The 72,089-nt window shown below is 35.3% G+C and overlaps 4 protein-coding genes and 1 non-coding gene across 5 annotated transcripts; 3 read left to right on the top strand and 2 right to left on the bottom strand.

The window, feature by feature from the left end:
- The first annotated feature begins 22,317 nt into the window (after positions 1-22,317).
- LOC131639702 (GDSL esterase/lipase WDL1-like) lies at positions 22,318-25,213 on the top strand. Its single transcript, XM_058910174.1, has 6 exons — positions 22,318-22,568; positions 23,281-23,358; positions 23,922-24,062; positions 24,177-24,253; positions 24,377-24,520; positions 24,698-25,213. The coding sequence occupies exons 1-6, from the start codon at positions 22,458-22,460 to the stop codon at positions 24,912-24,914; spliced, it is 768 nt and encodes a 255-aa protein (XP_058766157.1). The 5' UTR covers positions 22,318-22,457; the 3' UTR covers positions 24,915-25,213.
- A 1,010-nt stretch (positions 25,214-26,223) lies between these two features.
- On the top strand, positions 26,224-26,973 carry LOC131639708 (uncharacterized). The gene has a single exon (XM_058910180.1). It carries the CDS (start codon positions 26,224-26,226, stop codon positions 26,971-26,973), a length of 750 nt encoding a protein of 249 aa, XP_058766163.1.
- Positions 26,974-45,849: 18,876 nt separating this feature from the next.
- Positions 45,850-45,956, top strand: LOC131639710 (small nucleolar RNA R71). The gene has a single exon (XR_009295023.1). It is a non-coding gene; the product is annotated as a small nucleolar RNA R71 (small nucleolar RNA).
- A 2,655-nt stretch (positions 45,957-48,611) lies between these two features.
- LOC131639707 (uncharacterized) lies at positions 48,612-49,877 on the bottom strand. Its single transcript, XM_058910179.1, has one exon. The coding sequence runs from the start codon at positions 49,875-49,877 to the stop codon at positions 48,612-48,614; it is 1,266 nt and encodes a 421-aa protein (XP_058766162.1).
- Positions 49,878-54,755: 4,878 nt separating this feature from the next.
- LOC131639701 (GDSL esterase/lipase WDL1-like) lies at positions 54,756-56,901 on the bottom strand. Its single transcript, XM_058910173.1, has 6 exons — positions 56,693-56,901; positions 55,998-56,075; positions 55,773-55,913; positions 55,536-55,609; positions 55,225-55,371; positions 54,756-55,059 (listed from the first exon to the last, which is right to left on the bottom strand). Exons 1-6 carry the CDS (start codon positions 56,801-56,803, stop codon positions 54,849-54,851), a joined length of 762 nt encoding a protein of 253 aa, XP_058766156.1. The 5' UTR covers positions 56,804-56,901; the 3' UTR covers positions 54,756-54,848.
- Between the last annotated feature and the right edge of the window lie 15,188 nt (positions 56,902-72,089).

The raw sequence follows: 72,089 nt of genomic DNA, 5'->3' as shown, positions 1-72,089 counted from the left end.
ACTTGAGTTCTGGAACATACCTCACGTTTGGAAGAAGAAACTCATGGTCATCAAACATTTTAAGTTTGACATACCAATACCATTAACCTTGCAAGCATTATTATCACTGGGGCGAACTACTCCTTCTTGTTCCAACGTATAAGTCTCAAAGTATTCTATACTTGGACACATGTGTTAAGATAAACCTGAGTCAATTACTGGTAAGTGCCAAATTTTAGTTATTTGTGTATAAAGTTTTACGGCACTTATCGTCTCTTTTTCCTTAACTTATGCGTGAACGCGTGCATTTTCGTTATATTTGTACATATTAGATATTATTTGCGTTTTTGATTCATTTATGTACCATTTGATAGTTTTATATTCATTTTGTAGTTATTTATGTGTATTTAGAGCATGGGCAATAAAGTGTCAAAGACACCGCTTCAAACGTGCGATTTTGAGTAATTCATCGGCGGATAAGGTTCAAAATAAGGATGATAAAAATTATTAATTTTTTTGTCATTTATTCATTGTTAGATAGATCATGTAATAAGCTTTTCAACGCTTCGAACCGGGCGCAAATCGGAGTTACGGTTCTCAAGTTATGCCCAAAACAAGGTTTCATCTTTCTGTTGAGGGCGCTAAGCGGGATAAGCGCGCTAAGCGCGGTCTGGGCATTTTGGAAAGTTATTAAATAGGGAAAAATCAAATTTTTAGGTTATGCTTTGGGGTTTTTTTGTTCCCAATCCATCAACCATCATTTTTTGGATAGATTAGCTTAGAAAACAACTATGGAGCTTGCATTTGGTTGATCAGAGGTGGATTGATCATCGATCGAAGCTAACATACCGAGAGATTTTTGGTTCATTTCTCTTCTTCTTTGTGTATTCTCTATTTGTTGGGTTTTGTATATGTATTTACTTTGAACTCATGTATATTTGTCGCCCATGGCGTTATATAAAGCTTGCTTTACAAATCTTTGTTGATTGTTGTCTTAGATTTTTGCCCTGTGCTAGGGATTTGGGTTGTTGTAGAGATAAACTTCTTGAATCCTTATCTAGGATGATTATCTGTTAGTTTCTGAACTCTAGATATATATATTTAGAGCTAACAATCTATATGGGTGCCGAAGCTTAATGCTTCCGTGTTGGTTGTGTCGGTTGAGAGATCGTCGATACGATTGATATGGATGTCTGTTGTGTTGTTGAGGTTGGCTGAGAGATCGTCGCCGAGATGATATAGTAGTTCTCTCTACTTTGGGTTAGAAATGACTTAGGGTGTGAGTGTAACACCCCAATTCTACCCAAAGCATTTAGGCAAGAAAATATCAGAGTATTAAAATTTCATACAACACAATTAGGATGTTACACTAAGTAACCAAACAAACATCTAGAAAACAAACGGACATCAACGATGCCAAAAGCATACACACCTGCCAATAAAATGATACATAACACACGGAAGATATGAACATATATATATATACGTATAGCTCTCACTCTCAAAGAGGAGTTTTCCAAAATAAAGTGTTTACAATATACAATGGCACGTTATCACATATACATGTTCAAAAGAGTCATATACAAATAAATAACAACAGACTCCCGACTACCCAGTGTTACATATCAGAGCGACCGACAAGACCAACTGGAGAACTACCTCTTCCAAAAGACTTCCAAAGCGGCTAATCTGCAGGATGCCACTCAAGCATCAAATCAGCAGAAGGGTGAGAATATAATTCATAATGAAAGCATGACAATTATAGTAATGCCAACAAGTATCATCAATAATCACACAACAAAGTAATCCACTAAGTCAAACACAATCAATATATAAGTAATGCGACACATGAATGGTAACATAAATTATAAAGACTGACGATGATGAATGAGACTCGACTATGCATATGCATGTGGTACCAAATCCGGAGTAAAACTCCTCCTTGTCATTATGACAAATACACCTTTGCCGAGCAGTAAGCTACGACTAAATGTCATCGAGCATTTAGCCCCCATTGATGACCTCTTGCCACTCGGGCAAATACACCTTTTTACCGAGCATTAAGCCCCCACTGGTAATAATTGCCAATTCAGGCCACCTGCTAATAGCATTCCGCCATTAACGTAATGAAATGTTATACTGTGCAAATATATGACTCTATTACACGACGACAACATCATCAACAATATAACACGGTCACATACCCACGTTACACCGTTTATATTCTATCCAAAAGGATACATCACCAATTAATAACATCGTTATCAATTACATCACACCATAATTACCACACAGGCATTAATAAGCACACATCACACATTCACCGTCAAAACATACTAGCCACATCGGCATAAATGATCGCATAATTGCATCACATCAAATTAATATTGGCCATTGGCCCACAACTCCATCAATACATCATCAACAAGTTGTAATAACAACAATTCAACAATGATAACACATCATTCTCATAACAACATTTACTTGCCATAAGGCCACACATCATGTTAATAACAAACAACCAAACATCGTCACATATCAAGAATGAACATTCATTAATACATAACACATATGAACATGATCTCATGTTATCGACAACTAATCACATACCTCGTACCAATACGATAACATTCACACAACACATCATCATGATTTATCATGCACTAGTTCACAAAACCATTTATGAAAATCAACCACCCACTACTACATCCTACATCATTAACAATTACCACCAAGCACTAGGATTATTTACCAATCATATCGCGTATATAAACAATTATGTGTTTTCATCAACAACCCTCATAACCAATTAATAACAAGCTAACCAAGCCTATACTATCATATAGAACATCCAACTAGCTTCCTAACACTTCGAACGGCGTACGAAACGGAGCTACGGATCAAAAGTTACAAGGTTTCAAAGTTTGGATAATTGAACATACTACACAACTCATCACTTGATCCTAATAAAAATAATGGGATACTACATCCTATGAATCATTTAATTAGATAATAATATAGGTTATTGCGTTAGCTTTCCAACGCTTCGAACGGCGACAAAATCGGAGTTACGGTTCAAGAGTTACGAAGTTTCAAAGTTTTGGAAAAACAGAAAAAGCTGTTGTCCGCTTCAGCGGACCTTCGCAGAGAATTTTCTGCAACAGAACCTCCGCTCAGCGGACCTGCGTAAACCCAGAAAAAACCAGAACGAACCAGAACAGTTTTAACCCTCTTATACCCACCAAAACCACTCCAAAACATCATTATAACACCAATACAACACATACAAACCATAGAAACAACCTAACATCAAACTTTTCATGGTTGATTCATCAATCTATCTCAAAACCTAACATTTTATCCAAACTCAATCAAGCCATAGAAATGGAAAAGAAAGCATGATCAATGAAGGTATCTATCATCATACTACACATACACACCACAAAATCATGTTTATAACTTCTAAACTCACAAAACTCACAATCCACCATTGTTGTCCAAGCATAGAAATGAACAAGAACAAGAACAAGAACAAGAACAAGACTATAAGAATCATACATCCAAAATAAATTAGATTCACCCCCTTACCTTGCTATTGTGACGATCGGCAATCGATTCGGTTGAGAATCCTCCACTTTCTCTTGTTTTTCCTCTTTGCTCTTCTTCTTCCTCTCTTCTCTTTCTTTCTTTTCTTTTTCTTTCCATCCTCTTTCCTTTCTCACAAATATCTCCTTATAAGGAAAATATTTATCCCGCGGAAATGACCAAAATGCCCCTACGCTCAAATATCGTTCAAACGCCCCAAAACGCGGAATATTACCTTAATAATATTTCTAGTACCAAAAATATGAAAACCTTCAATTAAATATTAGTCCGCCATCCCGAACTAATACCGACTGAAACGACTCCAAAAACGGTAAAATTCCAATAAACGTCACAAACGTCCAAATCAGGCATATACTTATTTTTCCGGGCGTTACAACTCTCCCCCACTTAGAAGATTTCCGTCCTCGGAAATATCCCAAACACAAACGAACTTGGATACGCTCTCGCCCCCGACTAACCAACTATCAAGCCAGGAAAGCAACGACACAATCAGCACCAACAACGAATCACTCTCGCTAAAAGCAAAACAACCAAAACACAACAACGACAACGAGATGCAATGCCCATACAATGCACTCATCGACTAACACCAAAACACAAGAAATAACCAAGACACAACCAACAAGAACAAGATGCAATGCCCACACAATGCACTTGTCAACCAAACCGCAACCATAATGTTACCGTCATCAAAGGCAACACACCTCTAATCCCCCATCCAAGGAATTAGCTACATGTACTCGAACCATCACCATGGAAACGAGACATCATCTTAGATAAGGACATAAAGTTCCAAGACATATACAGCTTCTGAACATCCTCAGCAAAACTAGAATACCAACAACCCGGTCGCACAACATCCAAACAACCATGCCAAAACATAGCAGTCAAACATGTAACCAAAACATCTGGTGGTCTTATAATTCCTACCACATCCACTGTCCACAATTTGAACTCTAACAATTCATACACACACATACGAACCGCGTCATTTCACACTTCCGATGCGCACTCTGATTTCCCACAACAAACAGATTTACCAATTTCATAACCAACTTCCAACTCCTTCTAGTATTCACCAGAAACTCATTGTTCTCTCTTAACATACTCAACCTCTTAATCTGCCGTGTCAGCTTGCACACCAGACAAAAGTCTTTGTATTATCCAATCAAAGGCAAAAAGCTAATCCAAACACATCCTTGTTTCACAACACAAGCCCTCATAAATCCTTAAGTGACTAAATCGTCCTCTCAGTCTGACCATCCGTTTGAGGACGAGACGCCAAACTCAAACGCAACTTCGTACCCAAAGTACTTTGAGAACCTTCTCAAATCTTGATACCTCTTAGTAGCATCAGGATGATACTCAAATCACTACGACGCACCTCATCCAAAGTCCTCTTTTCAAATCCGAACATTAGGAATACAAACTTGATCATGACATCCCATGACATTGTTCTTATCAATCCGAAGATCACCATCTTTATCTTTGACTACTAAATGTCATCTTATCAACCCATTCAAATCCGATTCCTGACCTTTTCTAATCTCATCAAGAATACCATAAGTAAGCTTTCACATATGAAGCTCAACACTTGAAGAAGTCGCTTTACGAACCAAACTCAAATCTCACAACTGTTTCAACAATCACAATACTCGAATCATCGACATAGACGTATGCAATGGTTTCTCATATTCAACTCGTTCTGATCAAACGAATACTTCAAACTCTTGTAGTCACTTACACACACAAATCTCGATCTGAATAATTAGTGCCTTCAAGTTTCCCAAACAGAAATAACAACTGCCAACTCTAAATTTTGTGACAGATAAATCCTTTCAAAAATCTTAACTTGCATAAAAGCATAAACCACCACTTACCCCTTGAACATTCACTTCACTCAACCAAAAACTCACATAAGGAGACTTAGCAAACAACTTCTTCTTCCCAACACGGACAAAACAATTCTCAAATACTTAGCATGATCATCTTCACACTGATGATACCCATACCTCAAATCAAACTTGCAAAACAAACAAGCTCAAACCAACTTGATCCGTCAAAATATCAATCCTCGAAAGTGGATACTTTTCCTTAACTGTCACTTTTCTCAATTGTCTAAAATCGACACAAAGCCTCGTAGAACCTTCCTTCTTAACCAACAAAACACATGCACCCTACGGCGACACACTCGAACGAACAAACTTCTTCTCAAGAAAATCCTTAAGTTGACTCCTCAACTCTTCCAACTCAGAAGTTGGCATCCGATACGGAACCCTCGACAAAACAATAGTTCTAGGAACTAAATCCGTCAAAACAGAACTCCAAGACAAAATTCCTCTTTTCGACGATGAATCAATTAAACCTTCAAGAAACACTTATACATATGCACAACTATCCGCAATTCCCACAATTGCTCTTTCTCAAGGACATCCAAAGTCGTCGACAACATAAACAACGTCGTACCACCTTGCACCGACTCATTCACTTCCAATATTATCAAACTAGCCAGATAAGCCTATCACATCCAATACGATTCCGTCTACTATCAACAAGAGATTAAGGGTGATCAAGTCCTCAATTTGTCAATAGGTAGCCGACAATCATAATAGAGTATAAACTATCAGTACTAACATTAATAATATTCCTTTCCAACTTTTGCTCATAGCACAGAAGCACTATGATTCCATAATTCACAAATCTCTCAAGATCATCTGAACCAGCTAACACCGACGTCCGGTAGTTATGTACCAAAACACTTCTAACAATATCTCAAAACAAAATACCTGAGATCCTACTCATCTCTTCATACTCCTAATTCTTACTCGAGTTCCAAAACATTTCCAACAACGTCAATAACTCCTACAACCAGGTCTACCACAATACTTTCCTAAATCACTGATCCAACAAAGACACCTCACACAAGGCTACTCAAACAACAACTTCACAGTCCATCAGTAGCGTTAGAGCATCACAACTTTCTAAATTCCATTCCTTAGAAATAACCAAAATCTACTCCGAGACACTCCAACTTGATTAACAACCAAAGTTTTAAGTCCAAGTCGCCTTCACTTCAGAAAACAACAAATTCCAACAACACTAGTACTGCTGCCCTCAGTAGCATACTAACATCTTGCAACTGAAACATATCCGAGAAGCATATCTTCTCCCCCACTTAGCTTCAAACCATTCCTGCATACAACCGACTAGAGGCACAACAAGTACTGACAGTGCTCCACACACTTATCACGTACTGAGGAAGTAAACAACATTAGACAACACTGGCCGGACAGACCGACCTGCTCTGATACCACTAATGTAACACCCCAATTCTACCCAAAGCATTTAGGCAAGAAAATATCAGAGTATTAATATTTCATACAACACAATTAGGATGTTACACTAAGTAACCAAACAAACATCTAGAAAACAAACGGACATCAACGATGCCAAAAGCATACACACCTGCCAATAAAATGATACATAACACACGGAAGATATGAACATATATATACGTATAGCTCTCACTCTCAAAGAGGAGTTTTCCAAAATAAAGTGTTTACAATATACAATGGCACGTTATCACATATACATGTTCAAAAGAGTCATATACAAATAAATAACAACAGACTCCCGACTACCCAGTGTTACATATCAGAGCGACCGACAAGACCAACTGGAGAACTACCTCTTCCAAAAGACTTCCAAAGCGGCTAATCTGCAGGATGCCACTCAAGCATCAAATCAGCAGAAGGGTGAGAATATAATTCATAATGAAAGCATGACAATTATAGTAATGCCAACAAGTATCATCAATAATCACACAACAAAGTAATCCACTAAGTCAAACACAATCAATATATAAGTAATGCGACACATGAATGGTAACATAAATTATAAAGACTGGCGATGATGAATGAGACTCGACTATGCATATGCATGTGGTACCAAATCCGGAGTAAAACTCCTCCTTGTCATTATGACAAATACACCTTTGCCGAGCAGTAAGCTACGACTAAATGTCATCGAGCATTTAGCCCCCACTGATGACCTCTTGCCACTCGGGCAAATACACCTTTTTACCGAGCATTAAGCCCCCACTGGTAATAATTGCCAATTCAGGCCACCTGCTAATAGCATTCCGCCATTAACGTAATGAAATGTTATGCTGTGCAAATATATGACTCTATTACACGACGACAACATCATCAACAATATAACACGGTCACATACCCACGTTACACCGTTTATATTCTATCCAAAAGGATACATCACCAATTAATAACATCGTTATCAATTACATCACACCATAATTACCACACAGGCATTAATAAGCACACAGCACACATTCACCGTCAAAACATACTAGCCACATCGGCATAAATGATCGCATAATTGCATCACATCAAATTAATATTGGCCATTGGCCCACAACTCCATCAATACATCATCAACAAGTTGTAATAACAACAATTCAACAATGATAATACATCATTCTCATAACAACATTTACTTGCCATAAGGCCACACATCATGTTAATAACAAACAACCAAACATCGTCACATATCAAGAATGAACATTCATTAATACATAACACATATGAACATGATCTCATGTTATCGACAACTAATCACATACCTCGTACCAATACGATAACATTCACACAACACATCATCATGATTTATCATGCACTAGTTCACAAAACCATTTATGAAAATCAACCACCCACTACTACATCCTACATCATTAACAATTACCACCAAGCACTAGGATTATTTGCCAATCATATCGCGTATATAAACAATTATGTGTTTTCATCAACAACCCTCATAACCAATTAATAACAAGCTAACCAAGCCTATACTATCATATAGAACATCCAACTGGCTTCCTAACACTTCGAACGGCGTATGAAACGGAGCTACGGATCAAAAGTTACAAGGTTTCAAAGTTTGGATAATTGAACATACTACACAACTCATCACTTGATCCTAATAAAAATAATGGGATACTACATCCTATGAATCATTTAATTAGATAATAATATAGGTTATTGCGTTAGCTTTCCAACGCTTCGAACGACGACAAAATCGGAGTTACGGTTCAAGAGTTACGAAGTTTCAAAGTTTTGGAAAAACAGAAAAAGCTGCTGTCCGCTTCAGCTCCGCTCAGCGGACCTTCGCAGAGAATTTTCTGCAACAGAACCTCCGCTCAGCGTACCCACCTCCGCTCAGCGGACCTGCGTAAACCCAGAAAAAACCAGAACGAACCAGAACAGTTTTAACCCTCTTATACCCACCAAAACCACTCCAAAACATCATTATAACACCAATACAACACATACAAACCATAGAAACAACCTAACATCAAACTTTTCATGGTTGATTCATCAATCTATCTCAAAACCTAACATTTTATCCAAACTCAATCAAGCCATAGAAATGGAAAAGAAAGCATGATCAATGAAGGTATCTATCATCATACTACACATACACACCACAAAATCATGTTTATAACTTCTAAACTCACAATCCACCATTGTTGTCCAAGCATAGAAATGAACAAGAACAAGAACAAGAACAAGAACAAGAACAAGAACAAGAACAAGAACAAGACTATAAGAATCATACATCCAAGATAAATTAGATTCACCCCCTTACCTTGCTATTGTGACGATCGGCAATCGATTCGGTTGAGAATCCTCCACTTTCTCTTGTTTTTCCTCTTTGCTCTTCTTCTTCCTCTCTTCTCTTTCTTTCTTTCCTTTTTCTTTCCATCCTCTTTCCTTTCTCACAAATATCTCCTTCTTATAAGGAAAATATTTATCCCGCGGAAATGACCAAAATGCCCCTACGCTCAAATATCGTTCAAACGCCCCAAAACGCGGAATATTACCTTAATAATATTTCTAGTACCAAAAATATGAAAACCTTCAATTAAATATTAGTCCGCCATCCCGAACTAATACCGACTGAAACGACTCCAAAAACGGTAAAATTCCAATAAACGTCACAAACGTCCAAATCAAGCATATACTTATTTTTCCGGGCGTTACAGTGAGCGATGCCGGGTGACATTGACGAGTATTGTAGGTTTAGTATAACTGCTCGATGAGTTTAAGTTTGTGAGAAGTAGATTATATGCAAAGCTTGATAAGTCTTTTCTTTCGGAAGAATGAATTCTTTTGTGTTCATATTTACTTTTTCATTTTCATATTTCAAACCAAAGCTTGAATTCTTTTTGCTTCACTTGGCCTCTCTCTTTCCTTTTCCCATTTTCACAAGGCTATTTAGTAATAGATAATAGTTTTTTCTAATTCTTTTGTGGTTGTTTGTCTTCAATTTTGTTTCGTTAGCTTGAGGAATTTTTGAGGTGATTTGCCAAGATTGAGTGTATCAACTTACGAATGTATGGTAATGATATTTTTTTTGAAGTTGTATCATTCAAGGTAATCGTTTATCGCTTTCTATAGCATAACATGTTTAGGAAATTTTTCATTTGTACAATTACCATGTCATTCATTCTTTTGCATTACTTGCTTGTTGGTTGAATCACTTTAGTTCCCTTTTTACCCATAAATGTGAGAGAGCTTTCCGTTGTTTAAATATGCTGGAGGCCACAATCTTTATTTTAACTGGATTTCATTATGCTTAATCTTTTGGTTATGTTGATTTTATGAAAGCATGAAAAGGATCAAGGCATTTTGTTTCATTTTGAGTACAACCACCGAGCCAAATAGTTCAATTTACCTTGTGAGTGTGTGAGCATTTGATAACCCCTTTGAGCTTTTTGTCAACATCCATGTTATTTCTTGAACTTATATGCTTGCATTTAGTTCACTTATTTTGGTATGGATGTTAATTCTTTGTTTTCTTGAACCTTCAACCATGATTTTTTGTTTGAATTTTTACCTTGCCTTAAAAAGTAGGGAGTATTCACACTTTGATGTTGGTTAAATTCAAGTTGGGGAGAGAACTGTTTGTTACTTATTTGGCTATTGCTATGAGGTTGAAAGAGAAAAGAAAAAGAAAAGAAAAAAATGTGAAAAAGAAAGGAAAAGAAAAAGAAAGGAAAAGAAAAAGAAAGAAAAAAAGAGAAAAATTTTGAAAAAGAAAACGAAAAAGAAAAGTATGGAGTAATTGTGCAAATAAGTAGTGTTTTGGTGTGACAAATTTGGATTATGGAAGAAGTTTAATTGAAATTGTGTTTTTTGAGCCTTTGTGAATTGATCACTCCCTTTAGTTTAGGCAAGTTTTTGTTTCGATTAGCCTTAGGACTTATCCCTTGTTTGTTCACCCGACCACGCTACAACCTTGAAAAGTCCTTGTGATTCTTGCTTTTGTATCTTCAATATGATTTTTGGATGAATGCATAATTTAATCTTTTGTTTCCAAGATTGTTGGATGAGTGTTCAAAATCCCCACCTTTGTGTGTTTTTCGTCCCTTGATGAATTTTTCCTAGGTGTGATTCATGATGTGAGCTTGTATTGTTTTAGAATGTTTTGTATGATTTTTGTACTTAGGATTCGTTTCGTTTACAGGTTGTCGTTGTAGTATAGTGGTAAATATTTACTTTGTATGGGCGTTTTTGTGTTGAACCATACATTCGTTTTTGTTTTTTCAAAACTTGTTGATTCACGATTCTTTGGTTTATTACTTTTGATTCTTTGAGTTAATTGATTTTATTTGAGGACGAACAAGTTTTAGTTGGGGAGAGTTTGATAAGTGTTAAATTTTAGTTATTTGTGTATATAGTTTTACCACACTTATCGTCTCTTTTTCCTTAACTTATGCGTGAACGCGTGCATTTTTGTTATATTTGTACATATTAGATATTATTTGCGTTTTTGATTCATTTATGTACCGTTTGATAGTTTTATATTCATTTTGTAGGTATTGATGCATATTTGGAGCATGAGCAATAAAGTGTCAAAGACACCGCTTCAAACGCACGATTTTGAGCAATTCATCGGCGGATAAGGTTCAAAATAAGGATGATAAAAAATCATCAATTTAGTTACCTTTTATTCATTGTTAGATAGATCATGGAATAAGCTTTCCAACGCTTCGAACCGGACGCAAATCAGAGTTACGGTTCTCAAGTTTTGCCCAAAACAAGATTTCATCTTTTTGTTGAGGGAGCTAAGCGGGCTTAGCGCGCTAAGCCCAGTCGGGGCATTTTGGAAAGTCATTAAATAGGGAAAAATCAAATTTTTAGTTTATGCTTTGGGGTTTTTTTGTTCCCAATCTATCAACCATCATTTTTTGGATAAATTAGCTTAGAAAACAACTATGAAACTTGCATTTGGTTGATCGGAGGTGGATTGATCATCGATCGGAGCTGACAAATTGGGATATTTTTTGTTCATTTCTCTTCTTCTTTGTGTATTCTCTATTTTTTGGGTTTTGTATATGTATTTACTTTAAACTCATGTATATTTGTCGCCCATGGCGTTATATAAAGCTTGCTTTACAAATCTTTGTTGATTGTTGTCTTAGATTTTTGCTCTGTGCTAGGGATTTTGGTTGTTATAGAGATAAACTTCTTGGATCCTTATCTAGGATGATTATCTGTTAGTTTCTGAACTCTAGAGATATATTTAGAGCTAACAATCTATATGGGTGTCGAAGCTTAATGCTTCCGTGTTGGTTGTGTCGGTTGAGAGATTGTCGATACGATTGATATAGATGTTTGATGTATTGTTGAGGTTGGCTGAGAGATCTTCGCCGAGATGATATAGTAGTTCTCTCTACTTTGGGTTAGAAATGACTTAGGATGTGAGCGATGTCGGATGATATTGACGAGTATTGTAGGTTAAGTATAACTGGTCGATGAGTTTAAGTTTGTGAGAAGTTGACTATATGCAAAGCTTGATAAGTCTTTTCTTTCCGAAGAATGAATTCTTTTGTGTTCATATTTACTTTTTCATTTTCATATTTCAACCCATTCAAACCAAAGCTTGAAACCGTAGAAACCGTTGAACGGCATTCTACAACCATCTCTGTGGACACAATAATTCTCGGATAAATATTTCCAAATCTTTTGTTGCCTGCCCTATACAGCTTGAACAAATGACCTAACTATATTTAGTCTCCAAACTCGATACCACTCGTACTTCATCACTCTCATAACCATCCTCATCTAAGGCAACCTCAACTTGAACAGAATCATCATTGACCTTTCTCTTAAAAAAATCCTTCTTGAAGTGATTGATTTTTTGACAATTAAAATATTTTACCTTTGATTTGGAAATCCCTCTATGCTCTCCTCCTCCTCTTGTCACACTTAAGCCTTCATAACTATCTTCAATCTCCAAATCTTTTGTCTTTGAAAATTCTTTGTATTTCACCGTCGTCTGGACTTCATCCAAAGTAATAGTATTTTTCTTACCATAAAGAAGGACATCCTTAAAGTACTCAAAGGATCTGGTTAATGAACTCTATAGGAGTATAGTTTTGTCATCATCATCAATCTTCACTTCAATATTCTTAAGATCATCAATAATCTTGTGAAATTCTGTTAACTGCTCCACTATGGATTTGTTCTCCGATACACTTCTCTTCAGTTAAAATTTCTTGCATCTTTACTTTCCACGACCCAAAATCATTGTCTTCACAAAAATTTGCGATCTCCCATTCAGCCATGGTGCTCACCTATAAACAATACCCCTTTTCCCCAAGATGAAGTCCACTTGTTATGAAAATAACTAGGTTCAATTCAAATAAACACTTTGATATGTAAGGGAAAATAACAGTAGCAATCAAATTAATGGCCTTCAACAATAATAACCAATAAGAAGAAGATATAACAGAAGAAAATAAGGCGAGAAAAGGCGAAAGGTTTGTTTACCTAGTTTGATCAAAAGATATACATTTGGGGGAGAGAGCAACTCTTCAATTTACTATACTCAGAAAATTATTACAAGATATTACAAATGAGTTACAAGAAAATAGTCTCCGCCTCCACAGTTCTCAATAACAAACCCCTATTTTCTATCCAAGTGTTTCCAAACCTTTTCAACTCTCAATATATGAATCGCTCAAACTCAAGGTTTATTTCTCAATCCCCTTAGATAACTCCAAAAGTTTTCCAAAAATCTTGCCTTTTTAAGTTTATCCTTGGAAAACCCTAAACTCTTATTTCTCATTTTTGCTCTAAGACTCTAAAATTGTCACACTAAAATAATATAAGATATACATATTTATATTAGCTAAAACCCAATAAACAAAGTCCAAAACACAATCCATTGGCAAAGGATCCATGGACGGAACCGAAAAAGTCCAAAACATGTAAATAGAGTACACTACTCGATTTTCGAAATTTTTTTATTTATGCAATCTTTTACCTTCTCTTCATCAACAGAAATTTTAAAGCATACTTCGACATCAACAACTTAATTTCTTTTAATATTTATTATATTCAACAATTAATATCCTTAAATTTTTTCCATTTTAATATTTATAAATTTTATTAATTTTTACTCTTTAATTTTTTTAATCATGTTAAAAACTATTAAGTTACTGCTAACCTTTTTGTAATAAAAAATACAACCAAAATATACATATATTTCATGTTTTAATTATTAATATAAGAGAAGGATGATTTCAGTTAAATTCTTTCAATTATTATTTTAACTTATAAAATAACTTAACTTCGTTTATTTTAATCAAGGTATATTTAATTTTAAAGATTCTTCTTACTATTGATAAAAATATAATAATTATAATTTTATGGAAATCTAACTATAATTAAATTAATTTAAATTAGAATAAACTCTCACTCTATTAATTAATTTATTAATTAATAATTAAGCCCAATAATACATTAAACATCTTAGACATAGTCTTATCATATAAACCACATATAAACCACTAAAGCTTTTGGTAAGACACTTTAAAATTATACTCCCTCCGTCCCAAAATATAAGAGAAAAAAATGCTTTTTTCTTGTCCCAAAATATAAGAGAAGAAATCATCTTTCATTTCTTTCAAGGTAAAATTAAATGCAAATTGCATTTAACTTACATTCTCTCTCATCAATTCTATAACCAACAACCAATTAGAATTTTTTTTTACATTTTTCAAAACACTTTATTTCAAGAAAACCATAAATTAAATGATTGTGTTTTTACTTTTCTTAATAAACGTGATTTTGTTTTTTTCTCTTATAATTTGGGACGGAGGGAGTACTTTATAGCTTATAACTTATAAGTTAATATGATAATTTAGACATGTTTGTAAACGGTCTTTTCATGTCAAACTTATAACTTATTTCGATAGTTTATAGTTTATTTTTTACACGCTATTTCAAATAGCGTTTAACTTATAGCTTATAGTTTATAGCTTATCATTTTTTCCCTTTTTATCTTTATTGTTTTAGTAAAAACTCACTTTAATTCGTTATAATTTATTTTAATTTAAAATAAAATAACTATGTATTAAATATTATTTATGTCATTTTATATTTATAAGTCACTTTATACACTAATTTTATCAAACACTTCAATTAACTTATCAACTATCAGTTTCAACCAGCTATAAGCTATCTGTCACCAGTCATCAGCTATAAATTATAAGCTAGTTTATCGACCAACGACTATTTTTACCAAACATATCCAAAGATACTAAGACAAATAAAAGATAACTACCTTACAAAATAACCACCTCCTATCCATCTCTTATCACTAGGGGCAGAAATATTTCAAACACACTTAAAAGATCTACGATCTAATCTATATTGGCCAAAGTCAAGTTAATTTTTTTTAATAAAAAAAGTTTAAATTTTTTTGTAAGTCTATATAATTAATAAGGTTAGGAGGAATTAATTTGTCATCCCTGACTTATATCTAGGACTTACATTTTGCATGTTTTTATCATTATATTCTTGTCTAAAGTTACTAAATTTTAAAAAGTATGAGTTTTTATCGAAAAATTTAAAAAAATATATTGAAAATTTCAAAACTTCCATGAGTTTTTACTATAAATTTCAAAATTAAACCGAAATTTTCATGAGTTTTAACCGGAAATTTCAAAACTATATCGAAAATTTTAAAAAAACATATATAAAAAATTTCGAATTTTTTGAAAAAACATAAAAATTTAAAAAATTAAAATTACATTTCTAAAAATAAATTTTGAATCAATAAAACAAACGACCCTACTTAAAAATACTAGCACGGAAATATTAGAAAGGATTATATATTTTCTACTTGAAATAGATCCTAAAATGGAAATATATAAAAAAATACATATTAATTAAATATATATTTAATTTTAATTTTAGCTTTTAAAAATAATTATTAATAAGTTACATTGAAAGAGGGAAACGGACTAGAAGATGAATTTGTGTTGATTTTATTATTCTTATTTTATTCTCTTTTTATTTTTTTTAAATTCTTCTTATATTATGTAATTGTATTTTTTAATTTTAATGATGTTAGTTAAAAAAGATGTAGGTACAAATTTGGAAACATTGCAAAATGTATGGATATGTTTTATATATTTTTTTGTATTTTTGTAATTCTTAATTTTCTTTTTGTTATTTAATATTATAAAATTTTACTTCATTCTAATTTTATTTATTTTGGTTAATTCTTGATTTTTAGGTGTTTTTGAAGCATTACAAAATATATATATTTTTTAAAACATATTTGATTTAATGACCATATCTCAAGGTCAAACAAAAATTTGTTTAGACATCCTCTATTTATAAGAATTATTATGTAAAGATTGATCAAATTTTTTGTGTTTAATATCTATTCTTTAATGAAACAAAAATATAAATTACATGATGAGAAAATAATAATAATAATAATAATAATAATAATAATAATAATAAAATTAATAATAGTAATATACCAACAATACTAATAATAATAATAGTAATAATAATTTAGTATGATAATACACTACAAGAAAATGTTAGTTTAGCTACTAAAATTTTGCTATAGATATATAGTCTAGTCAATTTGTAGTTAATTACATGTGCTTATACACCGAATGATAATTTCTTAGAGTATAAAAATAATTGAACAACTCATTTATTCAATTTTCTTTTTTATTAAGGACACTATTGTCATTTAATAAAAATAAAAAGCAAAAATTGTGAGATCAGTAATCATTCGCGAACGATACTCGCTCACTCCTACACCTGAACACACACTCTCTCTCTCTCTCCCTCATGATTCCTCTCGATCTCCTATGCTCGATCTCTCTTTCTCCGATGCTCAATCGCTTTGTTTCAGATGTTCGCTCTCTGTCAATCTGTATACTCTCCAATCTTTGTGTTCAATGTGTGCCCTAGATCTATTCATCTCTTCGAAGGTATATCTTCGATCTCGTCGATATGTAATATTTATTTGAATGTTTGTTTTTAATTCCATTTAGTTATATCGAATCAAAAAAAGATAAATGAATTTGTGTAAAAATCCACAGCCATTGAGACATGGACATTGGACACAAGAGAAGAAGCATTTTTCAATTCAATTCCTTCCATATTTCAACTTCTGATTCGTGTTCCCATGGGTGTAGGTTCAAATTTCATTCTATTTTTGCCTATTTTGATTTTGATTTGAGTTATAAATGGTAATATTGATTGTTTTATTTCTGAAATCTCCTAAAAGTCATCGATCTTATTATGTTAGATCTATATGGATTTCTAATTTCTTAACTTGTTCTTGGAATTGGTATTGCTCTCTAAGTAGGTAGTTGGAAGGTGAAACCAAAAAGGGCTTATCCAATCACATAACCAAGAGAATGATGGACAAAGGATGAGAATGCTAGGTTTTAGATTCAAATTGCTAATAGAACTCAGGTAGATTCTTTCTACAATGGTATTTTTTTATAACTTGGTGTTTTTGTCTATTTCTACACTATTTTGCCTATTTCTAAAATGCGTAAACTCGTTTATATTTCTTCTCTGTTTTAAACCCATTCCTTAACCTTGTCATTGATAAAATTAGCGACGGTGGTTTTATAACATGATACTAAAGGTCCATATTCTTTCCTATTTTGTCTTTAGTTTGGTAGTAGTAATTGAACTCTTAAACTAAAGATGAAGCTACTAGTTACTGGAAAAAGTTGTTAATTTTTGTTTTGCATTCTACAAGCCTATAATTAATTTAAGAAGAAGGCATACAGCTGATTTTTGTTTTGCAGTTCTTCAACCTTAAATCGTATTCAGACACAAAGTTGAGATAACCTTAAAAGTTTGTGAAAAATAACTATAATGCTTGTGTATCAATATTTTAAAGCAATTAAATTTTTTAAAATTCTAAATTCTCTAAAGTGTAATTATTCTATCAAAACACACTTTGAATGTTAATGAATTTTCCTTGCTGTACATTAACAATATTCAGTACCACTCTCTTTTGTTTAGAGCCTTTTAGAGTTTACAACTAAGTTCTATAGTGATAGGACAAAAGTCAGCAACCAAATACATACTAGAATGTCAATTAAGCATGATTATATTGCAATTAAAATGCATGTAACCAAACTATTGGGTCATTGCCAATGGTTTGATTTTATGATCCACCTTGATCATCAATGCATGTTACAATTAAGTAACAATAGTGTGTTAAAATTAGCAAAGTACATAGTTTAGTTAATAACAAAAGTGAGTAATTTGCAGTATATAATGATATTGTTCTGTTTTTGTTAGTAGTTGGCCAACTCAAACTACTTCATCAATCCAACCCTTAATTTTTAAACCTATATAAAAAATCCTAACTATTAGTAGGTATAAAAATCAGTTAGTTGCAGACCTATTTCTGTTAATGACTTGCTATCATTTTATCATTCAATAATTAGTGCAATCAATCAACTATGACCCAAAGAATTAGGTACGATTAACAATGTGTTTATGTGTCAATGTTTTCATATAATATGACCTTTTATGTTTCTTTTTTCAAGTTTTTAATTTGTGAAGTCTATTTTGAGTGGCTATCTTGATATCACTTCTTAAATATTTTCCTTCTGAATGTGGTTTCCTGTAGCATTTGCTGTCTCTCGAGATCATAAGCCAGACCAAACTGATGAGAGGCAAAGGATTGAAGATGCAGAAGGCTTTGTTATATGGGTTGGTTAGATGACACAATTATATATTTTTATTTATTTAAAATATTTTTTCTTGTTTATCGCTATTGATGAGCATAATTTTTAAAGGAGCTTGAAGAGTTGGAGGTGTTCTTGCTGATTCTCGTGCATTTGGCGATAGACTCTTGAAACAATATGTTTTTGCTAATCCTGAAATCCAGGTATGTGTCTACTATGGTTTGTAACCGTAAATCTGATTAGTTTTGCTTCTATGTATATTTATGTTGCATAATTGTGGTTTTGTAGGAAGAAAAAGTTGACAGTTCTCTCGAGTTTCCTATGCTGGCCAGTGATTGGTTTTGGGACGTCGTCACAAATGAGGTTTGCAACAATATTCATTTCCTACCTTTTCACTTCTCTCTAATGTTTGTTATGAATTTACATCCTAACTACTTAAATTCCGGTGAATTAAGTCCTGCTGACTAGAGTTGGATTGTTTTAAGTTTTAATAATGTCGTACTAAGAAGTTCTATGAGCGATGTATTTAACAAGGGAGCTAGGTAGTTATCCATGCGAGATACGAATCTATTTTGTCTTCACACATGATCTGTAACTGGTACTATTAAACATATAGTATATACATGCATTTATAATAGATTATTGTACGTGAGGGGAAGTGATTTTGGATTTGCTTGGAGCAGTCAGCTCCACTTGAATTCATGCATCATGCTAAGCTAACAAAACACTATTGATGTTATAGGAGGAGTATCAGTTTTATCAACTCTTACTTTCTTAGAAAAACTTGATTGTTGGAGTTTTCAAATCCCAAGTTCCTCTTCACAAAATCCCTGTACATTTTCTCTTTTTCTTAATTCTTCATTTTTTCCACAAATTACTACTGTTTGTGCATTCATAGTTAATTAGATCAAGTTCAATTTTGTACTATGTTGATTGAATCATTTCCCTGGTTTTAGGAATTGGGGAAAGGGTTTATTATTTTAGGCTAATTATTGTTTGATGAGTTTGTATAGATTGGAACAAAGAAGTGGCATTATTATGATTATGGTCCAAAAGCTGTAACTCCACTTATATGTTGTCTTCTAGGAACTGCTGGAACTGCTGATGTATACTATAAACAGATTATGTCATTATCTGTGAAGGTATTGCTTCTTGTCACGCCTTTTATCACTTTTAATTCTGTTTATTTTTCATCAAGTGAAGTGAAAGAACTACTTTATAGTTGTGTATGCTTTCAATGATTATCATGCAATGCAAGTTATCTGTATCTGAACTAGAATCCGTCTTCCTCATTCTTCGATTGAAATCATCGGCCTACTCAATCTCCAATCGATCCCTTATCCACACTGTATGACAAATCTATGTTCTTCCATCATTTCTCCCTTTCACTCTTCAAAATTTTGAGGAATCTTTTATCTCAAGCCCCAATTTCAAACCCTAAAGTAAAGTTTTCATCTTCTTCGTGTTTACTTTTTATTGTTGTAGATAACTATCTTTAACGTTCTTTACAAGGAAAAACAATGGATTGATTTCCCACAAGGTATTTTTAAATCATTTTATTTGGTTTATTAATTGATTGTGTGTGTGTGTGGTTATTATGATTTTGTATTAGTCCACAGCCTGAGAGATTTAATAATTGATTGTGTGTGCTTGGATAGTTAAAGTTGGATATTAATGCATTTTGTTTAGTGAGCGAGAGGCTGAGGAGAAAACCGAACGTAAAAGGCTGCTAAACAGAGGCTCCGTGAGCAGGACCACTTTAGAAGTAAGTCTATATTACAGATAATTTTTTTATGCTGTTTTAATTGCCAATGTCTTAAAAGAACTGTCACTGTTTTTGGGTGGTGTATAAGATCATTTATTTCTTAAAGCCTTAGGTTAAGTGGATAAGTTAAGCTCTTTCTATAACCATGCATTGTGTTCACATTATTATTTTCTTGCATATAATTGATGTTTTATTGTTAAATAGGTGTTTGAATTAACTTGGGATTAGTGAAAGAAAAGAGTATTTTTCACGACTTTTTGTATGTAAAACTTTATTTATGCATGCAGCTAAAGACTATTCCTAGCCTAGATGCAAAACTTTCTAATATGTCTTGGGACTTCAGCTGCACCATCTCAACTACCACTCTATGACTTTAAGAATGATGATAAGGAATTAAATTTAGTTTCTGGGGCTCTCTCATTGCTGCTAGTCCGGTAAATTCTAATATTTAAAAAAATTTATATGAAACTTATGTTTCTCCGTTCAAGTTGATCAATGGATACACATTCGATGAAGCTTGACAATGGCATGTTAAAAATGTGTATATTCATGCTTTGCTTGCAGTAAGTGAAGTGATACAACAATTGATTTAGAATAATTCTGATTTCATTCCAATAAAAGCAAGTGAGTCTTTCAAAATCGCGTTGCTGTCAATAGGAACAAGAAGTGGTGGAGAGACTCCAGAGATTCTTGCTTCTTTGGAAAAGTTACTTTCCTTTAATGACTAGGTACACTCATATTAGCTTTAGGTTTTGTTGTATCTGCTGGTAAAGAGAATGATTATCATGTTGAATCAGTTTTTTCAAGTGATTGATCTTCTAACAATTACTACCTTCAAATTGAGGTACATGCGTGCACCGCGTTTGTTTGAGTTTGAATCAACTTGACGTGCTTATAGGAGTATAATAGTTTTAAAATTGTAATTGAGTATATTTAAATCACTGCTTAGTTATCGAAAATTAAAATATCTTCAAAAATTGTTTTTATAACCATTTACAGCCTAATAAGTTTAGATTATTAAAAATATGAACAATCCTAATTTAGCTAGAGATTTACTGTGATATTTTTGTGGCGATATTGTGGCTGTATAGTTAGGAAACATAAACTCAAGACAAGTATTTTGCTACAGTTTAGTTTTGGTTTAGCTAGGGATTATTAATTATTAGTTGGAATTTTGCTAGGAAATATTGTACTAGGTGATTAGCCACTCAATCCATGCTACGGTATAAATCGTAGTTAACCCCAAACTAATCTCCAACTAACTCTCTTTGATAGAGATTTGCTACGTATTAGCTACGGTTTCTGTTGTAGCCAATCACAGATTTTCTTGTGGTGATAATAACAAATAGCAACACAAATTTTATTATTGAGCTCTAAAATTTTTATTATTAATCTTTTCACATTTTATATTTTTAAATTTTTTCCTATTTTAACTTCAAAAGTCTATATATTTTCTACTTCATTTATTATTGAAGATCCCTATGAGAGTGCTCTCTTTTCATCTTTAGTATACTAATATCATTATTTTTGTATTTATTGTAATTTTATCTTTAGTTTCAAAACAATATTTCTAACTAATGAAAATTGACCAAACTAATTGAGCCTTAAACAATCTAACTTAATAAAAAAAATACAATAACTACAATTATTACATGTGAACAATATTCTTTATTGTCATATCCAATAATTTTTTTGAGTCCGTAAGCAAGACTTGTTTTTAATATTATTAAAAAATTATTATGTGGTTGTTATTTACACGGAAAATCAATTTAATTGGTTTGAACACTGATATTATCCCCCACTGATCATAGATAATGATGAAATGGAAATTTTTTGGCAATATATAAATCCATTATTGAAAGCTACGTAGCCAGCGATATAACGTGGCAAGGACTGTATATTGCCCCCATCCATGGGAGAGAAATTTAATAAACAAAGGAAAAATAATAAAAACCACATCTATAAATTGTGAATCCAATGATAGTGCAAGTACAAACTCAAAGTTTTAGGGAGCCACATAAGATAGCAAACAACCTAGTACTATAAAGTTATATTATGGCAGGCCCAATGAGACCTCAAATTGTGCTATTTGGCTCTTCTATAATTCAGATGAGTTTTGATAATGGTGGTTGGGGTGCTATTCTAGCTAATTTGTATGCTAGAAAGGTCTTTTTCTTGCTACTCTATTTCATTTTACTATGGTTATTTTAATTTTATGATCATATTTTTTCTTACTCTCCCATTACATATACATACTTCTTCTATTTTTGTTTTATATATATATATATATATATATATATATATATATATATATATATATATATATATATATATATATGCCGTAAATATTTTAATAGTTTAAATTAATGTTTAAATAACGGTCATATAAAAACTTTTTAATTTTGATCAAAATATGTGTTGCAATAATGATTATTGTCGTCATGCTGTAAATTAATCACAACTTATTCTTTGTCATAAAAAATAATGAATAATTGTATACAAATAGACACTTTCTGATATCATTTTGTTGTCGTTGTTTTTGCAGTAATTTATACTTACACAAATATATTTAGTTACTTTAACAAATTTTACTATTTGTTATTTTGTTGTTTACTTGTTGGAATGTTATTAACTATAATATATATCAACTTTAAGAGTTTAGTTCTATGATTTAATGCAAACTTATTGAATGTAACTGATCATGAAAAACAACATGACAATCAGAGTAGTTTTTCTTTGAGCACTTTCTATCTTTTATTTAACGATAAATAAATAAAATTTATAATCAAAGAGATGAATATGCATTTAAATTTTTGTATAATATTAATAATGAAAGTAAATTTATGTATAATATTAATATGGTTGATGATGTATATAGGCAGATATAGTGTTGCGTGGATACTCAGGTTGGAATTCAAGACGCGCTTTGGAAGTTCTTGATGAAGTTTTCCCAAAGGTACCTAACAGATTCCAATGGTATCTTAATGGATATTCCATTAGATTCTTTTCGATGTTCCAATAATTGATTTCTTTTTTAATATTATATTAATATATTCTTGCATATTTAATAAATTTCTTCTATCATATTAAATCTATATTCCTTTTGTTTGACCAATGGAGGCTAAACGTCACAATGGAAGCAACTAATTGAAATGGTCTAAGTACCTTGATCATAACACAAGGAATCTTACAAATATAATTTAATTGAATTATTGTACAAACAAAAAATGGACATATTTTAATATGTTTGATTGTTTAGATTTTGACTTAGCTATAAATAATATGATTAGTGAATTTTTTTATAGCGAATCTGAACGTGAAAAATTATTTAACATTATTCGGTTTTCCTAGCATGAACATAAACATATTATTCGATGTGTGACTTTGTAGCACGTCTTATATTTAGAATGTGAACATCAATGATGTTTGACTCGATAGCGAAAATTTGATAGAAGAAGCTCAACGAATCTTAAATCAGACTCTAATATATTTGTTTGTATCTGTAATTAATTTAATTAGGATGCTTATGTGCAACCATCATTGGTAATCATCTACTTTGGTGGAAATGATTCTATTCACCCTCACCCATCCGGTCTTGGCCCTCATGTTCCTATTGAAGAATATGTTGAAAACATGAGGAAAATTGCTAACTATCTTAAGGTAAATAATTATTTCTCACTGCTTGCACAAATAATTTGTCTAAACTCAAAAAATATTTAACCTAATAATCTATTTGTCCAAAATTTAACACAAATAATATATAAAACTTTTCAGAGCCTCTCAGATCATATCCGCCTCATATTTCTCACCTCTCCTCCCATCAGTGAAATACAAATCAGGAAAAAACTCAGGTTCATCCCATTTCTGTTTGGTTAATATTTTTTGTTGAAAAATAATATACATGATGTTATCTCATGGCCCATGCATACATTAATACATATATTGCAAAAATATAAATTTTCATGAACTTTCAGTGCAACACAATCTGGAAGAACCAATGAACATTGTGGAATATATGCAAGAGCATTAGTGGAGCTATGTGAGGAGATGAACTTAAAAGTCATTAATCTCTGGTCTGCAATCCAACAAAGGGAGGACTGGTTAGATGTCAGTTTTACGTAAGTAAACATTTTTCTTCATGCTTTTACTCACATGGCAACACAGATAATAATTTTAAAAAATAAATAAATTAAACATAATCATAAATATTGATGCAGTTGTCTGACACCAATACAGATACAGAGACACTTTTTTTCAAAACGTGTCGGTTTAAATATTTAATTATTATTTTTTAGGGATGGAGTTCATTTATCAGCTGAGGGAAGCCAAGTAGTTTTGAAGGAAATATTAAAGGTACTTAGAGAAGCAGATTGGAAACCTAGTTTGCATTGGATGTCATTACCAACTGAATTTGCTGAGGATTCACCATATTACCCTCCAAGTCCAGATGGAACCACCACAATAAATGTCTCCTACAGTATTCCTCGAAGACATTTGCAATGGGATCTATAGAAATTAATACTAAATTATATGCATTATTATGTGTGGCGTGGTTTGATTCATTCAAGCAATGATTGGAAAAGAAGATTTGCAATTTATTTATTAAGAATGATGGAATTTCAATTGTGTGGAGCCTTTGGAGAGGTTGTTGTCTTTCATGTATTTTTCAATAATAAAAGGTAGAGTTCTTTCACGTGGTGAAAGTCCCTACTCTTTGGAGTATTTTTATTTTGATTTATTTGTTGTAAATTTTTATGTATTATTTTATTCTCAATGTAATAGTGATTTATAAATTTAAATTTACCTATCATGCATATAATCTCTGTCTGCGATATGGTTCTATAATCACATCTACATCTCTATCAATATCTTATCTTGATTAGTGTACTGAGTGGATCATGGTTCATAAAATTAAGGGTTATCTATAGACATGTTTAAACCTAGTCATACTTTTTTTCTAAGAAACCCTGGTATATTATTACGTACCATTGAGTTTTTTAAATTTATTTATACCAACTTAACGCTTGAGCTATATATAACTTATAAGAGCATATTTATTGGCCAGTTTCTAAGAAACTCCACAGCTACTATTATATATATTTGTGATGGACAAATATTTATGATAAACAAATACAAGCGATCTTTTATTCCACCAAAAATAAATCTTTCTTACAATCCTATCACATGTATATACGGAAGAGTATTAAAATGATATGATAAAAGGCCTCTTTCCTTTTAATTAGAGATTATAGATTTGAACTCAATCCTAAACACACAACATAAATTTCTTGTAAAAAATATACTAGCACACAACAATGATAAATCATTTACTAAAAAAAATATTATCACCCCCATTGTATGCAACCTATGTGGGTAATATAAACTACTATCCTATAGGTTGTCTTAGGAGGATAAAAAACATAAAAATAAATGTGTATCGGATATAAATTTTTCAACTTGCAAAAACTTACGAGGAGAAAAAATAAATATATGGTAGCTAATATAATAATTGAAAACAAATAAAAAATACTTAACTTTTAGTGGAAAACTACTCAAAGAAAAAGGTAAAAATCATAAGTCGTCTAGATAAAAAATAACTTCAGTATATTAATTAAACGAGGTAATAAGAGAATCTTAAAAAATGCATAAATAGTGTCAACAAGGTAAAACAACAAAGCTCAAAAACTTTCAATTTGAGAATGAGAAGAAAAAAATATCTAAAACTCTATTCAACAAACTATGTGCGGTGAATGACATCATTAAATCAAACAACGGGGAAACTTGGTGGAATTGGGAAGCAATCTTTGGAGAGGATGTTTTGATGCATTTGGTTCCGAATGCCGCTCTCACTAACACGGCCGCATCGGGTATGGCAATAGGGGAAGATCTCAAGGAGTTATGCGAGCTCCTTCAAGGTGTTGAGTTGGACACATCGGTAAAGGATGAATTTCATTGGAACCTCACATCTAGCGAGGATTTCACCGTGTCTAGTGTTTCTAAAAAGGTGTCGAGTGCAAAAGAGATAGCATGGACAAACTCCATTATGAAGTTGTTGGATGTTATTTGGAAGACAACAATTCCGACAAAAATCAAGACTTTTTCTTGGAGATTCTTCATCAATAGACTACCATTGAAAGACATTCTTGTTAATAGAGGTGTGTCCACCTTAGATTCCATGGATTGCCCTTTTTGTTCTATTTTTCCGGAATCGTTAGATCATCTTTTTTATCAATGCCAAGTAACAAAGGAGGTTTGGAATAGAATTATCTTGTGGTTGGGCAAGGTTGCTAACTTATCTCAAGAGGATTTCAAGAGCTTCGGGATGATCCAAGAAAAGGTGAAAAACACCAAAACCAAAGAGATTCTAAACTCTATATGGATAGCTTTAATTTGGTGCATATGGAATATGAGAAACACAATCATATTTGATAGTGGTATTTTTAGTCATGAGGAGGTGATTTCTAATATTATGTTTTTCTCTTGGAGATGGGTTAGTAGTAGGGAACCTTTGCGGAAGACCAATTTTTACGATTGGTACAAATTTCCTTTACAATGTAACTATCATTCCTAACGTTTTCTTGATGTAAGGGTTGCACCCCTAGTGCCATTTCTTATATTCAATTGCTTATTAAAAAAAAATATCCTGATTATATTTTGTTGATCCAAATTGTGATAGAGTATTGTTATGTTCCACGAACCTTTTGTCCCAACATTAGTTCGATTCAACTATTATCGAATCTAAAATCACTAATTTTATGAAATTGGTTTGAAAAAAATAAGAATGAATTTTGTCACTTTTTTTCTCCCGCTTAAGGGCTTCACACCTCTCCCCTAGCTTATCCCTTGAAAGGTCGCTAAAGCCCATAACATCGTCTTGGCCAGCAATTATCATATAAACAAAGGATTCGGCCCTAAACAAAGGACGGGAAGCATCCGCAAAAAGACTCTGTCTTTCAGTTGTAGATAAACCCTAGACAAATTAAAGTATAGGTCCTCAATAGCCACTGTAGAAGCAAATTTCTCTGGGGTGTTAGGTACCTAAGATGGAAGAATAACAGGGAGCCAAAAGAAATGAGTAAGAGCCTTTTGCTCGCCACGCTCTGAAAAGAGACCGCGCTTAGAAGAATCTCCTTCAACAAGAGTAAATAGACTATCACTCTGACTCCTCTTGGTAGGGGAAAGAGACGGTAAAGGTTCCCGAGCAGAAAAGCCAGATGCCGTAGTAGTCGGCTGACCCACCTCCAGAATCGTGACTAGGATACTATTTGTTACTATTGCTAGGACAACCATCACAGCCGACATCCGAGCCTCTAGAGCATAAGTAGAAGCAATAACAGGAGCCATGAACATCTGATTGGACAAACTAGTTGTAAGGCCTTAATCTTTGGAGAACGCAACAGCCTTTGGCAACTGATCCATGTTATGTGAAAAACACAAGTTATAATATTAAAAAAAAGGTGCCACTGATACCCATCCTCACCAAAGAGTTTTTGTCTCTCGGAACGATCAGACGCACTAATTATTGTGTAAGTATTTATTCGTTTAGTTTTTTTGTTAAAAAGAGAATACATTGTTAGGGCCAACTCCTTATTCATATTCGAATATGTGATACCATGCAAATAGATCCTCTACCATATTTACCTCCTTAGAAGACAGAGGAGTCAACCCATAAAGGTAAGAAGGAAGAGGCCAAAAGAAATGAACTCTAAACCAATACCTTAGAAAACTACCTCTATAAGATCGGGCACATTCCATTGGGGCCAAATATGACCAGAAGGCCAGATAGGCCTCGGGAGTGACATGTCTCACCAACACAAAGCTCTATAAGAAATCTTCCCAATCAGAGGCAAATAGTTGAACCAATGTAATTTTTGGGCATCATCTAGCAAAGTACGAGCTATAGAGAAAAGGTCGAAAAAGAGCCTCGAGTAAGGTTTTTAAGACTAGATGGAACACCTTCGTGAAAATCCAAGCTCTAGGATGAAGCTGCAGGGGGCAACTTTTAGATGGTCTATTACAACCACCTCAAAATCAAAGAAGGGAAAGCATATGCCCACCTTAGTGAAAGACACTCGTATATAGAGGAACCGAACAACTCGCGAAAGAGCTGCACCCCTATCCTCCAGGCCTATTTGTAGAATCGCCCAATCGAGGGGATTACCAATTGTGATGTTGGATTTGGTTATAGCATCGACGGTGTTCAAAATACAAGGAGTCTCAACTATTTCAGCGGCCACCCAATGGTATCTATTCGCATTGGCTGACTCAATCAATCGAAGATCCTTATGGGCCAATACGTCATCTCTATTATGATCATTGGGACTGACCCACGACATGACATCATGCCGCCCCTAGTATACCAGATGACGAGCGATTGCAGAATCACTATGATCATGACCAGTTACTCCCCAGTATGTTTTGAAAATTAAAGTTGTTGGCACATTCCTTTCTTTGACGTGCAAAAGGAAGCAAAGATTTCCCGACAGGGTTTTCATCCCGATCAATCTTCTCCAGAAAAAGAGCCTCTGAAGAATTCCTAGAAAAAATTTCATCTGAGCATATCCCTTAGACGCCCTTTGTGTTTCCAAATCATCACTCATCGGAATGATTTCTGGTTTAAAATTCTCGCTAACAAAAGGAAAGGAATGGGATTCATACTCCATTCCCCTTTTTGAAGACGAAGAGACACTACCCTCTGAATCGATCGTGACAATAATAGGGTTATCACTCATCATAAAGAAAATGTAGTAAATGCTTGAGTAAAAGTTATGGTAAAGAGAAGATACATTTGGATATGGAGACAAAAGCGCTAAAGTAAGGAAGGGGGCCGACGAATCGAAGCTTTAAAGCTTTGAAATTTTGAAACAACATTTATTCCCGAAGAAAGTGATCTCAGATAAGAAAGAAGGACTCAAAGAGACAAGGGAAACTCGGTCTACAAGATAGCGAAAAAGTTTCTCCATACTCTCTCTCCATCTTCATATAACAAAGGCAATCAAACGGATAAGATCGAAAGCAAGAAACAAGGGTGAATCAATGATCAAATGTCATCTTGGCAAAACAACAAAACTCATGTGTACTTAGTATACATAAAACTGTGTCACATCACCTCATTCCTTTTCAAGTCACACGTCAAATAAAAAATGGAAAAACGTTTCAATAATGGGATTGCATTTAATACCTCGTATTCACATCACGCTTTGGAAAAACCAAAGTGGTGCATGCTAGCCGACGCTTGGACAAACATCCTCAAAGGCTAACCACGACCACTAGAAGACTCCCCCAGCATCTAGCATGCCCAAAAGTCTTGGTGGAACTGTTATGTGCCAACCAAATTTCCAATTACACGAGGCCCGTTATCTAGCCTGCTTCACCAAACCCAAGGTATAAATACCTTCATAAAAGGTTATCAAGTACACAATCTCTAATATCCACTTTTACTACCATTATCTTTAACTCTAAGATGTATTTGTCGTTGGAGTGTTAACCATGCAGGTGCTCCTTTTTTCTTAATTCGTCGCGCCGAAGAGTAATGACGTCAATTCAAGATCAACATCTCTAGTTCAAGAAACAATGTGATTGCAACCTTCGATCTGTGGTATCTCATCGTTGTAGTGCTCAGGAGGCTTCGAGTTTTCACAATCCTCTCCATTTTTTATTCCGCAACATAATATATTCCATTAAAACAAGTTTTTTTTTCTATTTTTCATGGATTTAATATAATAATTAATTGTTTTAATTAATAGATTGAATTTTATTAATTAAAATATTTGTATAATTATAACCAGTAGAGTGATTAATTGAGTTGATATATCTAAATAGAATTATTAATATATATATATATATATATATATATATATATATATATATATATATATATATTAATAAATAACATGTTGATATTTTAAAGACATGTATAATTTGAGATTTTTTTTTTTTTGCTTGCAAGACTTTTGAGACGGAGGAAGTATGTATCTAGAGCGGTGGCCATCGTGCAATCCATTTTTGAGTTTTTTTATGGGTCCCACCAGCCATATCATCTCAAAATAATTTATCTAATATTTATTTTATTGGTGTAATTCAAATGGGTCCCACAACTTTACCTCATAAAGTAATTTGATTGGGTACCACAATTTTTTAATAGTTGCATTGCAATGCAACTCTACTATGACATGACAAATTGATTCAATATTTAATTATTATATTGATGTCTAGTTGGAGAACTCATTGAAAAATATTACCATTGGAGATGCTCTTAGACGATGGCACACGGTCTATATAAATGTAGGGCCTTTAATGTGATATGCCGGTGAACACGAATAAAAAAATGTCAATTATTATCCATTTTGTTCCTTATCTATTATTAATAAAAACCAATAATTCTTCAGATGATCCAATAAAATGGGTCTATTAATAAACGCTAGGTGATAAGTCCTTTGACATATCTTCGACATCACCATTTACTTAGTACAGATGAATATGCTCAAGGGTTGGAGATTCTTTGTTTTAGATAGAATTAGAATCTTAAATTTGTTGACAACACAACACTTATGAGTAGATAAGATAAGGATTGTTGAATGTTTATCATGTGATAACTGATAAATGACATGTGTTATTAACGATTGTGGCTATGGCTAAATAAGATAAGGACTCTCTAATGTTTATCATCTAGCAAAAACTATTATTTCGCTTTTAGTAGTAGTTAAAGAAAGTAAAAGTACACCATAAGTTATTTGTGTTGAAAGGATAATTGATAGTGTTATGTGTTATTTAGAAAATAAGTAAAATAAGTTATTTGTCTTAGGAAGTTTTTAATTTTTTTAACTGAAAATTTCATTAAAGCAAAAAGAAGAGGAGAACAAGATGCACAAAGGGAATCAAACCAAGACCCCTTACCAACAAAGTCTAAGCTTAGGGATACCCTCTTTGTCTAAGAGGTACTCCTTAACTAAAGTGGAATGCACAAAATGAAACCAAGAATAACAACGAGTAGATAAATTCAAATTCGTGAGAATATCAGCACAAAAATTGGCTTCTCTATAAGCATGAGAGATCATGAACTCGGTATTGCGAGTATGTGTCAGGCAACAAAGTCAACGAAATCTGATATTCCAAGGAACCAGGCTGGAATCTGAAAAAGCATTAACCACCAGGATACAATATGTTTCCAACCAAATCTTTCTCCAACCCAAACATAGAGTTTTCTCAATAGCAACAATTACAGCTAAAAATTCTGCCATGACCGAGTTACCTTCACCCATGAAGTCGCAAAAACTTCCCAAGTGACAAGTTTTATCATGACAAAAAATTCCCCCACACGCAATCAAGGAAGGAGATCCTATAGTCATCCCATCAACGTTAACTTTAATCCACCCCTTAGGAGGAGAATTCTATAAGACTTCTCTCATTGCTAACGGCAAACGCGGATGCAAACTAATATCAAAGCTTTTTAAAATAGAGAAGCTAGTAATGGGGTTATTAGAGCAACTCGACGTGTTGTCACCCACCAACTTAGCTCTGGAAAAAATGGCAGCAATGCAAGTCTTCCAATGCAGGGCTTTAGCATCAAATCGCCTACTGTTCCTAGCTTTCCAGACTTGGCAAAAAAAATTACACACACAAGACTTAGCGACCACACTAGCCCGCGGGGACCAATTGGAGTTCAGCAAAGCAAGGCAATCATGCATACTCCTGATAATACCACTAACCTGCAGCTTGCTAAGTAACCAATTCCATATGTTTTTCACGAACTTGCAATCAAAGAAAATATGTTGAGTTGTTTCCATGTTTTCACATCACAAAGAGCACATCGAAGGACCAAGGAAACCTCTTGAAGCCAAGTTCTCATCCGACGACATTCTATTATGAAAGATACGCCAAGCCAACAAGAGTGAGAGAGAGGGATATTTTTATCCCACAATATGTATAATGAATCCCAGTTGCTCGAAAGGATCGGTTTCTGAATGTTGCAGTAGGCTTGCTTAAGACTTAAGTCACCATTCATCGAGTTCAACCAAATTAAATGGTCCTCGAAATCCACCTCAGGCAGAGGAATTGCAGAGACCAAAGCCAGGAGGTTAGGATACGCCAATTGGATATTTGCAGGAATACCTCAATTCCCATCAACAATCCAGTCTTTAACCAACACAGCTAGAATTTTATGAAACACCTCAAGAATTTTGAACAAGTTTACTAAAGGTTCATCTAACCAATGATCTAACCAAAAATTCACCTTAGCACCGTTCCCTATAATCCATTTGGAATTGTCAATAACAGTTTTGAAGCTCTCTTTTATGCTTGTCCAAATAGATGACTTAATGTGGTAGGAAATAATTCTGTTCTTTCTTATTATCCTAGAGGTCGGGAGCTTAGACCAGCAACTCTGACCCTTTGCAAAATTCCAACGAAGATGAAGATTAGTTGCTGAGTTGAAAGAAGTTAAAGACCTGAGCCCGAAACCTCCCTCCTTCAAACCCTTGCAGCAGTTTTTCCAAGCCACTGTCACCACTTTCTTTTGCTCCAAGTTACCACTCCATAAAAAGTTTCTCATCCAAGAATTTATCTGTTTTATGAGCGCTCCAGGCCAGCTATAAACTGAAATGCAATGCATCATTATGCTCTAGACAATAGACTTGATCAACTGCAATCTACCAGCCATAGAGAGAATGCTGGCTTTCCAGCTAGCAAGCCTCGACTTTATCTTATCTGCAGTAAAAAGGAAGTAAATAGGCTTAGGTCTACCAACAAAAATAGGAGCCCCTAGGTAAATAAAAGGGGGTCTGGCCATTGTAAAACCAATCAAATCAGCCAAAAACTTGAATCTTCCTAAAGACATGCCACCTGCATAAATAAGAGACTTAGCTTTGTTACAATTCTGGCCATAACAAATAGCATACTCATTAAGTAAATTGGCTATGGCATTTATGGATTTATGATCTCCACGGCAAAAAATCATGATATCATCAGCAAAAAGAGTATGTGAAGGCACAAATGAACTCCTAGAGGCTTTAATGAGATTAATTTGATTAGTCTCCACAAGATGAGAAATCCCTTTGCTTAACACCTCTTCAGCCAGGCAGAAAAGAAGAGGAGACAAGGGATCTCCTTGTCTCACTCCATTAGTGCACTTGAAGAAACCAACATTCTTTCCATTAAATCTAATTGAGAGGTTAGCTGAATGCAAATAGTATGAATCCAGTTAAAAAAATTTCTCAGCCTCTAAGACTTTAGGTTTAACATCCCCAAAAGTACTCTTGTTCCACTCTTTTAACTTGTTTTTCAGAATTCTTAATTTCTTGTCTAAAATGAACATAGGACTTCCATACACTTTAATTTTCCAAGCTTCCTTAATGACTCTTTCGCAATCCTCATTTAAAGTACACATTTTGAGGAATTTAAATTAGGACTTGAAATTGAACTTGTCAAACTCACAAGAAAATAAAAGAGGATAATGGTCAGACTTCATTCTAGAAAGAGTGTGACACACCACAGTGCTACAGGCATCCACCATGTCTAAGTTACATATGACCCTATCAAGTCTTTTCTCAGTTAGGTGCCTGCCCTCTCGCCCATTACCCCAAGTGAAGAAATTTCCCACAGTAGGCAAATGTATGAGATGGTTAGAATCAGACCACTGAAAGAATTCTCTCATAGGAATGTTGGCAGGAGTATGCATACCTCTGTACTCCTCTGCACTTATGATTGCATTAAAGTCTCCAATAAAATACCAAGGAATCTTTTTATTAGATATAAGATTGTTAAGGTTTCGCCACAGGTTTCTTCTAATAGAATAGCAAATGGAAGCATAAATAGCAGAAAAACCAAAAACCATATCCTTAACTTTAACAGAAAAAGACACATTTTGATCATCAATAAACAAAATATTAGGGTTTAGGTGAGACTTACAGAAACACCACAGGTTTGGCAAGAGACCTGATCGCGACTTTGCGTGTCTATTAGTCGGGATAACTGCAAGTGCACAGTCGTGTCGTGTAGTTTTAAAAGATATCGAATCCACAGGGACTATGAATCGATCTACCGTTATCTAAGGTTACTATGTAAAGCTAGGAGTACTAAAATTTCGATTGTTCCTAAGGGAAAGTGATTGTGAGAAAATAAAGAATAATAATAAAAGACAGGCATCAGTATGTATTTCGTTTAACTAAAGGTAATCCGAAGGTCCATTGGCTTTTGCATAATTAAATTAAAAATCTTTACTAATTCCATTGATTAAAAATCCTCGTCTCAAACTTTCGCTCTGTTGATTCAGACTACTATCCTAATCCTAATGTACGCTTTCGCCATCCCATTAGATTTTAGAAGAGCTTTTTGGAAACAATGTAATTAATAAAATGCCTATTTTACGAGGTTGTTATCTATTTAAATCTCCTAATCTCAAACTTTCGCTCTGTTGACTCGGAGCAAGCTAATAACCCTAACGTACGCTTTCGCCATCCCGCTCGAGTGTAAAAACAATTTTTGAAAATAAATAAGTTCCAATTAGTTTTAATACGCTTTCGCCATCCTTAAAACTAATGTCCTATGTCTACTATCTGGTTAAAGATCTCAAACTTTCGCTCTATTGATTTTAACCTTTGACCGTCCTAACCCCTCAAACTTTCGCTCTATTGGTTTTAAGACTTACTAATTAAATTAGACATATAAACCAAAAATAAGTGATAATTAATAAAACATAATTAAGCCAATTTATTTCGGATCCCTACGGTTAACTTACTTTACATACCGACACCTTTAGTAATTTAGCCAGACATATTAATACGATTAAACATGCATAAATCGGTTCGGTTCATAATAATAAGCATATTAAATGGCATATAATATATCATGCAAACAAATATAAATAAGGCGGTAAATAAAAAACCTGAATTAAATAAATGGTAACTGGATCTTCAAGTACTGAACTTCCACCACAGGTTGGCTGGATCGTTCGGAATTTAAATGGCAGAAAATAAAAACAAGGAAATAAAAGCGATAAATCTAACGTAAGGCTAGATCTACGAAAAGTTCACAACAATTTCCAGTGTAGAAATCGTTGTGAGAAAATAAACGGTTGAATGAAAGCAGAATAAAGAAAAGCGGTTCGCGGTACAATTTCGGCAGCACTTCGTTGGCAGGAAATCGGACTCATTGAAGGGAAGTAGCTGGCTCTATTTATAGGCGAGGCTTTGAAGTTGCTTTGCGTGAAAAGAGGAGCTTCCAACAGACTTGGACGTGGAGACGTGCGTCTCCGTTTCTTCAGGAAGACTTGAGACGTGCGTCTCAAGTGGAGAGAATCTAGGGGCAGTTGGAGACGGGCGTCTCCTCTTGGTGACGTGGCAGAAGAGAACGTGGAGACGTGCGTCTCCACTTGCTTGCATGGTTTGGGCTACGCATTTTTGTTCCTTTGTGGGCTGGTTCGTCTCTTTTGGGCCTTTGGGTCCTTAATTGCACCCTTCTTTCACTTCAGCACTCCCTTTTCATCTTTTAGGCATAAATATTGGTCATTTAAGCTCTATTTTCTTTCCTTTTCGCAAATAGTCGTAATTGAAGTGTAAAACCTGAAACAAAGCAAATACTCGCGTAATATCATAATAAATTAACATAATAAACGGAAAATGCTATAAATATCTATGGATTTTAAGCTAAATATACGATATAAAATCGTGTTATCAAATTCCCTCAGACTTGAACCTTTGCTTGTCCTCAAGCAAAATAACAAGATAAAGATAAATAAAACACACTTCCACCACGTCGTTCGGTCATACTTAGCTACATAGTGTTCTTATTTGAAAATAATGATAATGATTCTAGCAATAAACTTATAGTAACAACACTAAATAACTCCCAGTATACATACCAATCCGAATCATGCCATTATAGCTCGACCTTTTTGACTCGTCATCATGTTTCACCCTTTTCATTCGCGCGCAATCACATTAAGCCCATTATCTTGACACGCACATAGCAGAGTAGTCGGTTAGTGACTATGATCCTTCTCATGGAGTTCTGGCACAATATGTGGTATACTCCTTAGCACTCACTTGTAGATTGTGGGGAATCGGACAATAGTCCTTCCTACCAAGTTCAGTACCAGACGACTTCTGAACCAATCGACAATGAGTTTTTAAATTCTTTGTATTTGAGATTTGCGACCGTTAGGTTAAATGATCTTGTGAGGATCACCTTACTTAGTAGGCACATTTCTTCTTATGGTTAAGCACATAATTATTATTATGAGGATCATACACTTATATTCATCGATTCTCTGCGTAGTTTGTATCTAAGACGGTGCCGACTGCTAGAATAAACTACTAAGGGTTATTTCAAAACTTAAAGTCGATGGTTTTGGTATAACGGGTATTCAAATCGGTTACGCATACTCGGGGGTTTTAGAGTGTTGGGACAATAAGGATATTGACTATATTCAGTTTCAATGCGTTGAGTGTTTGAGTAGCTTTGTATTTCTCGAACGTGTAGGGTTTGCGTTTATCGTTTAGGAGCAAAAATTTTTGTTATGGCTCAAGAAAATGGAAGAAATTGAAATAACTACGGAATTATACATATAAGACTTAAATTCCATAAATATTCTTTATTGAATTAGAAAAACATTACAAGGAAGGGAAATAACTGAAGGGAAAAATAAAACTAAAGGAAATAGAAATAATACGACTCCCCCAGACTTAGATGATGCAATGTCCTCAGTGCATAAGAACTACTCCTCATTGTTGCGGTTTCGAGAACTGCTCGCGCCTCTTGTACGAACACGGCGACGTCTATCAGGAGGAGAGTCATTCACACGAATGTCAAGATCATGCAAATATGTAGCAATTTCAGTGTATTGACTTTCGTTCCTAATAGCATAGTCACGGTGCTCCTGTTGCATCTCTCGGATGAGCCTAATTGTTTCAGTTTGGTTTGTCTGCATAGCTTGAACGAGTTGATCTTGGCGTTGAATAGCAGCATACATGGCTTCAAGAGTGATAGGCGGAGGGTTGTTTGGAGGAGGTTGGTTGACATCAGCTTGCCCTTGGTTGAGTTCTTCTTCATTTGCATCCATAGGTTCATTAGGATGTTCTTGTTGGTCATCTTGAGGGTTGTCTTCAATAAGCCTCCAACGTTGAACATAACGGATGTTGATTCTTTCAGGGCATGGAAGGATGACATAAGGAATAGGAACTTTGTTGACGACCAAAGTGTATCGGCCATCATGGCGGGGTGAAACCAAGTGGGAGTCACGGCAGTAGGTGAGATCGAGTGACTGAGCGGGCTTCATGAGATGTGAGAAAGAGAGGAGCTCGTCACCAAGACCTAAAGCACAGGCCAAGGAAGTAATAATGCCGCCAAGCAAGAATGGATTTGTAGCGGGGGCGTTGACTAAACCATGGATGTGTTGGAACATAAACGGTGCGGCATTGAAACGGATATTGTTAAGCGCACAGTAAAGGAAAAATAATTCATTTTGGTTTACCTTGTGGTTGTTAGATCTCGCAAAAATAGTATGCCCCAAGACACGTTGAAAATAACGTATAGCGGGGTTTAGAATGTGAGAAGCATGGAGAGCTCTCCAACCGGTAGGATTTTCTCCAGTGAGATGGAACCAAAATTCAAAAGCGAGTTCCTCCCAAGATCGACCATTGAGTTCTTGAAAGATTGAGCGGTGAGCAATTGGTGCATGATTAAAATGCAAATATGAAGCTACGACATCTTGATCTAGAGCATATTCACGGTTGAACATCCGAAATTGGATGCTACCGGTTGAGAGTGGTTGATTAGAGGGAGTGTCGTAGTTGAAAGAACTCAAAAATTCTAAGACGAGCGGCTCATAAGTAGGTACGGGTTCGGTACAAAGATGGTGGAGGCTAGATTTAGTGAGCAAACGGGTAACACCATCAATGAGACCCAAAGTTTCTAGACACTCGGTGTTCACAAATTTTGTGGGAACAACCGAACGTTCGTAGAAGGCGACATATTTTGTTCGTTGAGCATCATTGTCATCATCTCGGAAGATAATGTTTGAAAGGTCGGGAGGTGGTCGCTCGGGACGCTCACTACGGATGAATGAACGTGGAGGCATGGTGAGTATGGAAATGAAAAATAGAAATGTAGTGTGGAAAAATAGAGAATGGTATGAAAGTTGTGAAGAAGAAGAGTGGTGGTGGTGTGGTTTTATAGTGAGGTTTGAAAATGGTGTGGTTAATGGAGAATTAAAATGGATTAATGGTGGTGTTTGAAGTTTGAATAGAATAGAGAAGTGGGAAATGAATGGAGTTTAAGAGGTGAATGATGGAGGATGAATGAGGTTTATGGAGTTTAAATGGAATAAATAAGGGAAGAATGAGGAAGATTGAATTTTGAAATTCAAATTCAAAATTCAAGAGGGAAAGAAAATGGTCTGCGTGGTCAAATGCAGACTGCTGGCCTTGGGAGACGTGCGTCTCAGGCAGTCAGTCTGCTGGGGCAGAGCATGGAGACGTGCGTCTCCTGTCCCCTGATTCTTGTCAGCTGGTCCCACACAGATGGAGACGGGCGTCTCCTGTTGCAGGCAGGTGGGTCACGCATGCAAGTGACCAGACAGTGCTGACAGATACCATAAATTGTCCATCAGTTCAGAACAGTGTCGAATTTTAATACTATTAACAGCAAAAATGATAACCAGGCAAGTATATATAGCAGTCAATAGCAGTGTAATATAACACAGTAGCAGTAATCAAAAGAATTTTGCATTTAATATTAAACCAGTACTGAGTGTTAACAGAAGCAGAAAGTAAAAGTGCAGAAAAATGAAAATCTAAACTAGGAATAGAAATTACTAAAACTAGAAATAAAATCTAATAGTCTAATACGGTAACATCTAGCCACGTCTATTGTTGTGCTCATTAGACTGAATGTGTTTGAAAACTTCGTCGAACTGAGCATTTACGGTGTCGATAAAATCGAAGAACTGCATTTGCAAAGTGTGTAGCTCGTTGCGCACATGTTGTACATCTTGTTGTAGCGCAGTGATGGCTTGCTCGTGCGTATTCAGATTAGGCATTCTTTGATTCACCGATGCGGTAGGTGTAGCAGGTTGTTGTTGCTCGAGCTCGACATCAGTCATATCAACAGTGTAATCATCAACGGAATCTTCAGAACGAGTTTCAGGCTCATACTCAGATATAGGTTCATCAACAGGAAGAGGTTCATAATCAGGAATGGGTTCATCTTCAGGATTAGGTTCATAGTAACCAGGAGGTGTTTCAGGTTCAGATTCAGATGCAGGCATTTCCTCATCAAAATGTTCATAAGCTTGAGGAGTTTCAGGTGATGGCTCTCTCTCAGGAATCTGACCATAGTAAAGCCAGTTGGCAGGGTTGTGCACACTCGTCCTAGGATTCGGTAAGGTGAACTGATACCAAACTTTGTTATCAATGAGCAATTCAAACCGATCAAGTCCAAGGGTACCGATGATACCTCGATTAAAGCAGAAATTGATGTCCATAGAGGTATGGGTACCATAAGGTGTCAATCTAAGCAAAGGTACTCTCATTCCTATGGCATTAGCAATCATAGTGACAAATCCGCCGATCCTAATGGGTGAAACTTCGTCTTGCGTGATGCGCTCGAAGTTTGTTAGCATGAATGCGATGGCATTGACCGGGCGATTCTGAGAGGAGCAGAACATGATGAATAACTCTTCTCTAGTAACTTCAGTGACATTATCAGGCTTTCCAAAAATATAGTGAGCAAGGATCTTGTGAAAGTAGCGGAAAGCAGGATTGTGGATGTTCTCAGATTGAAATTCATTCTCTTCAGGATTGTCGTGTCCAGTGATCTTGCCCCAGTATTTTTCCAACTCCCAGTATGGAAGATTTTCTTCAGCTACTTTGGCGTATGCATCAGGTCCATGAGGTAGTTCTAACATTTCAACAAAATCTCGGATGCAGAAATTAAACTCCATACCAAAGAGTCTAAAGAGAATAACTCCTTTTCTCAGCCCTTGTCCACAGTTTGGAAGATAGGTCAGGGAGCTCAAGAATTCCAGAGTGAGCTTTCGGTAAGTGCTAAACTTGCGGAACAAGTGAGAACCAGTCCAACCAATTTGGTTAAGCAGGTGTAGGATGCTTTCTTCGATACCAAGTTTCACCATAGTTGGTTGGTGAGGATAGCAAGTCAAATCCATGTGTCTTTCAGCCAGCTTGTTAAATCTTGCTTCTTGTCCTCTACCACGGAACACAACTTCCATATTATCAACTTCTTGCATCGTAGTTAGTAGTTAAATGAAAAACCTAGAAGTTGAAAATATTAAGATTAAGTTAGAACTAGGCTAGTGTTCATTTTTAAAAATAAAATTAAATAAAACAAGTTATAATAATAATTATTATAATTATAAAAAGGAAGTATTTTCTCGAATTAAGATAGCAGCTATAATTATAATAATTATTATAAGATGTATGAAAAAATAAGAAAATTAAAATTTAGAATAATTAAAAATAGAATAGTTAAATGAAAATTAAAGGTTAAAAATTAAAAATAAAATAAAATAAAAATAAAAAGAATAAATAAATGTGGGTTGTCTCCCACCAAGCGCTTTGTTTAATGTCGTAAGCTCGACGATTTTAAAATAGAAAACTATTTTTTCGAAAGAGCGGGCAGTTCGTCAAGTTTAAAAACTTCGATGTTTTCATCGTATTCGAGATGATGGTAATACTTAAGACGTTGCCCATTTACGACAAAAGGTTTGACGGTTTCTCCTTTGATTTCTATCGCTCCACTCGGAAATATGTTAGTTATTTCGAAAGGGCCAGACCATCTAGATCGTAACTTACCAGGAAATAATTTTAGTCTAGAATTAAATAGAAGTACTTTATCGCCTATGCTAAAATTTTTCCTAGATATACGCTTGTCGTGCCATTTTTTCGTTCGCTCTTTATAGATTTTGGCGTTTTCGTAAGCGTCTTGTCTAAGTTCTTCTAATTCGTTTATGTCTAGAAGTCGTTTCTCACCAGCGGCAGTGTAGTTTAGGTTTAAGTTCTTAATGGCCCAATAGGCTTTATGTTCTAACTCTACCGGTAGGTGGCATGATTTTCCATAAACGAGTTTGAATGGGGTAGTTCCTATTGGAGTTTTGAAAGCTGTTCTATAAGCCCATAAAGCTTCATTTAGCTTGGTTGACCAATCTTTCCTAGATATAGCAACAGTTTTCTCCAATATTTGTTTTATTTCGCGGTTAGATACTTCTACTTGTCCGCTTGTTTGTGGATGGTATGGTGTGGCTATTCGATGATTCACTCCATATTTTCGAAGGAGTTTCTCAAGTATTCTTGAAATGAAATGGGAACCACCATCGCTAATTACCAATCTTGGCACACCGAACCTAGGAAGGATGACGTTTTTGAAAAGTTTGATAACTACTCGTGTATCGTTTGTAGGAGAAGCAATAGCTTCTATCCATTTTGAAACGTAATCGACGGCTACGAGTATATATTGATTTCCAAACGACGACGGAAACGGTCCCATGAAGTCTATTCCCCAGACGTCAAATATTTCTACTTCTAGAATGCCTTTTTGAGGCATTTCATCGCGTCTTGAAATGTTTCCAGTTCGTTGGCATCTATCACAGCTTAGTACAGCAAAATAAACGTCTTTCCACAGGTTGGGCCAGAAGAGTCCAGATTGAAGGATTTTGGCGCAGGTTCTAGATGTGCTATGGTGTCCTCCACACGGTGCAGAATGGCAGTGTGTTATTATGCTTCTTATTTCTTCTTCGGGTACACAACGTCTAAAGATTCCATCGGGGCCTCTTTTGAACAGGAGTGGGTCGTCCCAATAGTAATGTTTTAGGTCATGGAAGAATTTCTTCTTCTGTTGGTAACTTAGATCAGGAGGAAGCACACCAGCAGCTAGATAGTTTACGAAATCTGCATACCAAGGTGCGTCAGATCGGGCTAAAGCTATTTCTGCTAATTTGTTGGTTTCAGAGTTTGGACGGTATGGTTCGAATTCATTTGCTTCTAATTGGGCGATGAGTCTTTCGTAAGGGAAATCATCGTCAATTGGTACTTGTTCGGGTTTCAGATTTTCCAATCGAGAGAGGTGATCTGCTACCACATTTTCAGTGCCTTTTTTATCTTTAATTTCCAGGTCGAACTCTTGTAGTAACAAGATCCATCTCAAAAGTCTTGGATTAGCGTCCTTTTTGGTTAGGAGGTACCTAATGGCGGCGTGGTCAGTGTATATGATTATTTTGGCTCCTACCAGGTAAGAACGGAATTTGTCTAATGCAAATACGACAGCTAATAATTCTTTTTCTGTCGTGGCATAATTCATCTGAGCTTCGTCTAGGGTTCTACTCGCATAATATATGACATGTAGTTTCTTATCCTTTCTTTGTCCTAGAACGGCTCCTACAGCATAATCACTTGCGTCACACATTATTTCGAAAGGCTCATTCCAGTCGGGAGGTTGCATAATTGGCGCAGAGATTAATGCTCGTTTAAGCGTTTGAAATGCTTCAGTGCATTTATCGGTGAAAATAAATTCGGCGTCTTTCATAAGTAGTTCAGTTAAGGGTTTGGTTATTTTAGAGAAATCCTTAATGAAGCGTCGGTAAAAACCAGCGTGTCCCAGAAAACTTCTTATTTCTCTAACGGTTTTGGGAGGTTGAAGGTTTTCGATAATTTCGATTTTTGCTTTATCAACTTCGATTCCTCTATCGGATACGATGTGTCCAAGTACAATTCCTTGTCGAACCATGAAATGACATTTTTCCCAATTAAGGACTAGGTTTACGCTTACGCGTCGTTTAAGTACCAGTTCGAGGTTCTCTAAAAATGTTTCAAAACTTCCTCCACAGACAGAGAAGTCGTCCATAAAGACCTCCATTATTCCATCTAGGAAGTCGGCAAATATTGCCATCATGCATCTTTGGAAGGTCGCGGGTGCATTGCAGAGTCCAAAAGGCATTCGTCTATAAGCGAATGTACCATAAGGACAGGTGAATGTGGTCTTCTCTTGGTCGTCAGGGTGGATAGGAATTTGGAAAAATCCGGAGTATCCATCCAGATAACAAAAATGCGAGTGTTTAGCTAGGCGTTCGAGCATTTGATCTATGAAAGGTAAAGGGAAATGGTCTTTTCGGGTAGCTTTGTTTAGCTTCCTATAGTCAATGCACATTCTCCATCCAGTTTGGGTACGTTGTGCTACAGATTCTCCTTTTGCATTAGTGATTACAGTGACTCCTCCTTTCTTTGGTACGACGTGAACAGGGCTAACCCATTTACTATCGGATATAGGATATATTATTCCAGCTTCTAGCAGTTTTTGGATTTCCTTTTTAACCACATCGCTCATAATAGGATTTATTCGCCTTTGATGTTCCCTAGAGGTTTTACTATCGTCTTCGAGCATAATGCGGTGCATACACAGAGAAGGGCTTATACCTTTCAGGTCTGATATGTTATATCCTAAAGCGGTAGGGTATTTTCTTAGGACATTAAGTAATTTTTCAGTCTCGGTTCGTCCTAAGTTGGCGTTCACTATAACTGGTCGGTTTAGTTCTTCGTCTAGAAATTCGTATCTAAGATCGGTAGGAAGTGTTTTCAGCTCTATAGCAGGTTTCTTAGGTCCAGGTATAGGATCGGGAGTTAAGGCTAAGCATTCACTCAGGTGGTTATCTTGATATTCCTCACGCCAGTTGTCATCTTCAAGAATTGGCGGCATAGGAATTCTTAGGATCTCGGTTTCCTTATTTGGTTCGGATTTTATTTCCTTGACACACTCGTCGATTATGTCAGCAGAACAGCATGTGTCAATTATAGAAGGTGCTTTTAGGAATTGGGAAAGTATAAATTCTATTTTCTCTTCTCCTACTTCGAAAGTAAGCTTTCCTCGCTTTACATCTATAATTGCACCAGCGGTTGCTAAAAATGGTCTTCCTAATATGATCGGGATGTTAGAATCTTCTTGGATATCCATAATGATGAAGTCAGTTGGGATGTAGAATTGACCTACACGAACAGGGATATTCTCTAACATTCCTACAGGGTATTTAACTGAACGGTCAGCTAGTTGAAGAGACATTCCCGTTGCTTTAAGCTCACCTAGATTGAGTTTCTTACAGGTCGAAAGAGGCATCAAACTAACACTAGCTCCTAAGTCGCACAAGGCTTTCTCTATGATGGTTTTTCCAATTACGCAGGGTATAGAGAAACTACCAGGGTCTTTCAGTTTTGGAGGCATGTTATTTTGGATGATAGCGCTACATTCAGCGGTAAGCGTTATAGTTTCGTTATCCTCGAGTTTCTTTTTGTTTGATAAGATTTCTTTTAAGAACTTAGCGTACGAAGGCATCTCAGTTATGGCTTCTGTGAACGGTATGGTTATGTTTAATTGCTTCAGAAGTTCTACAAATCTTTTAAATTGCGCTTCGGTTTTTGATTTAGCTAATCTCTGAGGGTAAGGAATTGGTGGCTTATAAGGTGGTGGTGGAACATAAGGTTTCTCTTTTTCGGGTTCCACTTCGTTATTGTTCTCATCAGTCTTAGCAGTTTGTTCGTCAGTTGTTTTCTTTTGGGTTTCCTTTGGCTCTTGTTGTGACATGGGTACGTTTTGAGTTCTAGGATCTATGGGTCCATCGTAATTCGTTCCACTTCGTAGTGTTATCGCGTTCGCATGTCCTTTAGGATTGGGTTGAGGTTGAGCAGGAAACGTGCCAGCAGGGGCAGCAGTAGGTGCTTGTTGTTGAGCTACTTGTGAGATTTGGGTTTCTAACATTTTGTTATGCGTAGCTAAAGCATCTACTTTGTTCGATAGTTGTTTTAGTTGCTCGCTATTGTGGATGTTTTGATTCAGGAAGTCCTTATTGGTTTGTTGTTGGGAAGCTATGAAGTTCTCCATCATGATTTCTAGATTTGACTTCCTAGGGGTGTTTTGAGCAGCTACAGGCGCTTTTTGGTAGCCAGGTGGTACAGCAGGTGCTTGTCCAGGCGCGTACAACGCATTGTTGTTCTTATAAGAAAAGTTCGGGTGGTTTTTCCATCCAGGGTTGTACGTGTTAGAATAAGGGTTTCCTTGAGCATAGTTTACTTAATCAGATGGGACTCCAGTCAAGAGTTGGCATTCAGCAACTACATGTCCAGTCAATCCACAAATCTCGCAGTTAGGTGTTACAGCGGCAGCGGTGGCTGAAGGAGTGATGGTTAAGTTCTCGATCTTTTGAGTTAAAGCGTCTACTTTAGCGTTAACGCGGTCTATACCACTTATTTCGTACATTCCTCCTTTGGTTTGGGCTTTCTCTAGAGCGGCTCGTTCTCCACCCCATTGGTAATGGTTTTGTGCCATGTTCTCTATGAGTTTGTATGCTTCATCATGGGGTTTGTCCATTAATGCTCCGCCAGCAGCGGCATCTATAGTCATTTTAGTGTTATATAAGAGACCACCATAGAAAGTATGGATGATCAGCCATGGTTCGAGTCCATGATGAGGGCATATTCTAAGCATGTCCTTGTAACGTTCCCAAGCTTCGAAGAGCGATTCATTATCTTTCTGGGAAAATCCGTTGATTTGACCTCTAAGCATAGCAGTTTTGCTAGGCGGAAAGTATCTAGCTAAGAATACTCTTTTCAATTCGTCCCACGTAGTTATGGAATTGGAAGGCAGGGATTGAAGCCACGCTCTCGCTCTATCTCTCAAGGAGAAAGGGAAAAGGCGTAATCGAATAGCTTCGGAACTAACGTTGTTGGCTTTGATAGTGTCGGCGTATTGCACGAACACAGATAAATGGAGATTGGGGACGTCTACAGGGCTTCCAGAGAATTGATTCTGTTGAACAGCTTGGACCAGTGAAGGTTTCAGTTCGAAATTGTTTGCCTCAATCGCAGGTGGTGCGATACTCGAATGCGGTTCAGCGCGCGAAGGAGCGGCATAGTCTCTAAGAGGACGAATAGCAGCCATCTCTAACTTCGGGGTGATTTGATTAATTTGATCAGTAAAAATCAATTCCTGATTAATCGGAATTTCTGCTACTTCGGGAAGATTGCGAGCTCGTTGACGTTAATGAAACGTTCGATCTCGTTAATTCGTTGTATTAAATCTCCTCCTTGTGAACGAGTATTTGGCATACAATCGTTCAGAAAGAAAGGGAAGAATTGTCCTAGTCTCTACGGTGTAACAGTGAGTTACGATATCGACTTAAATAGTCCCCGGCAACGGCGCCAAAAACTTGATCGCGACTTTGCGTGTCTATTAGTCGGGATAACTGCAAGTGCACAGTCGTGTCGTGTAGTTTTAAAAGATATCGAATCCACAGGGACTATGAATTGATCTACCGTTATCTAAGGTTACTATGTAAAGCTAGGAGTACTAAAATTTCGATTGTTCCTAAGGGAAAGTGATTGTGAGAAGGTCCATTGGCTTTTGCATAATTAAATTAAAAATCTTTACTAATTCCATTGATTAAAAATCCTCGTCTCAAACTTTCGCTCTGTTGATTCAGACTACTATCCTAATCCTAATGTACGCTTTCGCCATCCCATTAGATTTTAGAAGAGCTTTTTGGAAACAATGTAATTAATAAAATGCCTATTTTACGAGGTTGTTATCTATTTAAATCTCCTAATCTCAAACTTTCGCTCTGTTGACTCGGAGCAAGCTAATAACCCTAACGTACGCTTTCGCCATCCCGCTCGAGTGTAAAAACAATTTTTGAAAATAAATAAGTTCCAATTAGTTTTAATACGCTTTCGCCATCCTTAAAACTACTGTCCTATGTCTACTATCTGGTTAAAGATCTCAAACTTTCGCTCTATTGATTTTAACCTTTGACCGTCCTAACCCCTCAAACTTTCGCTCTATTGGTTTTAAGACTTACTAATTAAATTAGACATATAAACCAAAAATAAGTGATAATTAATAAAACATAATTAAGCCAATTTATTTCGGATCCCTACGGTTAACTTACTTTACATACCGACACCTTTAGTAATTTAGCCAGACATATTAATACGATTAAACATGCATAAATCGGTTCGGTTCATAATAATAAGCATATTAAATGGCATATAATATATCATGCAAACAAATATAAATAAGGCGGTAAATAAAAAACCTGAATTAAATAAATGGTAACTGGATCTTCAAGTACTGAACTTCCACCACAGGTTGGCTGGATCGTTCTTCGGAATTTAAATGGCAGAAAATAAAAACAAGGAAATAAAAGCGATAAATCTAACGTAAGGCTAGATCTACGAAAAGTTCACAACAATTTCCAGTGTAGAAATCGTTGTGAGAAAATAAACGGTTGAATGAAAGCAGAATAAAGAAAAGCGGTTCGCGGTACAATTTCGGCAGCACTTCGTTGGCAGGAAATCAGACTCATTGAAGGGAAGTGGCTGGCTCTATTTATAGGCGAGGCTTTGAAGTTGCTTTGCGTGAAAAGAGGAGCTTCCAACAGACTTGGACGTGGAGACGTGCGTCTCCGTTTCTTCAGGAAGACTTGAGACGTGCGTCTCAAGTGGAGAGAATCTAGGGGCAGTTGGAGACGGGCGTCTCCTCTTGGTGACGTGGCAGAAGAGAACGTGGAGACGTGCGTCTCCACTTGCTTGCATGGTTTGGGCTACGTATTTTTGTTCCTTTGTGGGCTGGTTCGTCTCTTTTGGGCCTTTGGGTCCTTAATTGCACCCTTCTTTCACTTCAGCACTCCCTTTTCATCTTTTAGGCATAAATATTGGTCATTTAAGCTCTATTTTCTTTCCTTTTCGCAAATAGTCGTAATTGAAGTGTAAAACCTGAAACAAAGCAAATACTCGCGTAATATCATAATAAATTAACATAATAAACGGAAAATGCTATAAATATCTATGGATTTTAAGCTAAATATACGATATAAAATCGTGTTATCAAGACCATCTCTTTTATTAAAAGCAAAGGGTTTAAGGCCAAACATGAGCCACCATGTTTGAGGGAATTTAGTAAAATCCATCCACAGTTCAGAAATGAAAACAAAGTCAGGAGAGTTGTTTTGAATCAGATTTCTTAGAGTCAGTCTAGAAGAGCTATTGGCAAGTCCCCTGATGTTCCAATAAAGGCACTTCATAGAGACAGGTTTTGTGACCAAACATCAGTCTCGTATTATTTGAGGTATTAGTCTTCTTATTCCTTCTTCTCTTGCTAGTGACAAGTTGGAAATCCTTCTGTTGAAACAGATCCACACCTGTGTCTTCTTGATCAGCCATGTTATCCCAGGCTTCCTTCAAAAAAATCCGTAACTTGTTCCTTGTGTCTTTCCTCAAGTTGAGTTTCAGGAACAAAATCCACCAATTGTGTGGCATCAACAAACTCACTCTCTGAGGAACCATCATCCTCCAGGGAGTTGTTAGAATTGTGAGGTTGAGGAATTAGGACAAGATTGGTATACTTAATTTCCACATTGTGAGGTTGCGGAATTGGGACTAGAATAGTATCCTCATTCACCACGTTATTAATGACCTTGTGTATTTTCTCAGTTGTATCCACCAAGTTAGCTTGAGTGTGCCCAACTCCTTCCGCACCATCCCCTGCAACCGGTTGAGGCTCTGAATTAGCTTTAGAGGATTCTCCAACTACAAACTTTCTACTAGTAGGAATAAAAGCGCTTTTGTCCTGCTTCTGCAAAGTTTCAGACCCCTTTCCGCATACATGTTCCTTTCTTTTGCAATTCGTGATAGAGTGACCAATACTATTGCAGTAGCTGCAAAATTCAGGAATTTTCTCATATTCAATATCAACAAAGAATGCAAACCCTACTCTTTCGACTAGGATTTTATAACTTAGTTCTTTTGTAAGATCAAGATCCACCAATATGCGAACAAAATGACCAAACGGTCTTTCAAACACAGATTTATCGGATGCCGAATTGATACAGATCAGGGTGCCGATACTATTGGCAATAACAAAGAGTATTCTAGGTCTCCAGTATTCCTGAGAGAGCCCATGTATTCTAATCCCCACCTGCGCAGAGATTTGCTTCAGAGTAGCAGGCACAAAATATTTTGTCCATGGAAAGAGTTTTAGAATGCCATTTGGAAGTGACCAACTATTAACAGATCTGACCCTTTGAACATCTTCGAGCAAAGAAAATGCAAATTCAAAGAAACATTTTCCTAGAGATGTCACTCCCCATTTTCCAATCGAAGGCCAGAGTTCAAGAATCTTAATTCTAAGATTCGCCACCATGAGCGACTGAGAGCCCTTGGACCAAACCACACGCCCATGTAAATGATGCTTGCAGGCTTCTACTCCAAGAGTGTATTCTTCTTCCGGGATTGTGATTGCCAGCTTATCCCCTTTTATACAAGGAGTGGGAAGTTGGCTTAAAGGAATATCACAAACATTGTTGGATACAACCGAAGCAAATGATTTAGCCTTCAAGGTACTAGAAGTATTGTTAATCGAGCTGCCAATGTTATCTTTACTAGCATTAACATAAGAATGCGTTTCTGGAAACAGAAGAGACACATCCATTGAGAAGGAAGGAAGAGAGTAGAATAGAGAAACAGGGGGAAGAAGAGGTTCTACGGCGGAGGAACTAGCCGTTATCGGTCATTGCCTTCATTTGTCTTAGGAAGTTAGGTAGTCTTAAAGGAGATTATATGGTGGGTAAATAATCTCAAGATATATAGGTTTCTAATCATGTAAAATTGAATTAATGAAATATACTCTCTTCTTCCTCCATAAAGAACCAGCAAGTGAAGTCGAAAGAGAAGTTCAACAAGAAGAAGTCATAGGTTAAGCAAACATAAGCACACCTCAAAGAACAAGACACATGCATGCAATGTTGCAGGAATGTGTGATTATATCAGATGATGTGGTCGACGATGAAGGTAAGCTAATACATTATGCATTCTATACAGATATCAAACCAGGCAATATAGTTGAGGCATTAAAGGATTCGAAGTGGATGAAAGCGGTGAATGAGGAACTGAAATCCATTGAAGTCAACAACACTTGGTCACTTGCCGAATTTCCTCAAGACAATAAGGAAATCGATGTGAAGTGGTTATACAAGGTGAAGTTAAATCCCAAAGGAGAAGTAACTCGACACAAGACAAGACTTATGGTGAAAGGATTTCTTTAGAAAGAAGGAATCGACTTCGACGAAGTTTGTGCACCTATTGTTAGGATAAAAACAATCAAGTTTGTTGTTGGTCTAACAAACATGAACAACTAGCATATGTGTCAGATGGATTTGAAATATGCATTCCTAAATGGCCCTTTAGATGAAGAATTTTATGTTTCAAAACCATTTGGGTTTGTGATACAAGGCCAAGAAAGCAAGGTATACAGGCTGCATAAAATCCTGTATGGACTCAAACAAACTCCAAGAGCTTGGAATAAGAATGTAGATAGTTTCCTAAGGGAAAAGGTGTAACACCCATTTTCTAACCCCAAATATTACATATAATAACAGAGTAATTAAAACATGCATATTACAAAAGGGAGTCACATGTTGTTTCCATAACAATGAAAACCAAACATAAACATGCGTCTGATCATATTCATAACACATATTTAAAACTTCATGTTTCAACAATATACATAACGCAACGGAATAATAGATTCTCAAAACAAATCAATGATCATATCCCATACTATAATCATCTACCAATCATAATGACATTATCATATCCTCAATAAGTCATATGAATTCAAACATAGGCACCAAGGCCACTTAGTAAAATATATATCTAAATACAATGTTAAATAAGAGAAATAAAACCATTATCTCAAACATTTAAACATGATTTTAAATACCCTCCGTGTTACATGACCAGAGCATTGACTCAATACCTAACAAAACAATAAATAATCGATAAGCTCCTCGGTTAAATCCTCGTGCAAGCACACTACTCGTCGGAACCTGCGTGACGTCGCATTTAACATCATTCAAATAGAAGGGTGAGAATTCGCATAATAAATGAATACATATAATATGAACAATGATTATTGCTTACAAAGAATCCAACCATTCCTCACACTTCATAGTTTAAATGCATTCCTCAATTATCACACATAACACAATCATTGTTAGTCTCCACCAAAATAGCAATTATCAAAACAACACGTAAGCACACATTTATTCAAATATCACATAGCAAACAATGTGACTCCAATGCAAGTAATGTGACTCATGCATGTGGTACCAAGTGAACATCAAGCTCACCGCTCTCGAATACATATTCAAGAATCGGAGTCATGCTTCTGATCCGAACAAGACCAAAGCCCTCAAAACATGAACATTTAGTCCACCGCTTCTGAATCCACATAGGAACAAAGCCACACCTCTATTTTCACACAAGGATCAAAGCCAACTTGGATTATCATCTCCCCATGAATGCATGTGCAATAAGACTCACAATATATGCAATTAAGATTATCACACAACCTTAATTATCCAAGTATATCACAATAATTTGTACAATTCAAATTATCCACCAAAATGTTGCACAACACATTTATCATCAATAAGGCATACACATAGCATTTATTGATTGCACATAACATAGAGCACACAAGCCAATTCATGTTATTCACATAATTCACCTGAAGCATCATATACATGTATAAAACTCAAGTAACATGTACATAATCGTTTTCGATTCAAAACCTATCCAAACATCATTGAATAAATTATTAAAACACATGGAAATCCATCTTAAATCATAAGCATACATGATCCCAAGTCAAAGAATAAAAAATCACAAAATTTCATAACATGCCGCGCTAGACGCCCTTACCCGCGCTATGCGCGCCAAGTCAGAAGTTCTGGCGCTACGCGCGCTAGGTCCAACGCGACGCGCCCTCTACGTATTTTGGAAAAAAACCAAATTTTGACAGCACACTGAAAACATGATTTTAACCAACCAAAACCCAACCAAATAACAATTAATCACATATAAATGATTCCTAATCATGTTTCTACTCATGGGTTAACATTATAACAACATGAAACATGATTCAATCCCAAATTTTCATGGATTCTACACAAACCCTGACATTTGAAACTATGAGAAATTGAAGAGATGAACAACCTAAGCATACAACTACCCATTGCATACATATATTCCCATAATAATGAGGATTCTCCCCCTTACCATAGGTTCAATCTTCTTCTAGGTTTCCTCCATTTTTCCCTCTTTCTCCTCTTTCTCTTCTCTTGATGTTCTCCATTATATTCTTTCAAAATGAATGTTATGAGAGACTAAACCTAGTTTTCTCTTACTATCTTTCTTTAATCCATTGGGCTTAGCATCTCTCACACCCCCTTATTACTATTATTTCTAATAATTAGGCCCAATAGCTAATATCTTATTATTCTACCAATAATTCTAATAACCCCAATTAACATAATAACACATAATTAAGTAATTATCACACCAAATAATAATTAAATAATTATACTAATAATAAAATGGCTATCAAATAAATAAAATAGAAAAATCGGGATGTTACAGAAGGAATTTATAAAGTGCAAACATGAGCAAGGAGTATATGTAAGAAGAAGAAGAAGAAGAAGAAGAAAGAGTGAATTGCTTATACCTCGTCTCTATATTGATGACTTGTTAATAATAGTTAGCTGAAGAAAGAGATCAAAGACTTCAGAGGTGAAACATTAGCAAGGAGTTCGAAATGTCAGATTTGGGCAATATTTCATACTTTCTTGGTATCGAATTCTACAAGAGTAGTAGAGGCCTGATGATGCATCAAAGAAGATATGCAAGTGAAATACTGAAAAGATTTGAGATGGAAGACTACAATGCAACTTCGACACATGCTAAACCAAGACTACAACTATCGAAAGACTCAGTTAAAGATGATGTCAACCCAACACAGTCTAGAAGACTTATTGGGTCATTAAGATACCTTTGTTACATAAGGCCTGATCTATCATACAGTGTAGGTATGGTGAGTATATTCATGCAAAAGCCAAAGGTATCACATCTAGCACCGATGAAGATGATACTAAGGTATCTCAAAGGAACCCTCGACTATGGCATTTTGTTTCCTGCAGCTGATGAAGGAAAAGAATGCAAGCTAGTGGGATACACCGACTTAAGTTGGAAAGGTGATGTTGAGGATAGAAAATCCACAGTTGGCTATGTATTTATGTTAGGTGGTGCACCAGTTGCTTAGAGCTCAAGAAAAGAACCAGTAGTAGCATTGTCATCATATGAAGCAAAGTACATAGCTACTTCTCTCTGCGCATGTCAAGCAACATGGATGGTGAATTTGGTCGAAGAAATTACATGGAAGAATCAAGGATCTATTACCATGAAGATCTACAACATGTCTGCTATCAATTTGGCAAAGAATCCGATAGCACGTGGAAGAAGCAGACACTTCGAGAGCAAGTAGCAAAAGGGAAGTTGAACTTGGAACACTACAAAACTAAGAATCAGATTGCAGACATTGTGATGATGGGTGTGCAGGTTGAAGAGTTCAAAAGACTAAGAACAATGATGAATATATATAACTTAGACACAATGAATTAGGTGGTGTGTTCAGAATGTAATTTTTTGTGTCAAAGCACCATTTCGACAAATTTTGTTGTTGTCGAAATGTTGTGTCAAAATTTGTATAGTTGTCAAAATGTCGAAGAAGTGTATCTCGACAAAAATTAAGACTTAGTTTTATTGTGTTTTTAATTGAATTAGGTTAGTTGGAGATTGCTTGGTGTGCAAACAATCTCATTCGATATAGGGAGGTACCCTATCATTGTAATAGTGCAGTTGCATAGAGAAAAGATAGAATAAAATCTCAGTTGAGAACAGAGGAATGTTCTGCAAATATATGTTTCTTCTTCTTCCCCTTTTCTCTCAAACCATAATTTCTCTTTTCTTTCCCAATTCATCCTTTCATTTCTTCTCTCATAATCATTGTGCAGCAGAATCATCTTGCAATTAAGACGTGGTTGATTCACTCGAGTGAAGAGTGAAAAACAACAGACAAAATCAATCGAAAGAATTGATTCTTGTTTATCAAGATTGATTTGGAATTAGCTCCAATATTGGAGTGTAATTCCAACAAAACTAGTACCTGTTTCGATTTTAATAATGAACATGTTATTCCTTACATTTAACTTTTATCACAACTAATTGTGTTTTGTTTTATTTTCTTTTCAATGTATAGCGTTCGAATTCTGCTAGCTAACAATTCATCTATTAGGTCAGCATATCCAGAGTGAGTAATTGAATAGGGTCATGGAGAATTTTGATCCAAATCAATAAAACTTTCACTAAAGACATAAAAACCATAAAATTGTGAAATCTTTTAAATAAATTTACTCAATCAAAAATAGTTAGAGAGGTCTTACAACTCGCATGGTGAAAAGCCTGGGATAGGCTTTAATTAGGCACAGTTCTAAATTCCTGTTATTTATGGTTGTAGCCTAATGATTCAATGATCTGGGGCATGTCTTTAGCTCCCAGATGAACATCAGTCATATTCCATAGTTTCCATGAAGGTCAAGCTGGCAACATTCATGGTTTTTTCATCTGGGCCAAGTGGGTCATAAGGTGAATCTTCTCCAAACTCATTTGGCAGTAACTTCCAATGCAAGCAAGGTTCCCAATCTGCTTCTTTGAGTGTATTAAGTATCTCTTTTACCACTATCTTGCTACCCTCATGTGTCAAATGAATTCCATCCCTATCAAACAACATTCAAGGAAACGAATGAACGATAAGCACATTCGACATAATCCATCATAATTGTGTCTAAAAAGTTATAACAAACAATGATTTGTGATTTGTTGGTAGTGTAAAAAGTCTTACACTGACAGTGCATTAAAGGGTCATATGAGAGCAAACTTACGTGAAGCAATCATTGCGCCAGCTATCCCTCTTTTGGATTGCAGACCACAGATCAATGGCCTTGATATTCATCTCGCGGCATAGCTCCAAACATGCTTCTGAATATATTCGACACGATTCGTTATTCCTTGGTGGTCTCTGTATACAACTGATTGTAGCCCAGAAAAAAAAGGAATAAGAATGTTAGAAGGGCTTGAATAATAACATATCATTCTTAAAATTTCTTATATGCTAGTGATGTTAAATGTATAACCATTCATATAGGCATATATGAATTTGCAAATTTCTCATAAGAATTTGAATAGTAAAAACCTGTTTCCATAAATTTGCACTTCATTGCAAGGTGGAGAACTGAGAAATATAAGGCGAGTCTTCTTTGACAGACTCTGGAAATCATTAGACGTGTCAAATTTTGTAGCAACAAACATAACAAGTAAAAATAATGCAGATTATGCAAGCATTTCCGAAGAAATTATTTCTTGAATAATGAACTATTTTTTATATATTGATGACAGAGATAGAAAGTGTTATACTAGAGCGAAATTTTACCTTGAGATGATTAGCAATCTTCTTCATATTTTCGATGTATTCTTGCAGAGGTACATGTGGACCAAAGCCACTTGGATGAGAAAGAACAGAATCATTGCCGCCAAAGTATACAACTATCAACGACGGTTGCTCCGTGGCATTCTATGTTATAGAAGACAACATACCAAAAGGTGATTCTTTGTTTGTAAATTATACCAAGAACCAATGTGCAAACCTAAATTATACCTTGGGAAAAATTGTATCCAAAACCTGCACGGCGCGCCTTGTATTCCAACCAGAGTATCCTCGCAGAACTATATCCGCCTATGTAATGACACCGTCAGATAAACTAAATTCATTGACGATATCATAATGCAACATACAAAGACAAATCAAATAAGGGGGAAGCTTGTTTGGTACACGGTTGATAGAATTTTTTTTTCGTCTTAACCTTCCAGTCCCGAGAGGAAAGGGGCTCTGGTAATCAAGAGTTTCGGCGGGAAGATAAGTAAAGTCAGATCAAGAATTGTTCCAGTTGAGTTCCAACAAACTCAAGTAAGTTAATTAACTATTTGAGTCCAATCACCAGAAATCAGTATTTTATTACTCAAAAATCGCGAAAATCCCTCCTAATTACCTAACAATGGCAGAGTTCCTTGAGTTTTTCCAACAAATTCAAACCCTTCAACAACAACAACCAACTAAACCTAACCTAACAACCAATAACTCATCTATTAATGTTATTAATACACAATTAACTACTAATAATGTGTAAACAAGGATAATCCCCATAAAATCAGGTTTATTTTTCATTTGAAGATTTCTTCCGTAAGAAAACAAAGTGAATCAGCACATATCATATGATCCATTCAATCTGAGATGACATAAATCATATAAAATGAATAAACATAACAGATTCACAAGACTGAGTAGAAAAGTACCTTGCGAGAATACAGGTGAGAAAGAATAGCACCCCAACCTTCTTTGAGATAACTGAGTTGAACAATGGAAGAACCAAACAGAACTATTTGAGGCCTCGATGGTCCTACCATTTCTCTGTGAATCTTTTTGTCTCTCTCAAGAGAGCGATACAATTATTGAGTGATGATGTGAGTGACTGACTGACTGGAAAGGAAGTAGTACATTGGAAACTTCTCTTATCATATTTACAAAAAACGACACATCGATACAGTATATTAAAAATAAAAAGTCACACTGAACCGGCGGTCTAACCGAGAATAGGAGGATATCGGTCTGGTCTAATTGCTAGATAGATTGAGTATGTTATTAAATCAGTGGAAACCGAACAGAACCTACTAAAATCAATAAAAACTAGTGAATCGGCGATTGTGGAAAATCGACGGGTAAAATGTATGTTTTTTTCTCGAATAAAGCAGTGTTGTTTTGATACTTTAAAAAAATATAATTAAAATATAATTAGAATTTATTTTAAATTTATTTAGAATAACTTTTTTTTTGAATTAGTTCAAAATTTATCTGGATTTATATTTTGTAATTATTTTATTGTGTGCGATGTTTAAAATTTGAATTTAAAGAATAAATACGTGGAATTGTGATATTTTAAAATTTTGTAGGTGTCATGATATTTTTTATAGAGAGAGTTATTCAGTTCGACCGATTTAATAAATATATAATTTTGTTATAGAGACCGAATTATTCAAACGAATAATCTGATTTAATATGATTTATGTTAGTGCTTGAGGCACTTTTAGTGAGGAGAGAAAGAGAGAATAATAAAGGAAATAAGGATTATATTATTCACTTGAATTATACAAATAAGGATACAACGTAAGACTATTTATATACTACCCTAATTGGGATGGAGATTACACAACTTGGATTATATTTGATATTATTATATTAGATTATATTTGATATTATATTAATAATATCAATCCCACTAATATCACAACAAATCTAATAATATCTCAACACACCCCCTATAATCTAAGTTGTCGAACAACTTTAGTCATAGTCGAACTGGACTATTTCTAATTTCTTTCTCAAATTCAGGATTCTGTCGATCTTCAATCCTTTGGTGAAAATGTCGGCCAACTGTGCTTCACTTGAGCAATGCCTAACTTCAAGTTCACCTTGATTCACCTTCTCCCTTAAGAAGTGAAATCAAGCTTCGATATGCTTACTCCTTCCATGCAGAACTGGATTCTTCGGCAGATTTATGGCGGACTTGTTGTCGATTTGCAACACAAACGGGTTCTTCACTTCGACTTCCATTTCTTCAAGTAAAGTTCTGATCCAAATTGCTTGACATGCATCATAGGATCCTGCTATATATTCAGCTTCACATGAAGACAATGCCACCACAGGTTGTTTCTTCGAACACCATGAGATTGGGGCACCAAATACTTGAAAGAAATATCCAGTTGTGCTTCTTCGATCTTCCTTATCTCCACACTAATCAGCATCTGAAAAATAATTTACTATTGCTTCTTTTTCTTCAGAGTCTTGTCGAAATAGTATTCCACAGTTTATTGATCCTTTCAAATATCTCAGGATTCTTCTTGCAGTCTTCATACGTGACACCCTTGGTTCACTCATATATCTACTTACTAATCCGACAGTGAAACCTATATCAGGTCGACTGTTGCACACATACCTCAGAGATCCAATAATTTGTTTGAACAAAGTTGCATCAACTTTGTCTTCCTCTCCATGCTTCTCCAACTTCACATTTGGTTTGACGGGTGAAGAGGCAGGATTCGAATCTTCCATTATGAATCTCTTGAGAATCTCTTTGATATACTTCCTTTGATGTAGCACCATACCTTGCTTCGACACTTGAAATTCCATACCTAGGAAATAAGACAATTTTCCCAGATCCGACATTTCAAATTCTTTCATCATCAGCTCTTTGAACTTGGACAAGTTCTTCAAGCTATTTCCAGTTACTAACAAGACATCAACATACAAGCAGATGATTGTTATATCTTGTTCTACCACCTGAACATAGACACCATACTCAGATTTGCATTTTACAAATCCCAATTCGACTAAGTATGAGTTGATCTTCTTGTTCCATGCCCTAGGTACCTTCTTGAGGCCATAGAGCGCTTTGTGCAACTTATATACTTTACTCGCTTCCTTCTGAATCAAAAACCCTAGAGGTTGTGTGACATAGATCTCTTCGTCTAAGGGACCATTCAGAAATGCTGATTTCATATCTAAATGAAATATCGACCAGCCTTGGTTGCATGCCAATGCTACCACTAGTCGAATAGTCTCCATTCTTGCTACTGGAGAAAATACTTCAGAATAGGCAAGTCATTCTCTTTGAAGAAACCCTCGAGCTACTAGACTTGCTTTATATCTTGCTATCGACCCATCAGCATTGTGTTTCAATTTGAACACCCACTTCACATTGATAGCCTTTGTATGTGCTGGAAATTCGACTAACTCCCATGTGTTCTTTCTTTCGATTGCCTGTAATCTTCAATCATAGCTAACTTCCACTAATTAATCTTCAAAGCTTCGCTATAGTTGATTGGTTCAGCACCTGCAAGTAAAGCAAAATAAACTAATTCTCCATCTAGTGTGACTTCATCATCACCTATCACTTCATAATCATGAAGTCTTGTTGGACGAACTCTAGTTCTTTGAGGTCTTTGGCTTATGCCAGCTACATCCTCTTCGACTTCGACTGTGTCGGGATTGTTAGCAACTACTTCGACCTCGACAGTGTCTTCAACTAGATTTTCAGCAATTCCTTCGACTTTGACTTCAATTATTTCTCCGTCGATGTCAGAGCTCAACAATGGCTTGTCTGATTCTACACTGACTTCGACTGGATTCTCAACAATTCCTTCAACTTCATCAGTTATACCAAACCAGATCTTGGATTCAACATAGTTATCTCTGATTGCAGCCATAACCATCATACCTTTAGAATCATTTGAATCTTGGCGTGCAAAGTTCACTCCTTCGTCTTTTCCTTTTTTCGATCCATTTTCTTTTCTGTACAAACAATTTTTAGACATGTGACCCCACTTTTCACAGTTATAGCACTGCACACCTTTACCTTTTTTATCTTCTTTGTCCTTTCGATAGTTTCCTCCTCCCCCTTTCGAGGATTCAGAAGTCCTATCTTCATCCTACTGCTTATGGGGGTTCAACCAAGGCTTCTTGCCCTAATTCTTGTCGAATTTTCCTTTGAATTTGTTGGAACCACAATTCTTTTTCCACGCCTGAGCTTGCAGTACCTGTATTGAATCATGAACTCCTTTCCTTTTAACAATCCTAATCTCATGCGCATCCAACGAACCAACCAGATCCTCTAATTTTAGGTCTTCTACTTTGTTGGATTCTTGAATAGCTACGATAACGTGATCAAAGTGATAAGTCAACGTACGCATTACCTTATCAACTATCATCTTATCGGTTAGGGTTTCACCACAACCCTTCATGAGATGGACGAGTTTTTGCACCTTCGACACATACTCTACAACCTTTTCGTCTTCTCCCATCGACAACAATTCATATTGTCGACGCAAGGTCTGCAACTTGACAACCTTGAATTTCTCACCTCCTTCATAATACTTCACCAGAATATCCCATGCCTCCTTCGCCGATTTAGCATGAGAAATCCTGTCGAAGTTCGCTGAATCTACCGCCGTCTGAATGCAATACGCAGCCTTGCAATTTTTCTTCTTGACTTCGTTGTGGACTGTTTTGTGTGCTTCAGTTGCATCTGCATCCAACACAGGTATGTCGCCTGTAACCACTTCTAGGGTTTCATGGAAGCCAAACAAGGAGTGCATCTGTTTCTTCCATCGAATCCAATTCTTGCCGTCAAGAGTTGGAAGAGAATTCGGAATGCCATTAGTACCATTCATCTTTGCAGCAATTGATTCACGTTCCCTAGAACAATAATCAGGCTATAATACCAATTTGTTAGTGCGTGAGGCACCTTTAGTGAGGAGAGAAAGAGAGAATAATAAAGGAAATAAGGATTCTATTATTCACTTGAATTGTACAAATAAGGATACAACCTATGACTATTTATATATAACCCTAATTGGGCTTGAGCTTACACAACTTGGATTATATTTGATATTATTATATTAGAATATATTTGATATTATATTAATAATGTCAATCCCACTAATATCTCAACAAATCTAATAATATCTCAACAGTTTAATCATACAGATTAATAAATGACTCGGTGGTTCGACCAATGATTCAGAAATTAATACCTCACAAATTTTATTACCGATCTAATTTTTAATACATATATTTTATCATTTTTTATAAAATTTTCAATTAAAAAACATAGATTTTATGTTTTTTATTCTTGCAAATTCACTTACCAAATGAAGTGATTGTGGTATTGCCACATAGTTTTTTTTATAATTTTTTTAAAATACAATCGGGAGTAATTTTTTTATTATTTTTAATTATTTTAAATTTATACGAAGTGTCTAAGAGAGGATTCAAATGAAAGATTGGAGACGAGTCATACAAATGCATGAATTTCATCTAATCAAAAGTAAGACGAATTATATATATATATATATATATATATATATATATATATATATATATATATATATATAATGTAAATTCAGCAAAAGGAGAATTATTTCTAATATAGAATTGAAAGTTGGAAACTATATCATCCCACAAATCACGCGATTAAAATATTTGGATCTGTAATATAGAATGATGGATAAATAGAAGAGATGTAAATAATCAAATTCAAATTGGGTAGTTGAAATAAATGTGCCACAAAAGTACTTGTCAAGATGAATAGAAAATTCTATCGATCAAAGGTAAGATATATGATGTAGTAAGAGACCGGATATTGGACAATAGAGAATCAATACAAGAATAAAATAATTGTAGTAAAAATGAGGATATTGCATTTGATGAGTGATAAGATTAGATGAGATAACTTTTGAAATGACAATATTAGAGAGTGTGTTAGGGTACCTATAGAAAAGATTGGGGAAAATAGATTAAGTTTCTTTGGGCATATATAGAGAAAACATGTAAATCATGTTATAAGGAGAGTAAATAACATGAAGAGAAGTCAAACAGTTAGAGGTAGAAGAAGACTTAAAAAATTGTTAAGAGACTAAAAATGTCATGAATGAGAATAAGAAAGAGAGAAATGGAGAGAAAACTTAAAGCCACAAGTTTGATTGATTATGCTTAAAATGAGATTACACATGAGCCATTCTTATATAGTTAATGGAACAACATATCAACTATCTCCAACTAAGTAAATTTAAACTCAACTAACTTCAACAAACTTAAACTAGCCATAACTAATTATTTTCCTGAAATGGAAACTTTGTAGCTAACTTTTAAAAAACAGTTGCTAAAAATAGTAATTTTGTTATAAGGTGAGAGCCCCAAACAGGGGTGACTTCAAGGTACCCATTTGGCGTGATATCATCAGAGTGACATCTTCACAAAACATGGGGGCTCGCCCTTGGGGAGGTGATGTGTATAGTACCATTATTTACATTATTCTTATGAAAATGAGTCCTACCATGACTCCATAGAAAGTAGGTAGTCAACAGTCTCTCTTGTCGCGGTGAAAAATTGGAGACCAAGCTATTGATTAACTTAACTCACAAAAACAAGAGTTCACCATCGAACTTTATTATTTCCAAGGGAAAGGGGGAAAGATTGAACAAAAAGCCACAATAAACAAGCAAAGAAAAAATCAAAGCTAAAAACAAAGCAATAAAGAGATTAAAGGTATGGGGGTTGATTATATAAAGGGAAGGTATTAACACCCAATGTATCTATAGTACTCTATAGGAACCTCTTGAAATATCTGCATTTTAGCTAAAATTGTTTGCTTGCAAAAAAGATTAGGGAGATAGAAAAAGAAATGTTTTTTATGGTTTTTGTGATTTGGAAAGACATTAAGTCTTATGCCTACGTACCAATAAAGGATCAAAACCTCGTAGTTCGGAGTACAAATAACAAAAGGGTTTGTTATGATTGATTTTAATTGAAGAGACATTTTTGTCATCTCAAGGATAATACTCAACTAATCACCCACAAGCATGAGAAGATGGGTCTTTGTATCATCGTGAGGGAAGGGCTCCAACTTGGATATAAAATCAACAAGTATGCCACTAACTCCCTCAAGTGGAAATTAAATTAACGTCATTTCAATCATTATTATGGATATATGAGATTCACATCTCAACTATGAAGAGGACTCAAGTCTAATCTTTTGGAAAAAAAAGGTTTTAAATGAAAAGAGTCAAAGTGGTAAAAAGGTTTGAATGAGTTTTATGTGAAGCATTTTTATGAGTTTTATGAGTTTGAGGTGCTTAGAGTGTATTGAAGCATTTTTAAATGCAATGAGGGATGGGAAACAGCATAGCATAAAAAAAAGGATGGGCAAACAAACATAAAGAACACACAAAAGGCAAGAAACTGACAAGAGAGTCAAACATACACAATCCTTTTCCGTTGGATTAAAAGCACGAGTAACATAGGTGTGACAAACAGTTAGGTCAAGGCCAAGCAAGAATATGATATTCAAAGATCAAGAAATCATGGAACTCAATCCATATGTAAGGTCTAAGGTTAACCACCAACACATGAATCAATGAAAGCATATAAACATAGCAAGAATAGCTCAAGAGAGTTCAAGGCATCAAGTCTCAACATCAAGATGAAAACCAAAATACCAAAGCAAAACATTTAGGAGATGATTCAACAATCAAGACAAAGATTTAGGTCATTTAGGGTTCATGCCTCTAAAACTCATCCATTAGGGTTTTATAGTCAAGACAATCCAATCATAACAAGTGAGCAAACAACATGCATCTTGTACAAAGCTCAATCGCTTAAGTACTTAACATGTTATCAAAGGTCAAGAGAGAAAAGCCTCAAAGCAACAGAAGAAAGCATCAAAGCATGACATCAAAGTATCAACCAAGGTTTCAAATCCAAACATGTATCAAGGTAAAGCATAAAGAGTGACCTAAGAATCAATAACATCGTTCTCTAAGAAGAGTATAAAACATGTCAAGATATGGATACATTTCAAAGTATTTGAAGTTAAATTAAGAAGCAATAACAAAAGACACAACATTTATCAAGGTATTTAGGCATGTTTCTAAAAAACTCAATAGAAGTAGCCCTAACAACTTCAAGTTGTGGCCCTAATCATGCATCAAAAGAAAAGGCATCACATCAAATTATCACATCAAATCAACAAGTACAAGTGAACAAGTTCTTATGGGAATTAGGGTTTTAGACCAAACAAATTTTCATGCATCAACATTTAAATCAAACCCTAAAGCATTCCAACAAGTCAACAACTCAACAAGGTATTAAAGCATGGCATTATGCATCAAGTATTTCCATCAAGATAACATCAAGAAGAAAAATCAATTAAATCAAAGCATGTTCATTCTTACTAATTAAAAGAAATTAATTAGCAAAAATTAAATAAATACCAAAAATACTAATGAAAAATAAAATTAAAACATGCAAATGTTTAGCTTTTCTTTTAGGTAATTAAAAGCAATAAAAAACAAAAAAGAAATAAAAAGAAAATCATAAAAATAAGTAAAATATGAAAAAGGGTTCCATGGGTGTTAAACCCATGACCCAAAGGATAATGAAACACATATCTCACCACTGCGCCAAAGTTGGCTTGCCACAAAAGTATTAAAAAGAAAAGGGTTTCATGGGTGTTGAACCCATGACCCATCATACATCACACCACTGCGCCACCACCAACCAGTCATACACTAAATGCAAACAAATATACAAAAGGGAACAAAGCACACTCAACCCATCAGGAGCTGTCAACTGAAATATTTGAGCATGACGCCAAGGGGTAACTTCATCCCCTGCTATTGAACTCGGGCCACCACCAACCACCGTCCACAATGGTTTTCTTACCAGAAATATAATCTGAATACATCAACTTACTCAGAATCAAACAAGGAACATGAATATGGCATTTAATTTCATTGAAACAAACTGAAACTCACACAATCATGGCAAAACCAAAGAAACCCTAGATTTTCAAAGTGAAATTAAATTACGCATACAAACAATCAATGCCTATTTTCATAGGGCTTCAACTCATGTTAACCCGAGCAGTGAGTCAGTAACAAGAATGGTGAAAAATGATGCTTAGAAGCAAGAGTTCAAAGAGTGTGAAATGTTACCTATCAGAGGGAGTACGATGCTCCTTCTCAGTTACTTTCAGAGGTGAAAAAGACCCAACATAAATGTTTTGGTGTGAAATGACTATACATAAACAAAAATTTGGCATAATAAACTCAGGACCGTTGTCACTTTTTATGAACTTAATGTTTGAATTATGTTGAACTTCAACCATTTTAATGAAATTAAGAACATCTTGCCTAGTTTCAGCTTTGGATTTCATTAAAATGATCCAAGTATACCTGTTAAAATCATCAACGACTTTTAGAAAGTATGAATGGCCATGATAAGATTTGATTGCTAGAGGATCTCAAACATCAAAATGCACAAGATCAAAAGGATTTTTGGATTTTTTTTTTAAAACTTGGATGGTAAAGAAGCTTCTTGTGTTTAGCAAAATGACATACATCACAAAAAACTCCTTGATCAATAACAACAAGGGGAAATTATTGTGTTAAGATTTCATTTTAGTATATGATGATTGGCCTAATCTAAAATACCATATGGAACTCTGGAAAAGTACGAACATAGGTATTATTTATGCTAGGGAAATATCCATACTTGTCCTTAAGAGTCAGATGATATAATCCTTCAAGCTTTTTAGCCAAACCAATCATCTTCATGGATTTTTCATCCTGCATAAAACATTTAGTGTCATTAAAACTTATTTGTATTTTGAATTTTGGCATAGTTTTGAAACAAAAATTAAGTTGATAGAAAAATTAAGAATATAAAGGACATTGTCATACCCCAAAATTTGCCCATACTATTTCTCTTGTTCAAATTCAAATCAAAGTACAAAGCTCAAAGACATCTCTCCTAAACAAAGGCTCAAGAAACTAGGGTTTGTGTTGTGCTGAAGAAAATCAATGGATCGGGAGCTCCAATGCACCTCATATGGTCTATGATACCCCACACTACCTCCATGACAAATTTCAGGTCTCAATTCAAAAGATTGATCACTCAATTGTTCAGAAAGTCAATAGTCGACTGGTTTGACCTAAAAGTCAACTGTGGTCAAAGTACAGTCAAAACTCCTGATTTTTTTGTCAACATCCTCATAGTGAAGTATCATTCACCATTTGATCAAGAATTGATCATGGTTCATTAAGGAAAGATCAGAAATCAACAAATCCAAAAGTTTCTAAATTAGGGTTTTCATAGGAGAAAGTCAACTGAACTTTGACCAGCCATAACTCCTACATGGAACATCAGAAATTTTCCATCCAAAGCTCATTTTGAAGGAAATTTGATTCTATACAAATTTATCTCTCACATGCCAAGTCTAAAAATGCTTCATTTGAGAGATATGGATCAAAACATTATAGGTCCTTTTCAAAAGTCAACCAAAAGTCATCTTTTTCAAAAGAGCATACAAGGACCATGGAAAATCATTTTGACATGGGACCAAAAGCATTGGTTAGAGGACTCTTCAAGGTTTCTAAAAAGTCCAAGAAATTGAAAAAATATTGAGGTATGAGGAAATGGCAAGGTGTACAAGTTCACTGATTTTCAAGGGTATGCATGAAGGAAAAAGGTCCAAAATCCCAAATATTTCTAAATGGGCCTATTTTCTTTTCATCCAATCTTTATCTTAAGCCCATGCACGACCCAAAAATATATCTTTCTATTTTTTATTATTTTTATTGATTATTTTATGGTTTTTTCTCATTTAAATCATAATTTAATCATATAAAATAGCAAATAAATGAAAGATATGATCTTGCTTTGATTCTAAGCCAAATATCAATCAATATATTCCTCCAAGTCAATCAAACTTCGTGCAAGAAGAGATTGGGGAAAAAGATTGAAAATTGGCCAAGTTTAGAAAGTTCACATTCAAGAATCAAATCAAATTTGCAAAGATTGATTCAAAGGGATTTTGCTCACAATTGTTGACCTAAATCACTCTAGTATATAAACACAACTTGACCAAAGCATTAGGGGACGGATTCTCTGCCAAAAAAGAACCCTAAATCCGAGTGAAAAAATCCAAGAAAACTTCAAACTCAATTTCCAATTTGCAGGCATATTCAGGAGTTCTCTTTGATCCTAATACATTCCAAGGACTCCACTGAACGATTTTAGATCGTTACCAGGCTTCCTCGCATCAAGAACACGCTCATACAAGCCCACGGTTTGCGTTTTTTTCAAAGCTTCGATTACATTGAAACATGCATCCTTTTCATAATCTAAATGCATAAATATGTTTGTTGTGGTGTGTTAACCGTTTTTGGAAAATTAATTGTATTTTTGTGCGTGTATGAGCCGGATGCCATTGCTAGGTTTTCGAAGCTCTTTTTTAGGGCTTTCTGTTACAAGTATTGGTTGACCAAATTAAGGCCATAATAGGATTCGTGAGAGTCATACGAATTCAATGGCACACTCGCGAAAAATTTATTTGCCCTCTAGGTTGTATTCGTTATTTTGCAGGTATAAAAAGAAGGTCTTTTATAGCGCGTTTTGCAACAAGCGGTGTAAAAGATCATGTTGCTGAATTTTTGGGGAAGAAGGTGACTGCGTGGCGTTCTGCGATTGGCCGGATTCAAAACGTTTTGCGCGCGCAGGTTTGTTGGCCAACGGAGCAATCCCATGCGTCTCACGCGCGCGTGTATCATGCTCCCTCGCCATCTCCACCATCAGATCTCATTAACATTGCATCCAACGAGCCAAAGCCTGCAGGTGCATGGTGATCCTCACGCGTGCGCAACACTGGATTAAAAGTGAAGTTTTTTTAGAATTTATTTTTATTTTTAATTACATAACCTAGTTTTTTTTGTTTTATTATATATATGTTATATATTTCTTTTTAATAATAAAAAACCTTTAATTATTTTTCTTAACAAACTATTTTCTTTCTAAATTCTTCTTTTAAAATATTAAAATAATAATATATTTTAATTTATTTGTTTTAAATTATTTATTTATTCAAATTCTTTTATAAAATCATAATTAATTTGTTTTAATTAACAAAAATTATGGGAATGCCTTTTTTGATCAAAATTTATTTTTCTATCGATTTAATTAATTAGGTTGAGAAACCAATAATTAATTAAATCTGATATTTTATTTTATTTACGCCCGAATCAGGGTTTACGAGAATTAGCCATACACTGAAAAAATATACCTTTGTGCATTTTTCAAGGCAAGCATCAGATACCTCCCGACTGTGCGCCACGCCTATTACGAAGCTAAGTCCCGATTTAATCCTTATTTAAATATTTGTTATTTTGTTTAAATTTAGGGTTTGCCTTCAAATATAATGAACTCCGCCTACACTCACTTCCTTTTCTAGTCTGCCTTTGCTTTACCAATTTTTCAGGGTTAACCCCGAGGCTACCCCCGACTACGAACCATATCAGATCAAAAGTTAAGTTCTATTTCATATTTATTTTTAATTTTATTTTGCCTTTTTTTATCAAATTAGGGTTAGATTTAACTGTCAATGAATTGATAACGCACTCAACCCTTTGTATTTGTTTTCTCTTTTCCCAATTTTCAGGGTTAGCCAACCGTCAAAGCTCAATAGTCGGTAACCCTAAAACCTAATCTCATTTATTTTTTGTCTTAATTATTATTTATGTCAAACCTATTGCACTGCTGGTCCGCTGGTTTCTTTTTCCCCTTCCCCGTATTATTGTATGGTTAGTAATCCTAGGGAGTGATAACCCTGAATTGAACTTAGAATAACTAATTATAAGATAATTGCTGAATTAATCACATGATTGTTGCACCCACGCACCTTTTATGGTACCTCTCTTGTTGCCTGTTGCCTGTTGCCTTGTGTTTTAATGCAGAATAGCCTAAGTCCCTCGAATACGAGGATACCTCAGCGATGTTGCCCTCAGTTCATTCAAAGGTCATAAGTCCCTAATGATGCTGCCTTCGATTCGCCAAATATGACCTCGTCCCTCGAAGTTGTCTACGAAGCGCTGAGGTATCCTCTGGTTGCCTAAACGAAAGGGCTATTCTGATCCTTCCCTTAGACTACCTGCCTCTCTATGGCTAGGGACAGTCTTATGGCGAACGATAATTTGACGACCCTTCAACCTCCAAATCAAAGGACTTCCTTACCCTCCTATGGTATGGATAGCCCTGAAAGGCTAAAAAGAACAGTTTTCATCTAACCAGGTAATTTGCCCCTAATTGCTTTGCTCTGGTTTAAATCTTTCTCTTACACTTTTTCATAATCCTTCAAAAAGGCTACGCTCATTTACGAGCTAAAGTCCTTGTTTCTTCTTCTTCTACATTTCTTTCAAAGAGCAAAGCAATTAAGAGCCCATGGAAAACCATGGATGCAAAGGGTGCCTTACACCTTCCCTTTGCATAAATTACCCCCCGAACTCAGTTTTTTATTTAAAAGGTTTTTCCTGTTATTTTAGCCTTTCTATTTAATTTGGATAAAATAAAAGTCGTTGGCGACTCTTGCTTAACCGCGACATTTCAAATAAAAGTCAGTTCACCGTATTACAGAACTGGCGACTCTGCTAGGGAGAATTTTCTTATAAAAGAGGGGTTACCTTAAAAGTTTAGGATTCACTTAAATGTTTTCTATTGTTTGCTTTGTTTGTTTTATTTTTCAGGGGCGCTATGGGAATTAAATGAAGGATGAATCCTATCCCCGGATTCAAGAACACTTAAGATTAGGAGTGGCATAGTCATGGCGACCTCTTTCACATATGTGGGAGATGAGTCAATATGAAGTTCACGCTTGAGTTAGGACTCCATAGCCATATGCACACCTTTCTCAAATGAGGGAGGTCTATGTATGTGCCTGTGGGTGCGCCGGAGCTCAAGGACCTTTAGTCACCTTTAACCCATCTTGGCCTTTAGGAACATAGTGGGGGGATTACTCTTGACAAATGTTGAGAACTAGTCGCTACCCGATGCTACAATTCAGATAGGTTCTCTCTCAAAGTATCATTGCATGGTGAAAATGCATCATGTCCGAGGGTGCTTTAGAAGGGCCGACAATTCTGGATAACTTATAGAACCTGTTGCTGAAATCTCCTTATCCATAGAAGTACCTTTGGGAAGGACACCTGATCATACTCCATGCAAGCCTTAAGCCAAAAATTGTGTGATTTGTGTGGATTTGTTTTTCTATGATGCATCATGCATACATGCATTCATGACATGGCTAACCCATTTCAAGGAGAAAAAAGGTTTTTTAACCATAATTTGTTTTGTAGGTTATTTGAATATGGAAATCTTAGTCCGTAAGCCTTTCTTTCTCAACTTCAAGAAAGTACCTACTTCACTAAAGCTCTTATGTGATGATATTACTGTTTCTCTCGTCCTCACCGAGCCTCTCAACAAGCTGATAAATCTAGTGCGAGTCAAAGTAGATGAAGCTCTCCTCAATTCCATGATGCAGTTTTATGATCCTCTTCTTCATTGTTTTACTTATAGAGATTTTCAACTGGTACCTACATTGGAAGAATTTTCTCATATAATGGACATCCCTATACCTGATCAAATTCCTTACACTGGTGAGGAAGGACGTCCTAAGTTGGAAGACATTGCTGCTGCTTTACACTTACCAAGGGCAGAAATTAACAAAGTTTGGATCAATAGAAGAGACTACTCTGGAATACCTGTGGATTTCTTATACGAGAAGGCCAAGATCTTTGCTAAAGCTCTAAGCATGGATGCCTTGGAAAGTGTTCTAACTTTGTTGATATATGGACAAGTTTTATTTCATCGTTGCGACAAAGTTGTTGATAGGGCTGCTATTAAGATCTTCCTTGGCAAGAATCCTGTTCCTACTCTACTTGGTGATTTATTGCACTCCATCAATGCCAGAGTAACAAAGAGACAAGGTTGTGTCTTAGGATGCATTCTTCTTCTGCATAAGTGGTTTATTTCTCACTTGCCTCGATCAGTAATAAAGAATGAAGAAGGTTTGACTTGGATTCAGAGAATTATGAAACTTTCTTATGACGACATCATCTGGCATCAAAAAGAGTTTGAGGGTATCCAGTTATTTGACCGTTGCGGAGAATTCCCTAATGTACCTCTTCTTGGTACCCGAGGGGGAATTACTTATAATCGACTCCTCGCTCGACATCAGTTTGGTTTTGCTTTGAAAGATAAGCCACGCTCCATATATCTTAGTGCGGAAAATTTTGACTACGACTCCGATACCTCCGAAAAAAAGAGTCGTTTCATTAAAGCTTGGTACAAGGTAAAAAAGGTGGGCATCAGAGATTTGGGATTAAGAAACTATATTCCTTCAGACCTCTATTTCAAATGGATTTACGATCGAGTTGTTGACTTTGGAATACCGTATCCATCTGACACACCTGTAGTTCCAAGGATCACTCCTCCAGATGTTCATGTGGAAGTGGAACCTTATATACCCGCTCCGAACGAAGACCTTGCTGCCACAATTGCTCACTTAAGACAAGAAAAGGCTGATCTTGAAAATCGTTTGCAAGAGGTTGAGGCAGAAAAAGCAGTGTTAGTGGCTAATGCTAAGGACCGAGATAGTATGCTTGACTATTTCTTCCGCAAGTGGAAGATTGAAGACTTCATCTCGCCTGATCAAATACAATCATGGGAGCGAGAGATTGATAGACTTGTTCAAGAAAAGAATGAGATGGTCAAAGCCCATAAAGAAGAAATCAGAGGATTGAAGAGGAAACACCGACTTGAAGGTTGATTTCTTTTATCGTATTTTATTTATTATTTTCAGTATCTTTTGATGTAACTACAAAACTTATAATACATTGGTTTCTAGTTGAAATATTATTTTATTCTTGTTTCTATTTTTTCCTTTAAATGTGTTAAAAAGCCTTTAACTCCTTGAAATCATTGCATATGCATAATCATATCATTCATAAATATTACATCACAGGTTTCATAAAAGCAAATGCCTCATCTTTCCGCTGTTTATTTCAGTGAGAAAATGGATCTCGAACAATCTGTGAAGAATCTCCAAGCCCAAAATGCTGAATTTCAAGCTTTGATCCTGAACTTGTCCAAAGGGCAAGATGAGCTGAAATCCCTTCTGACTAAGAAGGAAAAGAAGACCAAGAAACCCAAAGGTGTTCTCAACCTGGGAAGAAGATTCAAAGGCCCTCTCAAAAAGGTTGAAGAAGTTGAAACTCCCAAAGAGGAAGAAGAAGATGATGATGCTAGTAT

The sequence above is a fragment of the Vicia villosa genome, unplaced genomic scaffold (genome assembly GCF_029867415.1).
Source record: "Vicia villosa cultivar HV-30 ecotype Madison, WI unplaced genomic scaffold, Vvil1.0 ctg.002743F_1_1, whole genome shotgun sequence".
NCBI lineage: Eukaryota > Viridiplantae > Streptophyta > Magnoliopsida > Fabales > Fabaceae > Vicia > Vicia villosa.
The sequence above is the reverse complement of the archived record's forward strand: the minus strand, read 5'-3'. Positions and strand labels throughout refer to the sequence as shown.

Bases quoted from the DNA above. Each gene is read 5' to 3' on its own strand.
- LOC131639702 (XM_058910174.1), top strand. From the start codon at position 22,458: ATGGCAGGCCCAATGAGACCTCAAATTGTGCTATTTGGCTCTTCTATA. The intron at 22,569-23,280 runs GTCTTTTTCTTG...TGATGTATATAG, and splicing joins CTAATTTGTATGCTAGAAAG to GCAGATATAGTGTTGCGTGG. The intron at 24,063-24,176 runs GTAAATAATTAT...AAAACTTTTCAG, and splicing joins AAATTGCTAACTATCTTAAG to AGCCTCTCAGATCATATCCG.
- LOC131639708 (XM_058910180.1), top strand. From the start codon at position 26,224: ATGCATTTGGTTCCGAATGCCGCTCTCACTAACACGGCCGCATCGGGT.
- LOC131639707 (XM_058910179.1), bottom strand. From the start codon at position 49,877: ATGGATGTGTCTCTTCTGTTTCCAGAAACGCATTCTTATGTTAATGCT.
- LOC131639701 (XM_058910173.1), bottom strand. From the start codon at position 56,803: ATGGTAGGACCATCGAGGCCTCAAATAGTTCTGTTTGGTTCTTCCATT. The intron at 55,914-55,997 runs GTATAATTTAGG...TCTATAACATAG, and splicing joins TGGATACAATTTTTCCCAAG to AATGCCACGGAGCAACCGTC. The intron at 55,372-55,535 runs GTTTTTACTATT...GGCTACAATCAG, and splicing joins GTGCAAATTTATGGAAACAG to TTGTATACAGAGACCACCAA.